The sequence below is a fragment of the Dipteris shenzhenensis genome, chromosome 27 (assembly GCF_047967505.1).
Source record: "Dipteris shenzhenensis isolate YYH24624 ecotype China chromosome 27, Dip_SZ_1.0, whole genome shotgun sequence".
In the NCBI taxonomy this organism is placed as follows: domain Eukaryota; kingdom Viridiplantae; phylum Streptophyta; class Polypodiopsida; order Gleicheniales; family Dipteridaceae; genus Dipteris; species Dipteris shenzhenensis.
This window is the reverse complement of record NC_141622.1, coordinates 5,254,197-5,326,285: the sequence shown is the minus strand read 5'-3', so window position 1 is coordinate 5,326,285 and position 72,089 is coordinate 5,254,197. Positions and strand designations below refer to the sequence as shown.

Here is a 72,089-nt window from a genome sequence, read left to right as displayed (position 1 = left end):
AAAATCTCCACCATCTCAAATCTGCCAATAGCCTCTTCACCTCCTCATCCTCTTCACAGGTGCAATCCTTGGCCAATGATGCATCCACACTCTTGGATGCTCCTATTACACCTCCATCATCAATTCATCCACAATATCAGCCATCTATGATTCCTCAATCAAACACCTTAGAATCAATTAGTCTCTTCCTTCTCAACCACTTGGCCTTTAGTTTGAACATTGCAGTGTTTACCTCACCTTTGCCTCATCATCCGTGTTGCTTAGAAATTTAAGTAAACATTATTGAGGAGTGGCTTTTTAAAAATTAATTGGACTCCTCTCTCTCTCTCTCTCTCTCTCTCTAAAACAACACACACACACACATTGTACTTTGTGTGTGTGTGTGCGTGTGTGTGTGTGTGTGTTTGTGCGTTCTCTCTCTCTCTCTCTCTCTCTCTCTCTCTCTCTCTATCTATCTATATATGTGTGTGTGTGTGTGTGTGTGTGTGTGTGTGTGTGTGTGTGTGTGTGTGTGTGTGTGTGTGTGTGTGTGTGTGTGTGTGTGTATGTATGTATGTATGTATGTATATACATTTGTATATACATTCACAAGTACAGACCTTGACAAGTGATACACACATGCTCGGGTACTCATAGCACACCTCCACAAACAACTCGTCCACAATGTCAACCATCTCCACATGCTCCATTCACCTCTGTGGGATCAGCCCGCTCCCTTCTATGTTCACCTTCAGCACCACCATGTCACTGATGTTAGACTCTTGATAAATTTACTGATGTTCACCTTTCATAATCCCTATCGCTTACAAATTTTTAGTAAACAATGATCCAATCCAACATCCTCTAAGGAATGTATGGAGCTTTCTTCATGGTATAAAATATTGATTGGGAACCACTTAGTTCAAAGTTGGAATTCTCATTGAAACTCACCATAAGTTTCTTTAGTAGAGTCTGATCCACCTCAAAAGAGTGGATTTCCATGAAACTTGTAAGAACCAAATGATACTTGCAGGGAATCCATTGATAGTGAGGTAAAGGAAAATCCACATGGACCTCTAGTTCAAGTCAATGCGAGTGGGTATGAGCCAAGGGAGCATGTGAGTTTTATCCTCAATGTTATTGGAAAATCTAAGGATAAGACCATAAGAAAAGTTTTTTTGATTATCAAGCTTGTCATGGATCTCATTGGCTTGGAAGGTGTAGCCTCTAGTTATTGTGCTCAAGGCAATCACCCTATCCACTTGGATTATCATTTATCTGAGCAAGCCTTGCAAGATTGTATTTGCTAGATAGCAATGTTTTTGCTCTATAGGGAGAAGAGGTTTACTTTAAGATCAATTCACAAAGAGAGAGAGAGAGAGAGAGAGAGAGAGAGAGAGAGAGAGAGAGAGAGAGAGAGAGAGAGGGGCCGGGGGGGGGGGAGGGGGGCTTGTTGAAGGTACCCTACAAATGTGGACTTTCTAGCCTTTTGGAGCATTGTGGAAAGCCCACAAGAATCCTTGATTCCACTCGAGCTACTCCTAAGATGATGCTCACCTAAATAAGGGACATATACAGACAACAAGAATGCTCTAGGTGACTCATATTATGGCACAAGCTTCAACAAAATAGCTCAGCCTACTTGAAATTATTCTGAAAAGTAGTAGAACTCATGGGCAATGAATAGACAACCTCGAAGAACTAGAAAAGGTAGTAGAAGAAAGCTTTGATCATCTACAACTTAAACGGAGAAGCAAAGCCATAGGCAACAACTCTCACACAAATTGAAACATCCCACAAAAGTAGAGGCACTCTGCTACAAATGTGGAACCAAGTGCAACATCAAAAGTCGTGACTTAGAGGCTAGACAAGCACGAGCGGCAATTGGCTAGACATCATTGTTAGGTGGCAGACCAAGTGCCAGTGTGAAGCTTCAACAACTCGGTAAGCAGAAACCATCGCCATTTACATCGCCTCTGTCTTTGTAGTCACAACAAACTTAATGCTTCAAAGAAAGGGTTAGAGGGTTGAGTCAAGGGCTTGGTTTAGATTGTGCGACATGGCATAGTAGCTTATCCATAGTGCCTTGTCATAGGCTATTACCACGTCAATAGCACGTGCAATCCACATCAACACATTGTCATGTCATGTGACATATGTCAAAATGCCACATCAACAATGCCACCTAAGCACACAACTCCCTGCTAACAATAGTTGTAAGCTGCATGTGACCTACCACTACCACGTCATCAATTAGACCCCTTTTTTTAATCAAAACTTCAACAAGCCATAACTTTCAATCTAGGATGAATCTGCCTATGATCTAAAAAGGAAAAATGATCGTATTTTCAAGCTCTACACACTCTACTAAGAAAAACAATTGTATGTAATTAGACACTACCAATATTAAAAGAAATCAATTTGTAAGATCTTTGCAACGAACGACAAGCAAAGTATGAATGCACAAATCACTATCATGTCAAAAGCCAAAGTGCATGAGATGACTATAGCACAAGTGCATTAAAATGACAAAGCAAAGCAAATCACTATCGTAAGCATGTCAAAAGCACAAGTGCATGAGATGACTATAGCACAGAACATGGCATAAGCACATAAAGCATTAAAGGCACATGAAGAATAAAGCATCCTGCATCAAGATACATCAAGCAAAGAGGAGAACGCCATTGTACAAAATGTACTAAGAAGCAAACCTTGCTACCTTTCGCCCATGTTTTGTCAAGGTCACCAAATGAGTAGACCTTGGTTTCATTATCAATCCTGACCACCTGAGAGTAGCTATGTAAGCACTCAGGGAAGGTATTGATCATCTTATAATACCACACTTGACCATCTTAGCAAGTGTGCACTCAAGGGAGGTGATGGACTTTTACTCACATTTGATCACCTTGCAGTGGCCAATGCATCATGGCACTAAGGGGAGGATTTGAGAGATATGGTGCCATGTGCACATAATTAGAGGCAAAGGTATGAGATAAGGTATAGTGTTGTCTAAATTAAAGTAGCAACATGAGAAGATGATGTGGAGCAAGGGCTGCCACTAGGTGAGATGTGGATCAGACCATACCACATGGGTTGACTATTCTAAAGGCTCTCTCTATATATGAAGCCTCTATTATATTGTTGATAAGGACAATTTGGAATCAACTATTGTTTCCCTCTCATGTCTTATTTGGTGTGCTGTGAGCCTCCCTAATTCTTAGACTTGCCTTGTGTGTGTTTGGAGAGTGTGATCCCACTTTCTTCATATTAACATCAATGAAAGAATGGTTAAAAGAGCTACACCTTACAACTCTCAATAGAGAGCTGAGTAATAGAAAACCTCGCTCAAGACACAGGAGGACCTGGCTAAAGCCTAGCCTGTAGAACATTTATGCATAGATGGAGATAGAGGACGGAGATGGAGATGGGGACGGAGATCTTCAGACTAGATTCCCCCACCCACCACTTAGATTTGACTTTGGAAATGACCTTAGAAAAGACTTTGATGATTACATGGAAGAAGAAGAAAGAAGTTAAGAACTGTCATACCCGAATCTTCGATCTCATCCAAAATGGTCTGCTGATTTGACATTTGAGGACACTTTCCCTAAACTTGCCAAAGAGAATACTTTCTCAGCCAAATGCCACTAGTCGAGATTCTAAAAAGCGATATAGGGGCCCTTAGGTAAGACAGAGCATCTCCATCTTGAAAGAAGCTCCAGCACCACATGATAGAAATGGATGCTCCCCGTCAGCTCTCCGAGCTGGGAGAGGGGGGGCCACAGTATCTTACGTGGTAGGAGCGCAGAAAGCTAGAGGTGGATTCTTCTCCCTTCTAGCGCGAAAGGATACTACTTCTCACTTTGCCAATCTAGGATGGATAGAAGTCAAAGACATGGAAAGACGAGATAGTTCTAATGCAAAGCTACAAGAAACTAGGGAACTCTAGCATAGAACTCAAGAACCCGAGCGAGGTGAAAGTGGAAAGGGAAGAAGGGCTAGCGACGGAGAAGGAAGTAAAGAAGGAACCATTCCTTCCAGAGGCTTTCCAAGCGCAAGCGCAAATCAAAGAGACCCCTGAAGCAGGAATGACTAGGTGCATGGGAGAGAAAATGAAGGAAATGAAAAGCACCTTCATGGCGAGAAAGAAAAGAATGACCCATAGGCCCCAGACAACAGCTCCGAACTTGCTGAAGAGAATGAGGCTATTGCTGGTGAGAGCCAAAAATCTGCAAGAGGTAAGCAAATCGTCGCCTTTATCAACGAAGATCTTCTATCTGAATCAACAGATTGGCTTAACACTCGTGCTCTGATAGGATTTCTTCCAAGACCCAGACCTCCTTTAGCTTTCATTGAGATTTGGGTGAGAACAAACTGGGTAAGACAAGGCATCAGTGCTACCAATGTTAGGTTTCTGAGGAAAGGTTTTTTTATCTTCTTCTTTGAGTCTCCTAGCATGGCCTCCAAGGCTCTCAACTGTACTCTATGGACTATCAGACACCAACCTCTCTACTTAGAGAAGTGCAAGCAATACTTCAATCGTGGTCTACCTAGGTCCACCATCACCCCTGTGTGGGTTGAGCTCCTAGATTTGCCCCTCTCTCTCTGTAACCAAATTGCCTCTCTGTGTAGTGGGTTGGGAGAGATAGTTGGAGTTGAGAAAGAAAACTTTATTAATCCTAGAGCTAATCCTTAGGTTTGTATCAAAATGGACATTGCTGAGGATCTACCCAACACCTTGGTAATGGTGAATAGGAATGGTAGTGTGTACAGAGAGCAACCCCTTCTCTATAAAAATTTCCCAAATTCCTGCTTCCTCTATGGACTGTCAAGTCATGTAGTTAAAAACTACCCATAGAGGAGAGCCAAAGCTAAACCCAAGGATCCTCCTACACCTATCAAATAGCAAGAAAACTGAAAGATGGATCCCCAAGGTCCCAGCTACTCCTGAAAAAATCCTTCTCTAGAAGGATTGGTTTTGAATTTCTACAAATCAAGAAAAAGGTACAGAGCGTGCCCTCAAATGGGTGTGGATAATTATAGCACAACATTGGAGGTCTTAAATGTTCTCAATTGGGTGTGTCCTTTGGTTGAGGAGAAACTCATGTAGTGTAATTTTTAATGATTACTGGGTTGCGTGTATGTGCATAACAAAATTTTGAAGTTTTAGAGTAAATTGTTATATCCTATACTCTTCAGGATGCATGCTTTAAGTGCAACATAGCACTTGTAATGCTTTTAACAGCAAATCTGTATTCCATAATTTTTTGGTTTCATATTAAAGTTTGGAATGCGTAGTACAACTTGAAGTCCAAGTTTGCCAAATTTTATTGAGCAATGCATAAGTTATGGTTCAAGAAAGATATCTATATACAAAAAATGCCCTGAACCTCACCATTTTATAGCTACACCCAAGCAAAAATTGACCCTATGTGTTTTTATTTCCCAGTGCTCACTCACTATCAAGAACATGCATTAAAAAATAGAGGACTAGTTATGTAATATCATTAGTTTATAGGAATGTGTTGTAAAAATAGAACTATCCATATTCAATTCACAAATAAGAAGCTCCCAAAACCTAAAATAAATAATAGTTTAAAATTTAAGAAAGTGATAAAAGTAAGAAAGTTGTTAAGTAAAAACGAAATCCATACATAACATATGGGGAGAGGTGGCACACTTCCTCTTTGGCTATTTATAATATGAGACTCTCTCGTTATCTTTTATTTTTAGTTATCCTTTTAGCTCTATTTTCAGCTCTACTTTTAGTTTTGCTTTTATTCTACTTTAAGTAGTTCAGATGCAAGTTTTTTACCTTTGATGAGTTTTTAGTGCACTCCCTGTGCACTCTTGTTCAACATAATGATCATATTTGACAGGACACTTGCATGGCAACAGGAGCATGTGAAGTAAATTTAAGATATGTTAACATTCACCATTCACATTAAATAAAGGATATATACATATACACTCATAATCTCCATTGCAATAAACATATCACAAAAATTTGCATCATAGCTCACAATTTAATTAATAGGGTAATATAGAAGAACAATACTAGTTTGGAACCATCGCAAAATCAAATTTTGTTTGTATAGGTGATAGCTATGTGCAAGATAGAGAGACAATTACGAGCTAAAGAAAACAAATGGATCTGGCTAAGGACAAAAGCAATAAGAAGTTTCTTTACATGATGTTACACTATCGTTTAGAAGCAGTTTCTCACAGCTCTTCAAACTTCTTGTAGAGCCACACACCAGATAGAGATTCTCTACATTCAATATCCCAATGAAACCTCATCACCTACTACATAAAGTGCCAAAATAGAATAGGAGGTGCTTACAAGACACACCAGATGGTGAATCTTTACATTCAATATCCAAGACCATACACACTAGACAGAGATTCCTTACATTGAATATCCAAAAGCAACCTCATCACCCAGTACATTAAGTGTCAAAATAGGATAGGAGGCGCTTATCATATCTTTGGAATATCCACATCCATGTTGAAGATAGCTAAAGCTCCCTATTCATGACTATCATTGGTAGGAAGCCTCACAGGAATCGTGTACCGCAACTAGATAGCTTTCCCTTTGATCATTTCCTCATATAGAAATAGGTTCCTCGAAAGATGGAAGGTCATATCTTTGAAACAATTGCAAGGATTTAAGGTGGGGAACTGACTTATCAACCTTACTTCTTCTATCTCATTGTGTATCTACTCGCTCTTGCTTTCAAGTTGTAGCTATCTAATTTCTCCCCACAACTCTAGCTCTTGCCATATAATTAAAGATATTGGAAGAAGACAAAGTAGGACTATTCTTTGCATTAATGACAAAACAAAAGTCCACAATCTTAAAAATTAACAAATTAAACTTAGAGAAGGGACGCTAATTACAAGAAACCTTTCTAATAAGAGAAAAGCAAGGACGAAATATAATTATAACCCACTGAAGAAACTACGAGACAGAACAAAAGACAATAAGAATTAGTAAAACGGGAAAACAAATTAAGGAACTAGCAACTTCAAAGTAAAAGGTAATAAAGAAAGAAATAGAGATACCATGGACAAGTGAAGTTTGGAACCTAACAAAATGACTATCTAAAAGTTTTAGTAAGCTATACAATCAAAACTACACACACACACACACACTTTTTTTTCCTGTGAAACTATGAACATTATATTATGAAACAACCATTTTATAACACACACACACACACACATGAATGCACACATGCACGCATGCATGCACAAGCAAACATGCACACACACGTACATGCACGTGTGCACACACTCCCACACATACACACAAGCAATAAAGTACATTTGCTATAGTCCCACTAGTTATCGACTATAAGCAAAAACTACCTATGGGCAATAGCACATATTGTCATACGATATTAAATACTAAAAAGACTTTAATAATAAAATATGGCCCCTATAACTCATATCACTAACCTTGATATCATTAAGCAAGATAAAAAGTCACTTCTTCATGTTTCACCATGATCCACTTTATGATTGAGGATAGCCCTAATAAATTACTAATCATCACGAGAACGTAGCCAAATCTTAAAACAATCCAAATTTAATCAATGATAGTCTTTTCATGAAACAAACCACCAATAAATACAAATAATACTTCATGCTACAAGCTCTACATCCACCTTGCCACATAAAACTATGTTTGCTCCACATATTGACCATGGCATACATTAGAAGCTCAACCACAAAAATATCACTCCATCACCGTAAAAAATAATGCACCCCAACATTGTAGCCAAGAAAATAAGGATGTTTCTATGTAGACAAAGAATTCAACCACTGACTTGATAAACTTCAAAAAATATATGAAATTAAATTCTTCACTAGATGAGAAGCCAATGACAATCCATAATTTGAAAATTACATGCCTCCTTTGATAGAGAGGCTCTGATCATGTTTGTACTTTGAATTGATTGATGTATTCCTTAAATTTAGAACCCGGAACCAATAGATGACCCAGCACAAACTGAGGAGAAGTAAGGAAAATGTGGAGTTGGGAAACACAAAGCATGAAGACAACCAAAAGAAAAACAAAAGGTTTCTACTTAAATGCATATCCAGCCTGATGACACTCAAAAAAGAGCCTGGTATATTTGAGACTTGATGTTGTAGCCACACAAACTTAGGCCACCACCTTTTTGGCCCACACTAAGAAAGAAAAGGACACTACCAACTAGAACCCATGGCACATCACTAATGAAATCATTAGCAATAGAGAGAGAAGGTGAGCAAAGGAGGAAACAAAACATCCACACGATTACTATAGCTTGAAAGAAACTAAAAAACCACCCCATGAGCCAACCACTTGAGTAGAGGCACCGAGTGACCTATCCCTAGGACAAAGCCACTAATCACTAATCACTCTCTAGCAAATAAGCAATTGACTAGCATATTAAGACAAGAAGAGACAAAGCAAAGCAAGATACAAAATAAATCACAAACCAGAAACATTAATTAGCCAAGCAAAGGATAAGTATTTACTACTATTAGCCAAACACTAAGACACTGTTACTATTCTAAACTAAGAACCAAGCAATAGAGAAATCCTTAAGACTTATAACATAAAGCTTCAAGGAGAAAAGATGACCATCAACACAAACAACCACCCCAACTAACAATCTACTACTACCACTAATGAAACAAAGTACAAACATAAGTTATCAGGCAATTAAAGTCACCCAACAATAAAGACACCTGCTCCCATTAAATTCATCAACCCAAAAGCGACCCTCAATCCCATGGAAAATAAATTGCCAAAGAACACTACTATCCTTCTTCCATGAACCACCAAATCACATTGCAGGAAGAACATATCCAAGGCCATGTGCAAGAAGATTGAAAAGGGTGGATAAGATTCAACTAATTCCACCAAGCAATCAACCAATCTTTAAAAGAGAAGGGATTAGATCAACTATGGTCACACATTTTAGCATTTTGAATAGCTATTAGAATCATGACAAGTGACTCAATATTAGTTCAAATAGCTTAAACTTGGTCTAGGCTGGTAATGTAAAAATGCACCTAGCTTATGAGAAATCCCTTATTTGCTCAGGAAAATAAGAGCAACCTCCTCCACACCACATATATGAGTGATGTGGATTGTAAACTATGTATAGCAAAGACTTGGCTCAATTATAAGCAAGATTTAGTAGTTGAGTGAAGTACATAACAAAGTTTAAGTATTGAAGTCTCTTATTGCCTTATAGATAAAATAGGCCTTCATAATGAAACTACTAGTGCATTACTAGCCTTGCACGCACTATGTGTACATTTTAGCTTAGGTGTGTTGCTATTATGCGATATGGCTGACATATGAGTTGGTTCATAGTTTTTTGAGCCTTGAGTCTTGGGCTTTTCTCCTCAATGATATCAAATAACATTGTTCTAAATCTAATCTTGTTGCATTCATTTAATGGTTGAATCGAATATCCTATGGAGCACATAATTGCAAATTTGGAATATAATCTCAAATTATAATTGTAGCATTGTTCAAAAGAGGTAGAAAAAGTAGTAGGGAAATTTTAGAGATGAGACATGACACAAGGTATATTGGACCTGACCTCCCTACAAATATCGAGGTAGTGATTTTATTATTTGTGATGGACAAAGAAAGTAGGCTTTTTGGAAACAAAAGCCCAACAAATACATGAATAAGGGATTGCTCACATAAGCTTAGGAATTCTCTTTGATAACATGAAAGTAATCATCATTATAACTCTAGAAATCTTATGAGTTAGACTACAATGACATGAATGAGGGTATAATCATCCATCAATTGTGCATTCACCATGGTCATTTCTTTGGATTCCCTAGTTCTCAATTTTCACCAAGACATGCATTAAAAAAGAGAGGATTGGTTAAGTATCATCATAAGCTTAAGTCTAAATGCATTGTAGAAATAGGAGTCTGCATATTCAATTGATGAATAGGAATCTCTCCTATTTTTAAATAGCCCAAAATCTTAAAATTTCAAAATTTTAAAATGTGATAAAATACAAAAAATTGTGAAATAATAAAGTTGTAAAACAAAAAGAGAAAATCCATACGTAATGTATAAGTAGAGGCGGCACACTTCCTCTCCAATTATTTATAATATGAGAGAGCATGCCTGACTCTTGTCAATTTTGGATTCAATTATGCTTTAAACATTATTTTCTACACAGCTTTTTGTTCTACTTTACTAAGTTTAGATCTAGAAAGTTTGCCTATAATGGCTTGCTCGCATACTCCTTTTGTTGATAGTAATTGTGTTTGAATGAATACCTACAGAGTAACAGAAACACATTTTTAGTGAATGGGAAAGACTAAATCATTTCTTTAAAAATATGTAATTGTTATTCATGATAAGAGAAAGGCAGATCACTAGAGTGGGTAGGTAGCATATGGATGAAGACACTATCTAATACTCACATCCACTCCCTCTCACTCTTTTGCATCCCTTGCTTGCTATTCTTTGTGAAATTACTTGCCATGTGTACCCACCCTTGCTAATCTTGTGTTCTCTCCCTCATTCTCTCTCTTCATCTCTAATTAAAATGTAAATCACCTTTCATCATCCTACTTTGTCTAGATATCATCATTTTTAACTCTCTCTCCCCTTCATCACCGTCTATTTTTCATTAATACCATCTTGACCACACAACTTCTTCTTTCTGCCTATGAGGAGTGGATCACCGTGATTGTATGTCAAACTTGTCAACGCACCCTATCTGCATAATCGGTCATGTATTGTCTTCCCCCCCTCCCCCCCCTCCCTCCCTCCCTCCCTCTCTCTCTCTCTCTCTCTCTCTCTCTCTCTCTCTCTCTCTCTCTCTCTCTCTCTCTCTCTATCTCTCTCTCTCTCTCTGTGTGTGTGTCTCTCTCTCTCTCTCTCTCTGTCTCTCTCTCTCTCTCTTTCTCTCTCTCTCTCTCTCTCTCTCTCTCTCTCTCTCTCTGACCCAGCTTAATGCAATGTATTTAGGATACCAAATAGGTAGCATCAGCTTCAAATTAGTCACATATTTTTTAGTCTGTTAGTGCTTACTGACACTAGACCTATCCAAAAGGTTTCACGCTTGCTCACATGTATGTTCGTTGGGTAGCCTCGCAATTCGTCAATGAAAATTTTTGCATTCCCTTTCCTGTTTCCCTTCAACCAATACCTCTAGCAACATAGCCTAAAATTTTGTATACATGGTTAAGGCAAAGATGTAAACATAACTATGATCAATTCTAAATGGTCATGGTATATGCAGTCTTTGCTTGTTGGCAGTTTTGCAAAACACTAAAAAAAATGGACCGCAACTCCATTTGAAAAGTATATTTTATAAGCCCACTTCCACCATGTTCATAAGTCCAATTTCTAGCTTGTACTTCAACAAATGGCATTTGGGAGGACCCTCCTGTTGGAGAGCGTTATCGGACAACACAGGGACTTTTCCTCGAATCACCTTGGGCAACCACTGCGCAAAGACATGAAGTTGCTTCTCAAAAGCAATGCTTCCTCGTAAAGATTTGCTCCCCCACTTGGACAAATTTATTGATTTTGTTCCAATGTTGCATAATAGACCAATGAATTCTGTGTATATTCTACACAATCCTAAATGATCAAATAACTAACACCATTGGCATGAGCGAATTTCTAAAAAATCTTAGTGTCGAGATTGGATGATTTTACTTGTTCACATCAAATTGTAGGTGAATTCATATATGGCTTGTGAGTATGAGGATCCACTAAATTTAGATAGTATTTTGTTGAGTGACAAAGAGTACAATAACATTAGCCAATCGATGGAGACGTTATAAGGAAGTCAAAAGCACATGAAACCATGTGACTTAAAGAACAAAAGCACCCAAACATGCAGAAGTTAAATCCCCAACTCACAAAAGTAGGTCAATATCTCATAGTATTTCCCATCATAGATGTTTTTAAAAAAGCAATAGATGACAAATAAAATGTCACCCTTGTAAACAACTTAGACAATTTAATAATACTTAAATAGATTATAAATAGTACATACTCTAAAGATTTAAAGTTATAGAGAGACCACTTCCAATGATGCCATACTCTAAAGTTATACTTAGAATGCCATCCTCTAAAGATTTAAAGTTATAGATAGCCCACTTTCAAGTATGCATGAGAAAGCTACAATTTGGATGATTTTTGCAACAAATTTTGCCATTAATCTCTTGGAAATCAAGGGCCGATTCCTCCTAATTTAATGATCAAGGGAAATAACCAACTATACATGAACCATAATCCTCTAAAGACACCATTGAATATAGGTGGATCATTAATTCTTGTGAAAAGAATGAAGTGGCACATATTTAAGTTATTACAATTGTGATCATAAACTCATTCTGTGAGGGAACACTAGTGCTTACGTTTCATCTTTTTGGTTGAGTTGATATTGACACACAATCATGCATGTAGTGGTGGACCCTTGGGCTTTGCTAACACTACCAACATTTTGAATTTGATGCTGAAATGATTTGAGAATTCAAACTATGAAAGATGTAGATTACATTTTTACGAGTCATGGCTACGACTATTTGTAATGGTGCTAACAAAGCACAAGAGCAATACAACTCTTTGACATGGCATTTGTGTTGCCACTATAGAATTAATGTGATGCCATTTGGGGCAATTTTGGCCTTTGTGCCAACACTATCGCACTAAATATTTTTTAGTGAGAGAAAAAGGACATAAGCAAAGTAGAAAGGGGCATAGGTGAAAACAGAATATATAATGGCTATGATCTCAAATGGATTTCTTTATTCAATGGTTATATCTTTGTTTTGGGTTGAAAAAAGTTTTTTCATTATGTCATAAAAGACATAAGATAACCATCTAAAGTTTCAACTCCAACTACTTCAACTAGTACAATTAATAAACCAAGAAACTAAGAGCAAGAGAAAAGAAATGGAGATTATACATTAGTTATAGATCGAGGGTCTCTTTGTTAGCTTTGAAGTGATTAATCAATGCCTTGCCATCTTTATAGACAATGATTTGCCTTATTTTCTGGCTACCTTCACCTTTACAAGCTATGAGGTTTTGTTATTTGGTTGAGTTTTTGTGAGTTCCTATGCAATCCACACTTGTACTTTAAACTTGTTGGATTGCTTAAGAATCTGTGTGCTTTCAGCTCTCATCTTAAAAGTAAGAATTCCTTGTGTTCCACCCTAACCAATCTCAAAGTCTAAATTTGGCAACTCAATGCACTCAAAGTCTAAATTTGGCCCATCAATGCATGGTAAAACTTCAGCTCATTGTCTTCCTTCTTGAGAAGGAGAATTTACTACTAAAGAAGAAGTATGGCTTGATTATACCTCGTGTTAGACAAAGGTGATGCTAGTATTGCAGCATAGGAAGGCTGCTTCTCTAGTTTCTTATCACTTCTTGCAAAAAAATGACAGTCTTTAGGGACCCTACCTTCTTGCGATGCACATGGCAACCAAACGAGGAAGCTTCTATCTTTGACTCGTAAGACATTTCCTTTTAAGTGATTTGGGCAAACATCAAAAAGTTTCTATGAAAGTACTAGTTAGGAGCAACATCCTAGCAAAACTTTGAGTTTAGCTCATGAAGAACGGTGACCATAGGGGGACTTCCTAAGGTACGTTCTGAGTAAGATCATCTCCTTGCCATGGAATAGGAGAGAAGGGAGGAGTAGGAGGGGACATAGGAGCTAGACCATGGAGTTTAGCCTAGCTAGAAGTAGGAGAGAAGGAAGGAGTAAGAGGGGATCGGTAGGAGATGGAGAAGGGAAAAAACTACTAATTCCCTAGGATTCCATATATCCTACTATGATTTTCATCTCAAGGGTAATATTTAGTGACTACCACAAAGGTCATAAAAGGATGTGGAAGGACAATGAATTCTATTTGTGCTCTTAATTATTATTATAAAAAAGCTATCTTGTTTCAAAACTTACATTAAACAAAGCTAAGGGGTACAAATCAAGTTCCATGGGATGAACTATAGAATGAGAAAACATTGAACTTTGCATGTGTTTAAGGAACTATTTCCAAATATATCACTTGAAGCATGAGAAGGACATACTTTTAATTGCATTTCAATAAGGAGTTGATGCAAACACATGTGGGGTGCACTTGTGTATTTAATATGCGGCCCTCACAAAGCAATATTGATTTCCTGACATAGTTGAGGAAGGCATCATTAAAACATTTAATGTAGTGTATGCATACGGATGCTTACGGCTCAAACACAACAATTACTATGTTGCATGATCTCCATGGTACGATGCATATGAATTCATTTGTTGTTCTATAGGGCTTTTTTGCTAGAGCATTGTCAAGCTTTTGCAAGTTATTGGACCTTTTGACTTTTTCACATGATTAAGTAAGTGTCTCTCATACAAGTGGGTGGTTTAGTAGGTGTTAAGCTATCTCTAATGTGTTCTTTGGTTGTTGATGGTTAGGTGTACAAGCTTGCTTATTGATTACTTTCTTTGTAGTCACTTGAAGCTAATTTTTTTGTGTGGTCTTAGTTGAGGTGAGGGTTTTGCAATTTGCTAAGAGTTTTGTTCTTGTAGTTGTTGTGATAGTGTAGTGATCTATTAGACTTCTTTTGATGTATCCTTTGTGTGTCTTTACCTCACTGTTGTTCATTTAGCTCATAGGTAATTGTTTGCGTTTAGCTAGTGGTCAAGTTATCTAGCTTGGTTTTATAGCATTGTGATCTTGTTTCTTTTGGTCATTCTATGCACATGTGTTGGGTTTCCTCTCAACATTTGTTTATAATCTCTTTATAGTTCTTTATAGCTTTGTCGATGTTAGTGTTGATCTTTTGTGCTTGTCATTTGCTTTGTTAACTTGCACTAAGTCCTATGTTAGTGTTTACTTGTCTTTGCTTATTTGGTAGCCTTGATGCTCTCGATTGCTTTGGTGAGTTGCAGTAAGCTCTTCTTAGGTGCATAATCATCTTCATAGTTGTTGGTGCTTGTGTATCCGAATCTTTGCATCTTCACTAGTTTATGGCTGTCTAGCTCAAGAGTCTTTGAAAGCTTCTATGCTCTAGCATAATATTGGCATCTCTTTGCTACCTTTGGGTTGCACGAGGCATTTGCTTATGTTTTGTCATGCAAGCAAGAAGGCTATTGCTCATGTACAAATAACTTGAAGGTTAAGTGACATCAGCCTTTTTTCAAAGAAAGGCCAATTTAAGGCAACATTTGTTGGGTTGGCATTTAAGTTTTGCTGTGGGTTTCTTTGTTACTCTTTCTTTACATCACTAATTCTTTAATCCAATGGTAGTCATTAATGGATGATTCACTTGGGTTTCCTTTGTGTTTGGGTTGCTTTAGATAGGTGTGGTTGCTTAGTATGTTGTTGTTGTGGTTGCTTATGCTTAGTATGTTGTTGTTGAAGTTGGAAGTACTACTTTGGACTGGTTGGATTGGTCCCTTTGTTGGAATCTACATTTGAGTTTGATTTGTTCATTGTAAGAAGCTTTCTTAGTAGTGGGTTCATTATTAAGCCTCTGAAATTTAAAAATGGATAACATTGCATAGGCTTTTCATATCGAATCCAAATGTGTTGCATTGAGAAGTTAATTTCTAAAAGAAATTCACAAGTTCTAAATGAGTGACTTCATGGCATGGTAACTATTATAATATATATTTTTAGCTTGTCTATTTCAACCCCAACAAACATTCAGATTGAGTTGATATTGAGTGGAGCATTTGCAAGTACAAATTATAACTTAAACTTTTATTAGCGTTTGCAAATAATATATTTATTACCCTAAACTCAAACAAGCAATAAGGTGCTACTTCAAACAAGACTACATACAATTGCCCTTTCTTTGGTTGTTGAAGGAACCTTGGCATACAGAAACCAATCATGATACGTGGCCAACAATTCACATATGGAGTCTCGCATCAACTCAGTTCGAGGAATGTCAAACCCAGTTGGATAAACATGGAAAAGGTGCTGAATTAGGCTCTATAATGAAAGGACAAAGGAACTGGAGCTTATAGATGGGGACACTCATCTAAGCTTCTATAAACTCGGTCGAGCTCGCAAAACACAAAAATCTACGTGGAAATTCACAAAGGGGGCTATTGTTTCTCTTCGAGAAATGCATACAATAGTTAAACTCCAACATAAAAGAATTAAGCTGGGTCAATGCCACGTGAGAGATGATCGATAGTAGATACGTACTTATGTCGTGTGCAGTGTGCACCTAATAAGTGCACATGAGCTTTTTCAACACACGCACAGAATCAAGGAGCTTGCTCTCAATCTATCACCGGAATATTGCCGACAAATCCGATCAGAGTATTAGGTCCGTCTCGTAGAAATTGAGTCACATACTTTGGAAGAATCACCGGTTGGAGCAGCAATCACAGGTCAGGAAGGAGTTGCTGCTACAAGAAGTTCCTTCTTTCTCCGCCCAAGCATGAAGTGGCGGCCTTCCACTCCTCGTAATTTCCTTTCGCTGATCGCCCTGCCTACTGCTCGGGTATCCTCCATTGAACCTCCGCGGCAAAAAGACGAGGAGAGCGCTCGGTCTCCGTCTCCAGCGCGAAAACTGAAGCCAGAAAGCAGGTTTCCCTTGTCACATTGGGAATTGGCAGCTGTTTTAACCATTTTTACGGTCTTCTGTGTGGCTTTATTGAGCATATACTGGACAATGCCCGATTTGGACAGCGATATTCTGAGATTTCCTCACAGTTTAAGTGAACTTCGGGTGCTGAAGTGAGTGTCTACATTTTTTATCTGGTATAACAAGCCAGTTGCCTTCGTTCTTTAAAAAAAAAGTCACAGATCTAGATTTGTTTACTTGGAGGGTAACTTGTCCATATCAACGCTAAAGCTTGATTACTTTTATGAATTTGCTGCGGTGTGCACTGGAAATTTTGTTTAACTTTGCAAGTGCTAATTCATGCACTGTTTGAATTCCATTCCAGGGAACATGTATCTGCTTATACAAATGACTACACGGCACAAGTTCTTCTAGGCTATATTGCAACATACATTTTCATGCAGACCTTTATGATACCTGGGACAATCTTTTTTTCCCTCTTGGCGGGAGCTTTATTTGGAACGTACAAAGGGCTTGTTTTGGTCATTTTTTCAGCGTCAGCTGGTGCCTCCTCATGTTATTTTTTATCCAAATTATTCGCCAGACCTTTAGCTTACTGGTTTTGGCCGGAGAAACTTACGTATTTTCGGTCTAAGGTGCAATATCTTCGTCCTCCAATCTGAATTCTTTTATCATCAATTCAGATTCTTTTGTTCACCTCATGCATGTGAAACCAACACACCGTTTTGTAGAGAACTGAAATCATTAATGTGCTTTGTTTCTTGCTTGTTGTCAGCCTCTGAAAGGAAAATTCTATTCCACTCTTTGGTGTTATGTTCATGTGTTTGTATCATCTTGCCTCCGAAATTCAAACCGACTTGAAGATTGGGTTACTCATTTATCACGCCTTATGGACAACCACTTCTTAGCAATGTGCCCTTTTTTGTTGTACGAACTGAAGAATGTGGAGTTTAAAGACCACTGGTTACTATGCATCTTATTCAATCCTACCCAAATTTTTATCCCTATTATGTGCATTTATTAGTGTGAAGTCGCAGACTGCTAATTGCTTTTCCAGGTTGCTTATCCACAGGGCTTTTTTTGGCAGGTTGCACAACGAAGGGAAAGACTATTGAATTACATGCTGTTTTTAAGGATCACACCTACTTTACCAAATACCTTCATTAACTTCGCGTCACCTATTGTAGATGTACCTTACCATATATTTTTATGTGCAACCTTATTTGGTCTCATTCCAGCATCCTTTGTAACAGTTCGGGTATGCTTATATGCTCTCTGATTAAGCTTTGTAAGTTTTATTCTCTTTTCCTCTGTTATTCTGGTCAACTATTTTGTTGGAGAATTGGATGGAAAAATACGATTGCGATCCATGCAGTCCTTTGAAAGGCCTGCTTTGTGATGTTGTACTTTGTCTTTAACCCTGCATTTGGTCGTATTTCTGTTTCCACCTAGTTCTCAAAGTCACAGTTTTCTTAAAGGAAGTTTGAAGCTCAAAGGGGCATGTCCAAATCCAAGTCAGTAAAGTCCCAACCCCAACTTCATGGCTTCTGTGCTAGGCACAGCAATTTTTAGAAAGAACAAGGGATCTTTTTGTATTTTTTAGGCAGTGTGAGGTCTAAGCGTGTGCAGGTCTATGTGAGTCGAGATGGATTCCCCTTACAATGATAAGTGACCTGATTCTATATGTGCGCTTTTGTAAAGGGAAGAACTCTCAATCTCCAAGCAAGCATATTCTGTTATGGTCTCTCTTTTTAAATTATTTTTCCTTTTTGAAATAAGGAGGGTCTTAACTTCAAGGAAACATCTATATTATTTTATTACCCATGTTGGGCGGTTTTTGGGTGTGCTTAGGGAAGATTATTCTTGTGTTGTCGTGCAGACCTGAGAGGCGGTGAGTGTAGTTTTGTGTTTATGTCCCATGTCTATTTGGACTTGGTTGTATCCAGAAAATCCATCTAGAAAGCTATACACCTTAGACCCTACTATTTCCAGTACGTGCTCAATGAAGGATAGGGATTATGATTCTCTTGGTGGGGAGGCTCATCATTAATCTTTAATCTTAGGTAGTTCTGGGACTGCGTGACAATGTGAGTAATGAATATCGAATTCAGAGATTCATTCCCCACAGTCAGAACTAGAAGCAAGAATATAGATGAGGGTCAATTTCAGAAGCTGAGACACATAACACAAGACAGTAAAAAACAAGGTGATGATGATACCACTATAGCCCTGCTATTTGTGTAGTTAATTGTTTTTAATGCTTGACTCCAACGTTCATGTGAGCTTTTTTACGCTTTAATGTTCCCAAAGTCTCAAGAAGTAAAATAAAGTCTTCCATGATTAATTAGTATCCTACAATACCCCTATTTGAAAATGTTACCATATTTAACTGTGACTGTAGCTCACCTTGATCCCAACAAACCAGCCAAGATCTCATAGTCCTATAGCAGTGTTAATAACTTGAAGAAACAATGCAATTGGGGCTATATTAGAGGGGTAATTGGAGATAGCAAGTGAGCTCAAGGGCTACTCCCAAGGGATCGGGAAGAGTACAAGCAATGCATGTCTAACTTGAATATACCTATAATATGAAAATCATAAACACGATAGGATTCCAAATGGGGCAGCCCACCGGTGCCATACAGAATTGTACTAGCTTGCCAAGCCAAAGATAATGCAGCAGTTAGAGTTGAGGGCCTTCTGAAACTCAACCTCTTACTGATTTCTCTCACACTGTTGGTGCACATGCTGAACCCACACAGAAATGAAGCAGACGATAGAACGGAAACACTCAGATTTTATTTATCCACAGGCGTGGGAAAACTGCTCACAAAAAGAGCAAGAAACATCCAGCAATGCGCTGGGTAAAAGTGCAGCCAGAGACGAGTTGGACAAAATCTGATGTGTGTGGGCCTGAAGGGCTGACACTGTTCTTCTCCTGTGTGCCCTGTATGAAGGCTTCTCTGGGATAGAACTGAGCCAACAAAGGCACAGCAATCACCTGACCAGGCCGACCTGGTGAGTAGAATAAGCCAACCCGACCAAACTAACAGGTATGCCGACCTTCTCCCAGGCAACACATGGCTTATAAAAAAACCTTTCCTGGTGCTGCAGATCTGCTACAGGAGTGCTGCAGCAGACCTGTGCAAATACCCCCGAGCTGTACCTGACACTAGTAGACTGTACTTGCCCATGCTGCAACACTTGAATCAGCCTATACAGTAGGCAGATGCAACAGGTCCCATCACCGGCTATGCACCAGCCAAGGCGACATGACATACGGAGGATTCCGCTCTGCTCTAGTGCTTTTCTTTTCATGGTTACATCCAGATGTATTTGATTATGTATGATCAGACTTAGGGTTCAGCACGGGTGATGATGCTCGTTTCAGTAGCTCCACCCTTACTGTGATTTGTATCAGGTTTTCTTTCAGTCTCATAGACCCATCGGTCTTCTGAAGACTAATAAAATTTCTTTCTTTCTTTCTTTCTTTCTCTCTCTCTCTCTCTCCCCCCCCCCCTTCCGAGTCTCCTCCAAGCGCCCCCCAGCCTACCGTGACCTTGCCTCAGGCCTCCTGCATCGCGGGGCTATTCCAGCCTCCCCGCCTCAGAAAGACAGTGGAGGGGCTGTCTCCAGCACAGCAATACAGCCGAGGGGCTGTTCTCAACCTTCCTCAACATGCAGTGCGGGCATCGCAGGGCATTCCCAGCTTTCTCACATGGTGCAGGGCTGTTTCTAGTCCCTATCTCCATCTCAGGGCAGCTCCCATTCCCCCTCCTACTCCTTTGGCATCTCGAGCTCCATTGGACCTGCATTGCATACGCGCTCTGCTCCAATCGACACTGCACCTACAGAAGCTCTCCAGCAACCTCCCGATTGTGTGCCCAGGCACTATTGGTTACTGGCTCCAATGCATTGCTAAAAAACCCCCAGGACCTGCCAAGGGGGCTGCTGCTCCAGACGAGTAATGTGCACTGGCTGCAAGCAAATGCACAACAAGTGAGGAGAAACAAGCAAAACAATATGCCTGGTATGTAAGGGAGAAAGGGAAACTTATCACACTTTAAAATAGCAGGGAACTGAAGCCTTATTTGGCACAATGCCTCAATGCGGATGCTATGAACACTGACATAGAGGATGTGTGGAAGACACACGGGAAAGCAAGCTTTGGAAGCTGCTATGAACACTAACGTAGCGGGGGGACCACCCAAAGGTATTTCTGATGCCATCACCCATGCATAAGACAAATTTGAGGACCACATTTGGCTTGTATGAATTCCTTGTAATGCCATTTGGGTTGACAAATGCACCTACCACCTTCAATTGGATGATGGATAGAATCTTTGAGAGCAAAGAGCCTTTGTCCGTACATTTTTTGACGACATCATAGTATTCTCTAAGAGCGAGGCTGACCATAAAGAGCACTTTGCAGTTGTCTTGCAAAGCTCAGGAAGCATAAGTTGCTTATGAGAGCATTGCATACCACAGTGAATTTGATTCCAAGAGGGATCAATATCAATGATGATGACTTTTCAAGGATTTATGATCAGCTGGCTAAGGGCCAAAGACATGAGCACTATATGCTTAAGGATGGTTTTCTGATGATGCATGGTAGACTTTGTGTCACAAAGCAGTTGAGGCCAAAAGTTTTGATGGAGAGTCATGTCCCACTATACACATGACATAGAGGCATTGAAGCCACATGGCACAGACAAAGGCGTCGAGCAATTTTTTCTACTGGCCAGCTTTGAGGAAAGATGTTGAAATATGACGGGCAGAAGTTGGCTGGATTGCTGCAGCCATTGCCTATTCTGGATAGACCTTGGCAAAGCATTGCCATGGACTTTATTTTTAATTTGCCTCGTACGCCGTCAGGTCATGATGGTATTTGGACCATTATTTGCAGATTCAGCAAACAGGCCCACTTTACTCCAGTGCGGAAGTAAATTACAGCAAATCAGATGGCGAGACTATTTTTTAGACATCACGGGATGCCTCAATCCATTGTCAGTGATCTAGACCCCCATATGACGAGCCTTTTTTGGAGAGGTCTCCTTGGGAACATGGGCACTACACTGAATTTTTCATCTTCTTTCCACCCACAATCAGATGGACAGTCAGAAGAGGCAAATTCTACTTCCTTGGATCTTTTGAAATGCTATGTTTCAGACCAGCAAACAAAATGGGAACAGTTTATGCCACCATGGGTTGAGTTTGCCTACAACAATACAATGATTCTTGTTGGAGATAAGTGCACACTAAGTGTACTATTTCCTAGTCTACATTTGTCTAAGTCTAGTCTAGTCTTTGTGTCTTGAGTGTGTGATGTGGCACCTCTACAATTATCCCATAAGCACTCTTGCTTTATGTCTTGTACTTTGGCCCATATATTCATGGGTCACATCATTGCAATCCATCTGTCTAGCTTGTGTCTTGTCTACACTCTTCTCAAGGTATTTCTTGTCTTTCAATCTTGTTATTTCATTTCTAGTTTCTAGTTCTTGCTTCCATATTCCAACATGGTATCAGAGCCATGTAGATTCCTCTTCTCTCTCCTCAGTCTGCTGTAGCCATAACCGCCTCTTCTCAGACTTTTGCTCCGCTCAGCTGGTCGCCATCTCCTTTTTCTGCTCATCTTCTTCACGCTGCTATCGTTCCTACTTAGATCTGCCAGCCTCTTTCTGCCCTGCCATCATAGCACGCCATTGCGCGCCAGATCTGCTCACCTGCCGTACAGTTCTGCGTACTGCTTACCTGCTCGCCGTACTGCTCACCGATCTGCGCCAAACAGCACCGTACAGATCTACGCCATACAGCGCCGTGCAGATCTGCTCGCTGTACCTCGGCGTCCGTACTATGTACAACGCCATGCAGATTCGCTCGCCGTACCTTGTCGTCCGTACTCCGCTGTCCGTACGACTATACGGAATCCGTACCTGCACAGGCCGCACTTTTCTAGCTGCTGTTCGAGATCTGCGCCATCTTCACGGAGATCTGCGCCATCTGTTCGACCTCCTGGACTGCGCCCCTTTTTGCACCTCTGCCTCTGCCTGGGATTAAGGTACTGTGCTTTGCCTCTTTCAGTTTGCTGAGTAGTCTCTCTTTTTTGTTGGTTCCTCCTGCTTCGATGGGCTGTCATATGCTATGGCCTTGACAAAGTGGTGAGAGAACCGGCTTCTTGGATCTCTCCTTTCATTTATTTCTGCAATATTGTAAGGGAATAGACATTGCCCTTGCATCCTAGCAAGAGGTAAGACCTTCCCACATGGCATCTTTCTCTCATTCTCTCATATCTATCGACAAATTCAATGGGTCCAACTTTCATACTTGGCAAATCAAAATCAAGTGCCATCTTATGAAAGAAGGTCTTTGGGACATTGTTCACTGTGCTGCTCCCGAAGGTCCCGACACTGAGCAAGTTGTCACTGCCAAGAACGACAAAGCCTGTGCTATCATATTGCTCGGCCTTGGAGATGATTACATTCATCACATCTGCGACATACAGTCTGCTCCTCAAGCATGGATCACTTTGGATATCCTTTTTGGACCCCGATCAAAAAACTCTAAGATTGCACTTACGATCTCATTCTTTGATCTACATATGCAGGAAGGAGCTACTATAGCCTCTCATGTCAATTATCTTCGCAGTCTTATGGTTCAGCTTGCGTCAGTCAAGTCTCCCATCTCCGAAGATATTGCTATTGCTGTGCTTCTCAAAAGCTTACCTGACACCTATGCTACTCTTGTCACTACCTTCAAGTATCACAATAATCCTTCTCTTGAGGGTATCATCAATGCTCTCCAAGAGGAAGAAAGAACTCAACAACGAAAGGTAACTGACACTGCATTTTTAGCAAAGAAAGGAAGTTCTAAGGTAAGAAAGCCTTGCACTCATTGTGGCAAAACTAATCATATGGAGAAGGACTGTTTCAAGGCTCATCCATGCACCATTTGTGGCCGTGATAATCACCGGGAGAGGGATTGCTACTCCAAACCCTCTACATCAGCCCCTGCATCTACCTCAGCCCATGTTGCTGCAGCATCTCCATCAACAGATCCTGTTGTTCCTTCCTCATATGATGAGAAGTGGGCTTTCTGATTACTTCTATTTCTTGTCTACCACCTTGAGCACCGATGATGTAGGTCAAGGGGTTCTAGTGTCTTGGACTTTCTGTTTGACTACAGTCAGTCTTCTGTCTATCTAGTCTTATCAATCTATCTGTCTTTCAATCTGACTATGTTTTGTTTTAGATCCATCTTGTCCCTACCCTTGTGGACCCATATGAGGATATCACTTGAGGAGGGGTGTCTCAGGATCTTTGTCTGTCATGTCTTCTATCTTGTCTATCAGTCTATCAGTCTTTATGTTTGTCTTCTAGTCGTGTCTTTCTGTCTTACTCCTAGTGTCCACTTAAGGAGGGTGTTGGAGATAAGTGCACACTAAGTGTACTATTTCCTAGTCTACATTTGTCTAAGTCTAGTCTAGTCTTTGTGTCTTGAGTGTGTGCCATGTGGCACCTCTACAATTATCCCATAAGCACTCTTGCTTTATGTCTTGTACTTTGGCCCATATATTCATGGGTCACATCATTGCAATCCATATGTCTAGCTTGTGTCTTGTCTACACTCTTCTCAAGGTATTTCTTGTCTTTCAATCTTGTTATTTCATTTCTAGTTTCTAGTTCTTGCTTCCATATTCCAACAATTCTTCCATAGGGAAAGCACCCTTTGAAAGAATAGAGGGTGAAAGAAAGGTACCTTCCATTTTGCACACGAAAGAAAAGATCTTTGAAGTAGATTAGTATGTGGAAAGCTTGGATGCAGCCTATAAGAAGGCGAAGGAAGCCCTCTGGAAGGCCAGGAAAAGCACAAGCGAGCAGCTGATCGTCACGGCGTGAGTTGGTTCTGAAAGAAGGTGATTGGGTGCTGCTGCATTTTCAAAAAGCAAGACTTAAGTGTATGAAAAGCAAGGATAAGGTGTACACCAAACTGAAATTGTGATACGCAGAAGATAAACGATGTAGCTGTTAGAAATCAAGAGAAAATGAATCACTCAAATCTCCACCCAAGATCTCTCCAACTCTTACACACACTCAACTCAGATAGATGATCATAGATGCAATAAACACTCTCTCAAAAATAAATATGGACGGAGAGAGAAAGAGAGTATATTCATCCACCAGATGGTGGGCAGAAAAATAGCTCCAAGGGAGTAGTACAAAACACAGCAAAGTGTTGGAGAATATTGATGGACTCTCTTTCTCAGCAACTGCTCCAGATTTGAGTGCTGAACATAGCCTTGGAGAGGGGCTTTAAGTCTTGCACTGGATGGAGGAGTAGGCCTTTTATAGGCACTACCCAGGCCCCTTGAGTTGACCGACCAGCAGGGTCGGTACCTTGTCTGGTGGCCGACCACATGAGCCCTAGAAAACCGACCAGGGTTGGCCTTGGTCGGTGGCCCTGGTTGGGCCGACTTGGCTTGCCACAGGCCCCTATATAAAGGTGCCCTGTGCAGCCAGTCTGCGCTGCTGCAGGAGCCTTCATGTGAGGCCTAAAGCCCTGTTTTACCTGCTGTTGCAGGCTGCAACCAGCCCGTGTGCTGGTTGCCTATGATGCCGGCCGGAGTCTCTCTCTCTCCCCAGCCCTCCTATCTCTCACTGCCCCTTGTCCCCTCAAATCGGGGGCTCACAGGTGGGCACAGTGACTTTCTAATACCCCCCCTCAATGTCATAACTGTGGGCCAATCCCCATTCGTTTGATGAGGTGCTCCATCTGTTCTCGAGGAAGTGCCTTCATGAAGAGGTCAGACAAGTTGTCGGCAATCGGGTAGTACATAAGCTCGATCACGTCATCAATGATGAGCTCTCGAACAAAGTGGTAATGAACTTCGATGTGCTTGGTCCGCGCATGGTACACTGGATTCTTGGCAATGGCTATGCAACTCTGATTGTCGCACATCAACACTGTTGCGTCCTCTTGACACGCATTGCGAAGATGAGTGATAGAGGGCTTCTTACCAAAAAATGCCTCATATGGAGTCTTGTCCTTGACGGCCTTCGTCTTGGTCCTGTTGAGAATGTGTACGGCTATATTGATAGCTTCACTCCAATAGGCTTTAGAAAGGTTCCTACCTCGGAGCATAGCAAGCCCTGTCTCCGTGGTGGTTCTATGCTTCCTCTTGGCTACCTCGTTTTGCTGAGAAGTATGTGCTGTGGTGAGTTGTCGCTTGATCCCATGCTTGTGACAAAATGTGTTGAACTCATTTGAGGTGAATTCTCCCCCACTGTCTTTTCGGAACGTCTTGACATCCTCCCCTGTCTCCTTTTCAACTCTGGCCTTCCAGTCCTTGAACTTCTCGAAAGTTGTGACTTTTTGGCCAAGCAATATACCCAGGTCATTCTACTGAAATCATCCACAAAGAGAAGTGAGTACCTGGATCCTGCCGGCGATGCTGTAGACATTGGGCCACAAATGTCGGCATGAACCAACTCAAGTGGTTTGCTGGCCCGAAACGAGGCCTCTTGTGGGAACTTATCCCTGTGCTGCTTGCCTTCTAGACAAGCCCTATAGACACCATCCTTGCCTGTAATTGGTGGAAGTCCATCCACCATCTTCGACTTTGACATTTCAGCCAAGGTTCTGTAGCTGGCGTGACCGAAGCGCTCATGCCAAAGTTTGGACTTTCCGTTGTCTTCATGAACCAACATTGCACTGAGGCGGTACTCCTTGAGCCACCATCTGTCCATTTGCTTTGGATGTCACGGTGACCTTGCCATCTTGAAAGAGAACTGCCATGTTGTTTCTGTCCATCTGACTTACAGAGAGTAAGTTCTTGCAAAGGTTGGGTACATAAAGTACTCCAGAGATATCCTTCTCCTCACCCGTGGTTGTGATGAAAGGAATGCTACCGATGCCCTTCAGAGGACATGTCCGGCTATCCCTGACAGAAACTTTGGAATCCGGGTGTGTACTTTCCATGGTTTTGAACCAAGTCTTTCTGTTAGACATGTGCTTTGAAGCACCGCTGTCAACATACCAACCCTCTTTTCCTTCACTGACTGCATACGTTGAACAATGTTCATTGATTAAAAACAACTGTCCAGTCGTCACATTGGCAGAATCATTCTTAGGCTCTTCTTTGTTCCTGGCTTCTCTCTTCCGCTTCTGATCCGCCTTCTTCTTTCGGCATTCTTTGGCAAAGTGGCCAAGCTTTTCACAGTAATAGCACTTCATTTTCTTCTTTCGGTCAGCATCCTCTGACTTCTTGAACTCCTTTGGCTTGCCTTTTCCAGGCTTGTCTTTGGCCACTAATGCCTTCTCGTCGGTTTGCGTAAAGAGTTTCTCTCGAGCCTCCTCCTGAAGCAGGATTGGGCCAAGCTCCTCAAAGGTGATTGGCTTAGTCCGTTGACCCGCAAAGACCGTAGTCACAAAACTTTTGAAACTCCGTCGCAACTTGTGGAGTGTGAACAATGTTGTTAGAGAGCATGGAAGCAACAGAAGATAGACACAATGAAGAGAAGTGCTCATAGAATGAAGAACAATGAGAGCCATATGTAGGACATCTCTACATGATCACTGACATCATCAATGACCTCTGACCAAAGGCCACTGAGCTCATCTACTCCCCTAGAATCTAGCCAACATCTAGATGGCATCTACTCCTACCTAACTGTGCCTCTAGCACACACATAGAACCAAAGGTGTGCTAACAAGGAGGCATGACCTTGATACATCCCAAGAAACCCCCCCTCAAGGGAATGCCTCAGGCTATGTCAAGGATACATCTAGTCACATAGTGTCTCAAGCCATCTCATGGTGGTCAAGGATAAATCTATGGCTAGGATCTCATGCTAGCAAGGGTTACCAAGGGTGTGAGGTCAAACAAAGGGGTACATAAGACCCCCCAATGGTTATCTCCCGTGCATGTACATGCACACAATGTCTGTAGGAGGTACCATGGAGCTAAACATATACACATGGCCTACATCATATGGTGACTAGAGGTGTTTACAAAGAACACACACAAAACAAGGGGAGTACAAAATATCATAGATACTTTAGAGAGGTTCACACAGACAAGATAAGATACCTTTGCATACTCATAACGGTTGCAAAAGGTTTACAAACTCTATTTTGGAAACATGATTATGAGACAAAGAATCCACCCATGACATGGATCTTATGTCCATTCAAAGTGAGCTCAACCACATATCTAAAGTTCGACTGCTCTTGGTCCGTCGTGAACTTTGTAGAGGTAGAGGTGTCATAATCACTCTCCCTTCTTTGTTAGCTTGCCTTCACAAATATGGCCCTTCACGTACTCTCCTTATTCTACTCGAGCTCATCTTGCTCCTCGCAGCAGCATTTGCTACTTCTTCTGAACGCCTTATGCAATTGGTAGAATTAGACAATCCATCTCTTCTTTTCAGCTTCTTCGGTAGGCGAGCTCTTCAACAAAAGCAACATTCAGCACTAGCTTCTGCTAAAGATGTGCAGCTCAGGCTGCAATGCAGGAAAGATGTTTTCAAGGGGAACGCGATGCTCTCCGAGAGGCTCAACGCTCTTGCCCAACACGATGCTGCCTGATTACAGGCAGCACTCAATACTCAGATTAACGATGCGGTGATTGCCACGGTGATTGCCAGGAGCGCTAGAAAAAATGGTTCACGTCAATTCTCGCTTGGTGTAAAATTGCCTGTGAACGCCAGACCGGGGATCTATATACTAGAGATCATGATCGGTTCAGGTAGCCAGCTCGTTTGGATGCAATTCCAACCATGTCAATCGTACGTTCCACAAAATACTTGTCCCTTCACTCTGGCACAGTCTTCATCTTATGCAACGTTTCTCTCTACATGAGCAAGATATGGCTAAATAGCTAGCGTGTGTAACCGAAGCTTCAACAATGGGTGGCAAAACAACAAGCAGTAGTAGGAGAGAATTGACGAGGAGAATGGAGTGGAGTCAAGCAACTCAAGGAGGATAGAACCGCTCTGATACCATGTTGTTAGAGAGCATGGAAGCAACAGAAGATAGACACAATGAAAAGAAGTGCTCATAGAATGAAGAACAATGAGAGCCATATGTAGGGCATCTCTACACGATCACTGACATCATCGATGACCTCTGACCAAAGGCCATCGAGCTCATCTACTCCCCTAGAATCTAGCCAACATCTAGATGGCATCTACTCCCACCTAACTGTGCCTCTAGCACACACATAGAACCAAAGGTGTGCTAACAAGGAGGCATGACCTTGATACATCCCAACAAGCAACGCCAATTGTGACTTGAGTCCACCTTCTGACCAATCGCTTCGAGCTGGTCCCGCACGACTTTCACCTTTGTCAGATGGTCATGCACACTATCACCCTCATTCATATCAAGATTATAAAGCTGATGCTGAAGAGTAATGATACGGGTTGTATTATCGGTTTCATACAGCTCCTTCAGTATGGCTTACGCCTCTGAAGACGTCTCTGCCAACTGGATATGAGGAATCATAGCATCTGCTGTCGTGCCAATTAGCATTGCTAAGGCTTGAGCATCCCTCTCCTCCCATGCACTGAGTTCATCCACATCTGCTTCAAATAAAACTTCACCTCTTTTGTCCACAATGTCCTCCGGCTTCTAATCACTATCTTCCACAGCTTCCGTGCCAACAAATGGCTTCGGATCTTGACTTTCCAGATTGGATAGTTCGTCTCATCGAGCTTTCCAGCTTCACCAAAATTTGGGAATAAATGAAGAAGGAAGATGACTGAAGAAGGAGGAAGGACGAGCAGTGGGTGTAGAGGCTTCTGAACGCTGATCCATCTCGGTGAATAGCAAACTGAAAAACTGAAGCAAAAAAGATGTACTGACCTCCCGTGCTAGCCTGAGCTGAAAACAGAATCGCCTTTCTACCAAGGGACTCCTTCCTTCAGAGAGTGCTTTGATGAAGAAGAGTTGAGAGCCTATGGCTCTAATACCATGTTAGAAATCAAGAGGGAATGAATCACTCAAACCTCCACCCAAGATCTCTCCAACTCTTACACACACTCAACTCAGATAGATGATCACAGATGCAATAAACACTCCCTCAAAAATAAATATGGACGGAGAGAGAAAGAGAGTATATTCATCCACCAGATGGTGGGCAGAAAAATAGCTCCAAGGGAGCAGTACAAAGCACAGCAAAGTGCTGGAGAATATTGATGGACTCTCTCTCTTAGCAACTGCTCCAGATCTGAGTGCTGAACACAGCCTTGGAGAGGGGCTTTAAGTCTTGCACTGGATGCTAGAATGAATGGAGAAGTAGGCCTTTTATAGGCACTGCTGAGGCCCCTTGAGTGGACCGACCAGCAGGGTCTGTACCCTGTTTGATGGCCGACCACATGGGCCCTAGAAAACCGACCAGGGTTGGCCCTGGTTGGGCCGACTTGGCCTGCCACAGGCCCCTATATAAGGGTGCCCTGTGCAGCCAGTCTGCGCTGCTGCAGGAGCCTCCATGTGAGGCCTAAAGCCCTGTTTTACCTGCTGTTGCAGGGCTGGTTGCCCTGTTTTACCTGCTGTTGCAGGCTGCAACCAGCCCGTGTGCTGGTTGCCTATGATGCCGGCCTGAGTCTCTCTCTCTCCCCAGCCCTCCTACCTCTCATTGCTCCTTGTCCCCTCAAATCGGGGGCTCACAGGTGGGCACAGTGAGTTTCTAACAGTAGCTTACAGGTTGAAGCTACCACAGCATTGGACAATTCACAACGCCTTTCATGTGAGTTTGTTGAAACCTTTCCAGGGAGATGTGCCTGAAGAGATGCTTGGTGAGAAAAGCTTGAAGTGGAGGAATTGGATGAGATTTTGGTTCTAGAGCAGATCTTGCCACATCGTGAAAGGAAAATAGGAGGTAGAGTTTCCCGACGGTATTTGGTGAAGTTTCAGGACTATTCAGCATTGGATGCTAAGTGGATGGAGGAAGGTGAACTGGCAGATTCACCTAAGGTATTGCAGCTCTACCTGGGAAGCATTTCAGCTTGAGCCCACTGTGGTGCAACCTCATTCAGGCTCAGCAAAGTAGAGGTCTAAAGCATTGCCTAATGCTCAAGAGGGGGGTAGCACCTCTACCCCTTTAGGACAGACATGCTCACATATCTACAGGTCGCTTCTTGACACTACAGATCTCACCCGAGGTACTGATGCATTGATGTATGGATGGAATCGCGCACTCTCCTAGACCATATTATCATTGCTGGTTGTATATTACATATGATACCTAGTCTGGAATGAGCTATTCATGCTTTTATCATTGTTGTTTATTTGCTATAATTTTTCAGCAGCAAACCGGATAGTTTGCTATCTCAAGAGGGGGGTATGTCACGGGGACGTGATTTTTGTTGGACATTGAAAACCCCTAAGGTGCACCCACTAGGCCCAAATGCTAGGGGCAAGGCAAGGTTTAGAGGGTCATAAAGTTGGGCCCAGGGGAACCGAAAGTGTGTAATTGGTGATCGTCCTGCCCGTGATCCTCCTCCTCTCTTTCTTCCTCTGATTCCAGCTCATTCTCTATCTTTCTTGCTGGCCCGTGATCGTCCTGCCCTCTTTCTCCCTCTGATTCCAGATCATTCTCTATTTTTCTCTCTCTCTCTCCTAGCTGCCCATTCCTTCTGCTGCCTCTTGGAGGTGTTCCAGCCTGGAACATGACATTTGGGAGTTGTTTTGACGTCTTTTAGAGTGGGTCCAAGCTCATTTGCTGCTATTGCTACTCTGGTTCATGGTTGAGGGTCACTGTGCACTGCTGGGAGCTTGGACAAGGGATAAGTGCAAGGGTAGAGCTCGCCCCTCTTACAAGGACAGCGGATATGGTCGTTCTGGCCGCCCACTTTTGATTTCCATTTTGTCATTTTTGGAAGCTTGTTGTTGCTTTTTGTTGTTCGAAGTCCTGAATGGGTTCTAGTGTGCACTAGGTATTGGAGCAAAACACAAAAATTGGCAGATGGGTTCTAGTGTGCACTAGGGATTGGATGCAGTTTGATTCCAAGAATTGGCTTGGATAGTGGATTTGCCAGTGAAGCAGAGTGCAAGGGAGTGAGCCTTTGTTGTAAAAGCAATTTTCCATTGTTAGAAGAATTAAATAAATACCGAAAGGGGTGCCAAAGCATTTGGGCCCAATTTGCATCTCTTGCATTTGTTTTCTGAGCAAGGGCACCCTAGCCTCCCTTTCAGTGTTTTCAAAGTTGTTCTGAGTGATGTTTATTTATGTAAGTGGCTGGAAATGATGCAATGTGGCTGTAAATGATGTGATAGCTAAGACAGTTACAGTTTACTGCCCTTTATTTAACTGAAGGCCGGTTTCATAATGTCTGTGAGGCAAATAAACTTGCAATAATACAAATTGCATCAGCATGGCTTCCTTTCCAAGCTGCAACCCAAACAACGTGAAAATCAGAAGAGCTATAGCTTCTCAAAACCTCCCGCTGCAATCTGTCATGTCATCATCCAGTTCAGCTCCTTCAATTGCGTCAGTAAATAAAATCCTCAGGTCTGATGCCAAGACCATAATTTCTATCACATCATTGCATATTCCAGTTCCAGTTTCTTTCTCATTATAGGGTAAGAGTAACAGACTTTTTGTTAAGGAAACATGCTACAGCAGGAAATGACATCAGCTTAGACTGTGTCAACTGTTTTGTGGACTTTGAATGACCAAAATTTTCCCTCAGTTTTGCAAGCTCAGCAAGGATATACTTGGCATTAAGTGCAAATTGTATCTCCAAAGTACCCAAGCTTTGCATCAGTGTCTCCTTGGCTTCTAGGATCGATCAACCAGCTACCATTTTGTTTGAGTCTTGCAGACTACCAGTGACTCTGATCCCACCTCTTCTTTAGCCAAGGTGGATAAGCTTGCCTCTTACAAAGTACAATTCAACCTTTATTGCATCTACTTAAAAAAGTCCATCTGAACACTCTGTAGAAACCAATGATGAGCCCTTTGAAATCTCCACTTGATCGTCATGAATCTCAGATCTTTTCCTTAGATGTATCAAGGCACTAGTAGATGTGCTGGATGGAAGTCTTGACAATAAGGGTACATAAACAGTTGCATGGATAGTATCAGTGTCTGTCTTACACTGTGAGTTCACTCGCAATCCTGCCTCAATGTGGATAGGTAGTCAAATAAGAACTTCACACAATTGATAACATAGTAGGTCAAAGGATGCACTGTGCCATCCTATACACAAGTCTTAGTGCATCTTTCTCAACAACATCCTCAATATCATCAAAAGCCTCTTCAGCAGACTGAGACAATCTCCGTGTCAAGCTACTGCTACTTCACAAATCTATGCCAATGCATTTCCTTCAAAAACAATGTCAGTCTCAGGAAATAGTTCTCACGTTATTTCAAGCATGTCAAGCAGCACAATAAGCTTCTCAGGAGACTTTTTTCTCTTTGTAGCCTCTCCAAAGCTCAATAACATGGTCACACTGTTACTAGTATCATCTGCAAAGTCTTAGCAGGTTGTTCCAGTGACAAGGGCAGAGTTTTCTCAAATAAATCAGTGCACAATAGAGGTCATTTGGGAAGATGTTACTGGCTCTATGAGGGCAGTAATGATAGCTTTTCCCAAAGGCTATGGAGTGTCCAGGAGCCAGCCAATGGTGGTTCAGTGTTACCAATAGAAATAGATTGGACTCACTACTACATATATGCTATGACAGATATGAGCTTCTCTTCTTCATTCTAATGTTATAATTTCTTGTTAGAGCACCATTGCGAATTTAAGGACAGATTTCTTTTGCGTAGGGTGGACTATAGCAAAGGTCAATTTACTGTGCTAAACTTTAGCCTAAGCAACCTTTAAAAGGCTTTGTAAATAAATAGTACTTTTAGAAGGGTGGCCTAATTTTGCCACGTGGCATCCTAGGGTGGCCATCCCATAAGTATAGAGGTATTTTGTTCAGGCCTATATGTCACCAGGACGTGAATTTTTGGACCTTAGGAATTTACGGGTGAATATCCTAGGCCTTTTGATGCTTTTAATTGAAAAAGGGCCAAGTTAGCATTAATTCCATGGGCCAAGGCACAGAATTGAACGGCAAGAGACGGGTAAAATCCCCACTGCTAAAAATAGCTCAGGGGAGCCACGTTTAGCAAGCTAGCTTGGGAGGCAAGCAGAAAAGTCAAAATTTTCTTTGAGGCATTTTTCTGGACCAGAGGAAGGCAGAGAGAGGCAAGTCACAAGCTGGGAAAGTGCCACAATGCTGTTCTAACAAATCGCCTTGTTGATTTTTGACTACCGGAGCTTGAGAGATGCCAGGGTTGCCAGAAGCTCCAAAACTGCCAGACGGATTTCGCCTAGCTCGTTGGAGGCTAAGCGACTTGATTCCAGGATTGCTTGTGGGCTGATTTTGTTCCTATGTGATTGTAGGTTTCAAGAAAGGTCAGTTTTTGTCTATTTTCCTCGTAATTTGTGAGCCGGTTGTGCATAGGCTCCCTTGAGCCCCAGGGATAGGTGCACCTGTGGTTGTTGCTGGGGCAAGTACCATTTACTGGAAATTAATTACAGTCAGCCAAGATGTTGTGCAATGAATGTGCCAGAGGAAGATCTAAAGGCTGAATATTTGTAGATGAGATCTTGGTTCCTGAACAGGTATTGGCACATAGGATAAGCAAAGCTAAGAGGTAGAGTTTCCCGTTGCTATCTGGATGGAAAAGGGTGAACTAGCAGATTCACTTCAGTGTTGCAGCTCTACTTTTCAGTTTGAGCCCGACCACGGTTGGGCTCTTCAGGCTCAGTAGAGCAAAGGGGTCTGGAGCATTGTCTGATGCTGAAGAGCCTCCACTCCCTCGATACAAATAGCTAGGTTATCTAGAAGTCGCTTGGTGACACTATATCTCTCACCCGAGGTACCGCTTGCTGACGGTATATCTGCCATGGGACTTCTATGATCAATTTACTGATATGCATTTGTATCTCAAGATCTACAAGAATCAAGATCATATATGCAATGTTGGTTATGCATTGCTCATTCTGCAATGTTAGTTATGCATTGCTCGTTTTGCAATGTTGGTTATGCATTGCTCGTTTTGCAATGTTAGTTATGCGTTGCTCGTTTTGCAATGCTATTTGTACAGTACATGTTTTTGTAATGGCACTTTATGCAAGCGTTATTCTTTCTTTTGTTCCTGTACTGAAGTTTTTGTGGTGGTATATGGTTTCCTATCTTTACTGAAAGAAACCTTCAAGGAAACCAAAGGGGCGGTGAACAATTATTATCTAGTAAGTACCATTATGATAGCCACTTCAAGAACAATTTCAGCAACTATAAATGGGAGCTACATTGCTTGTGCTCTCAGAAGACAGATACCCGATTGGCTCCAAACCTTGACGCCCTTTTTAGTATTTCTTGATTCTTTATTCAGAAGAAAAAAATTACAGGAAGTACAGAGATGAGCAGGAAATTAAGAAACAGGAAGAGCAATAAGTCCAAGACACTATGCCAGCAAAAGCCACTCAGGAGAATACAAAAAACCAGAGGCGGGAGAGCAATGAGGGAACACCCCCAGTACAAGAAGAGCATCCAAACTCACCATAACAAAGACTGTCACCACCACAATCACCAATGGAACAAGAGAATCTAGATAACAGAGAACAAAGTCCTGAGGACAATGATGAAGAGCAAATTACATTTACTGATGCAGATGAAGGCATCAATCTTTTATAGATTTCAGCTCCAACAAAGGGAACAATACAGAGGAATGCAGAATGTCTATTTGGAATGGCAACAATTAAAAGAAGACAATGATATTTTATTTGAACAGAATCAATGTTTAAAACAGGATCTACAGTACAAGGTTGAAGAATAGAAATTGTTAGTAGAACAGTATGAAAAAGATAAAATGCAAGTACAGCACAATGTAGATCAGCTTAAATCCAAATTGATTGAGAATCAACAAACTGAATAGGCACTAAGAAAATGGTCAGTTCAGAGAAATGGGAAATTTAATAGAAGAACACAGTAAACTATTGTATGAAAACTTACTGTTAAAAGAAAAAATTACAACACTTGCCCTAGTGGAAGACCAATTGAAGAACATACAAGATGAAAAGGAGTTGGAAATTGCAGGTACCTTTATGCCTCCTACACCATTATTTGAAATGCAAGAAAGCTGCAATTTCCTCAGTACCCCATTTGAAAGACACTCCTTTCTTCTATAGGGCATGCAGAGGTGATGCTATTTCAACAAAGTAGTGGATAAACTGATAGTAGTACGAGCATAAGCCAAGAAAGCTCGATGTTTTTCAATGGTGGCCGATTTTGTATGGCTTCTTCTTTGGCAGGATCCATCCTGACTCCATCCTTAGATATTACGTGCCCCAAAAAGTGGATTTCGTGCATGAAAAATTCACTCTTCTGAGCATTAACCAGCAACTTATGCTTCTTGAGCTCTGCAAAAACAATTGCCAAGTGCTCTTTGTGCTAAGCCTCGTTCTTCGAGAGCACGATGATGTCATCAAAGAATGTCTCGACAAAAGCTCTGTGCTCTCTGGAGATTCTATCCATCTTCCGATTGAAGGTGGCAAGTGCATCAGTCGACCCAAGTGGCATCATGAGAAATTTATACGAGCTAAATGTAGTCCTGAAAGCTGTCTTGTGCACATCCTCAGGTCATATCTTGATCTAATGGTAACCACTCTTCAAATCTATCTGGCTGAACATTGCAGACCCCTCAATCTATCCAAGACATCATCAATCCTAGGTATTGGGAATGTGTTCTTAATGGTTATCTTATTCAGAGCCCTATAATCTATACACATCCTCCACGGGCCATCCTTCTTTTGCAAAAGCAAGACCAAGGAACAATAGGGTGAGGAGCTGGGATGAATTAGCCTTTTCTGGAGGAGATCCTTTACTTAATGCATTATCTCCTCCTGCTGGGCTACACTAACCCTATAAGAAGGCTTGTTTGGCGGGCTGGTACCTGAATTACATCTATGGCATGGTCCTCAGGGCGTTTTGGGGGTAATTCATGTGGTAGGGAGTCAGAAAAACATTTGCGAAACTGAAAAAGGAAATCTGTCCTCTCTTTATCTAGTGTAGAAAAATTAGAATTTTCTTCTGCTTGCTGTTTTTCAATTGCCAAGCATACTGAGCTCTTTTGTGGGCTGTCTCACCATTGCTTGGAAGACCGACCCTCCTCCGAAATATCTTGGGTGCATCATTGGAGGGGCAAAGGTTGCTGTCCATAATTCCCTGACTGAAAATTATTGTCTTGTGGGGCATTCCCCATACCGGAGGGGATTACAGGTGGAGTTACAGGTGGCTGTCCACTTGGAGGTGCATCATTATGCACAAGCCTTAGCTTTCTGCACTTCTTCCTAGCTGCCTTTTTGCTCTAGGGTGGGGCATCCAGTATCTCAACCAGATTCTGGGTCAATTGTGTCAAAGTGTACTGCACTAGCCAATTTCATCTTGAAGAGGGCATTTGCATCTAGTTCTTCTGCTTCATTAGCTTCATCTTGGGATACCTCAGTGGCATGCCCTGAAAGAACATGTTGTCCCTCATCATTTTGTTCGTCTTGACTCTTCACCCTTAGTGGTGTTGTGCTCCTCCTCAAATCTATCTTCTTCTTGTTCTGAGATGGTCAAAGACCTCTCACGGTATAACATGCTCGCTGCTTATATGGCTATAACAAAAATGCAATGGGGGCTTTCTTCATCCAACACTACCAAGGCTCACCTCTCTAGGAAAATGGTGGCTATCCTGGCAATGGGACCACTGAAACCGGCCTTCATTAAACTAAAGGGCAGTAAACCGTTACTAGCTTAGCATCCATATCATTTACAGTCACATTGCATATCAACCACTTCATGAAGTACAAAACCACTTAGAAACAACTTTGAAAAAGAAACTTGATGGAGGCTAGAGTGCCCCTGCTTAATGAAATCAAACACGAGACACCACAGTGGCCCCAAATACCTTGGCGTTCCCTTTAGGTATTTATTTAATTCTTTTGGCAATGGAAAATAGTGTTCTTACACCAAGGGCTCACCCTTGCACTCTTCTACACTAGCAGTCCACTGCACAAGCCAGCACTTGGCTTTAAAATGCATCCAATTCCAGTGCACCCACTAACTTCCGACTGCCAGGCAAGGCTAAGGCATTTCCTCACAGTTGTGTCGAGGAACCAAGGGTGGCAATGCATTCCACAGGTCCAAAACAAATGCTCAAACAGCCTCAAGGATTGAAATGCATCCAAACTGTCCCTTTAAGGGTCTGGCAATCCCACAATCCACTAACCGGCCTCTTGGGGTGGCAATGGATCAACACAGTTCTCACATTGAGCAAATGACCTCAATACAGGAAGAAATTCACACACTGCCCCTCTTGCTCCAATTTGGTTGCACCCTCTGTAGTTGGGTTCCCATTCACAGCCTAAATGGCCATGAGGGGGCTTCCAAGAAGAAAGAGCAATAATAAACTTCAAAAAGTACAAAAGAACTCCAAAAGGAAATCAAAATATCCATACCTGTTGTCCATGGTAGAGGGGCAAGCTTTGTCGTGCACCTATCCTCTGTCCAGGCTTCTAGGGGTGTAGAAATGGCTTCCAATCAAGGGGAAAAGAGAGAGAAAGTGAGGATAAGGATTCTGAGAGCTGAGAAGAGAAGGAAGAGCAAGGCTCACGGGTGTAGAAGCCAGAAACATGAGAGAGAGGCTAAAATATCTGCAACAGGATCTCTGGAGGTGCAGAACAACCCGTACAGCTTTAGAATGGGTCGTTCAATCAAGAAAACATGCTGTACCAACTGGAAACTAGGTCCTGGACTGCGTGCCAACAGTTCTGGTGCAAGAGAGCCGAGAGACTACCGTTCGCTGCTTTTGTCTGAGCTCTGTCCTTGTGCTTCAATAGTAAGCACCTGGCAATTTCAATCAGACCATCATACCCAGGTTTCGTTCAAACTTCCTGAAATAGTCTTCAAGAAAACAGAGGAATATTTTTCACCCGGCAAATCTGCGAGGACGCTTGAATTCACATGGCCAGAGAGCTTGGAACGTCCACAGAAGACCAGACAACATTCTGCTGGGTGTCTTTGTGAACTTAGTGTGTCTGAGTTTGGAGAGAATTAAAGGTTCTTTATGATCACACATTTGGCTGCAGGCATTAGGTTGCTTTTCTCTAAGCATAGAAAGAGATTCATTACCCCATATACGTTTTACATAGCATTGTTGCTGAGGTTGTAATATTATCTGTATGCAAAGGAGAAAAGTCTATCTTTAACTCTCATTTTGTTCTTTCTCTGGTTTAATTAAAATTTAAATTAATAAGGTTGGATATATTCTAGTCTTATGAAGGGGTTAGTGTTATGATGGATGTGTGTGTGTGTGGTTGTTGTGTGTGTGTGTGTGTGAGAGAGAGAGAGAGAGAGAGAGTTCCTTGCAGGGTGTCGACCATGCAGCATACAAAAAAGCAGCCTATTCATACACATGCACAGTACCTCCTTGCCCCCTTTTGGATGGGGGGAAAATGTTGGTTTTTGCATGGCATTATAAGATGAATGAAGGAAGGGATCTGCTCATTCATAAGGCCAGATTTGTAGTTTTTGGTTAACTTTGGCACGGTTTATGAGACATAAAGTGAATCTCTCAGACAAGTTTTGTTTGGAATGTGGTCTAGGCCCTTTGTTTGCTAATGAATATGCTGGTTGTTGCTGCAGGCTGGGCTTGCACTTGGGGATTTAGAATCTTTGGCATACTTGTATGATATGAAGACACTACTGCTACTTTTTGTTATTGGTCTTCTAGTTATCATCCCAACTATACTGAGCAGGCAAAACGAAGGTACTGTATAGGTCTTCTCAGCTTGCCTTTTTTCTTTGAATCACTGGTGCTTTGTTCCTCATATTCTTGCCCAGCAACCTGAAACATTGAGCGAAGCATTCATGGCTTTGGTATGCTTTATGGAGATGGTCATGTATACCCAAGCATGGGACTGTGGGTTCATGTCAAACAAATGTGTGATTGGAATATTTACCAATCATTTGTCAAACTTAAGCTTCCTGGTGGAAACAAGTCATCCACTTTACCTTTCAGATGTTTGTTGATGGCACCCTTTGTTGCCTAGTACAATGTGGTGGACCAGAATCTGCTTTGACCGACAGTGTTATGGTGGTCAACTAATTTCATATATCTTCTCGCACGTTGATGTCATTGTCAAAACTTTTGGAGGGATTGAATTGAGGCAGTTGTGAATTCATTTCCTTGAGGATGATGATGTTAAAAATTCTTATTCTCACTCTAGCTTTTGCTATGATGTTAAAAAGACTCATCATCATCTCTCTGCTGCTGGATGCTGCTGTACCCTCTTCCAGTACATAACATTTTTTATTTCATTCATTTTCGTAGTTTCATGGACTTCCCATGCACTCTCTTTTGAAAACCAGGAATGGATCATTTTGAGTTTGTTTGTAAATAGTTTCCATTCACTGACTATCTTCGTTAATGCATGCCATGCACAGCAAGACTCTTGTTTGACTGTGGCGTCATGAAACATATTACTCAATGCTGGTTGACATCCTTACTCCAATTGTGCGGTGATAACATATGATAATAAACTAGTACACTTTATGGTAGCTATGTTGTCCAAGCTCTACAAAGATCTTCAGATTTTTAAGGCTATTGTGAATTAACAATTAAGAGAAATCTCTTCTGCAAAATGGTCAAAGGCAGCCTTGAGTCTAGGTCTGAGGTCTAGATGCAAGAGTTCAATGAAATGTGAGTTTGCAAAGGAAGGCAATTCACCAACCGATGATAGAAAATAAGGATTAAATTGACCTAGCCCAAGGGTTATGAGGATTATGGTATTTATTATTTGCTAACCCATAAAGACGTACAATTCTCCTTTTGAAAATACTTTAGTCTGTATTACAAGCAATTGTTAGCGAGTTAAATTGCTTCCCTCCTAATGGCGGGGTTGGTCTTATATTGAGTGTTGTCTCTCAAAGTTAGGGTTTTACAAGGGGATTGTATGTTGCATTGTTTAAAAACATCACAAACATCGTAGGGATGCAAGGTGCTTGTTGAAGTATGCAAGCCCCATATTTCTACCTTCACTCATAGAAAATTCAGAACAAGATGAATGTTGCACTAGATATGGTGCTTCTAGGAATTGAAGTGGCACATAGTCATGACTTAGTATGCCGTATTTTTCATTTAAAGGATCGTGAATTTATTGACGAGACCTTGCATGGAAAAGGCATTAGGAGATATTTGTAAACATGAATTTTTGTGGGTTCTAAGGCTCTGAGAGTTAAGCCATCCCCAATTAAGGAAATGATAAGGTTGAGGTGATGGTGATAGTTAATTTAGATCTTAGCTCCTATGGTTGCATGCTTGTTGGTCTTGGAAGGGGTCATAAAGCGCTTGCTCATTGGGGTTATGGTCTAGGAGGAAGGGATAAAAATGCCTTAATTAACATCAAGTTAAGTTAATTTAGAATTTGAGCATAAGCTAGTCTTTGAGTTCTCGAGGCAGGGTGCCCTATTTTGCAATGCATTTTGGATTTCTATTGATCATGTAAATTTATGTTGCCCTAGCTTCTTCCTTATATGGTCTTGGTAGCTTCCTATCACAATCTAGGCTCTCCTTGAACAATGAAATATGCAACTGTATGTGCAAAAAATGAGGCAAGTTGTCCCTCCAAATGGGATGAAAGGAGCACCCATGTGAGTGTACTTGTTTCTATGATTTCCTACATGCTCAACACATTTCTCTCGAGACCTCATATGCATGCGCAAATTCCCACATCCCATGCAATATGAGAGGATACATCCTCTCATGCCTTTTAGATTAGCACCCTTGGGCATCCCCATTGTTTTACCCTTAGATTATGTCACTTGATGTCATAATGTATTAATGCAATAGCCATGTATCCTAGCCATCCTTAGACCCTTTCTAGGCCTAACCTACATGTCTGAGTGCATATATTTATTATATCGATTGGCCAATATAGTTTATGATTCCACAAGATCACAATGGCAATAATCTTGTCACAATATGCCCTATTGCTTAGGGAACATATAACCTGATTTGTACATCCTTTCAATAAAACTCTACAACCTCTATATATTTCTTGAGAGTTTTTTCATAAAACCAATGGCCTCCTTTTCCCACATATCGTATCCATTCATTGCTTCAGTTAGTATGTACTGGATGAAACAAAATATGCTCAGGAACAATCAACTCAACTCCATCTTCTTCTTCAATTTGTGTCTCTAGTGGTATACCATGAAACTAATTTAAATTACTACCATGGAATCCATTATTCTAGTGGATGGTAATGACAAATTTGTAGGATGTCGCATGCCCTTGTATAATCTCAACAATATGGAATACCTTTCTACAAGCTCACAAACTTCGCATTTCCTTTCACTAACATAATAATCCACTTATGAATCTTTGACAGGACACAATCTTTGATTTCATACTATAAATTTCTCAAAATATCTTGAAGATAAATTAAAGCTTAGAGTGGTCAAGGGAGGGAAATCAGCATGAACCGTGAGTCATGCAGGAGACGTATTAACAAGGCTATACATCTCGTTTTTTCTTGTTTGATACAATCTTATAAGTCTATTTTGCCTTTTGAATATGGATCTTATAAGTCTGTTGTGCCTTACTATGCAAACCTATTGCACATCTTTAGCAAAATACTATCTTCTGCATGTGTGACTGGTATAGGTGGGTTCTTGCCATAGATCTCGCATTGAGCCTTATGGGTAGCTGAATGTGTGCAATTGTTATAGGCAAACTTGAGTACAAAAAAGTATATATTGTTCCCATTGAGAAGGGCAATCATGGACAAAAGAGCGTAACAATTGAATGATGGCTTGATTAGCATTCTCTTTGTCCAATCAACTTTCATGGTGATAGGTATTGGAAAACTTTGTGCCTGAATTCTCAAATAGAGCTTCTTTGTAATTTAGGATCATGATCCAAATCAATGGAGTTAGGGAGTCCATTTAAATGGAAGGTTCCTCTAATGAAAAGCTTAGTAGTACCTACAACAAACTTCTTACAAGGAGTGACTTGGATTTTCTTACTCAAACGGTCTATGATTATAAGGGTTTGTTCATTATGACTCGCGGTCTTAGGAAAACTTTGATACAAAATCCATAGTTATATGTTCCCATTGTTCACTAGGAATCAATAATGGTTGGGAAGTAATCTAGGAATTCTGCCATGGTCACTCGACACATTTTGACAAGTCACACATTGTTGAACAAATATGGTAACATCCTTACATAGCGCTAGCCAAATAGAAGTATTTTTCAATAGAATCAATGGTTCCTTTCCTTAACCATATAATAACTTTGAATATATGATCGCCAAGTCACGATCACCCTAGTGTGCGCTCTTCATGGCGTTAAGGGATTCCTCCTTAATGGTTGAAATAATATGTATATGGCATTTAGGTGAGTGCATAACTCATATACTCAAGTTTAGCTCCTTGAATCTTTTCACTCTCATAGGCAATCGGATAGCCTTCTTGCATCAATATGGCTCCAATGGAAGATCCACTAGCATTTGTGCATACCATAAAATTCAAAATTCACAGATAAGGGATTTCTTATGTATCTCTTGAAGGCATGGGATTTCTTGTATAGTGAAACCCTAGTGCTTTGGAAATAGTTACATAAACCAAGGATGGACTTAGCTCATGTACATTCTTAGGAAGAGGCCATTCCTTAAATCACTTTTAACGTCTCTAGGTTAGCCTTACCCCTTTTGCACTAATTATGTGATGTAAATACTCCTCTCAGCCTTGAACTTCCTAGTGTTCAAGAAAATTCAAGAGCTCCATCACTTGGGAACTAGAATGCTTGCACACAAATCCTATTAATGGTATTAGACATGAGTGGTATGGGTTGTGTTTTTTACTAAAAATACAGTTATAGAGGTGTGAAGATCCAATATAGGAAAGCGTGACATGGTGAATAAAATCTCATTTGATGTGTATCTTTAAGTGTTCAATGTGCATGATAAACATCTATTTGAATTTGTGACATAGGTAAAAGGTTGTGGTATGTATACCTTTTGAAGAATATATTTGTCCAAAGTATGATGTTTGTATCAAATTTGCAAACTCTAGCAAAAACAAACAAAAACAAAAAGGATTAGTAGGTTTGGCATGGAATGCTAAAGTAATATAAATGTGCATGAGAAGAAGGTGCTCATTAGAATCTGTGCACAAGGACGGGAAAGACAGGGGGAAAGGGAAGAAAAAAGAGAATCTATACATAACATATGGCAAAAAGTCAGCATAACTCTCTCCAAAATTTTATAATAATAGGGGAATGTGCCTTTCCTCGGTTTGGCAAAAGATCACCACTAGTGTTGGCAGTGTAGCACATGGGAGAGCACATCCAGTGTTGGTTGTGATGCGCAAAAATAAAGAAATCTTGCAATCTCGTACTTACATGGAATGTCAAATGCATCTTTTTGGTTGCCAAGTTCGCTTTATTTACTTGTTATTGGATTGATAATACTTGCAAAATAATTAAGATGATTGAATGTCAATGTCTGAAAAGGCAGTCAAACTCACTCATAATTATAACAATAAAATGTTAAAAAATTACAATATGACAATGCCTGAAAATTTTAAAACAGTGTTGGTTTATGTTCCCAATGAGAAGATGGCCAAGGTATAATGCTGGTAGAGGGGCTTGGCTCGAGAAGACAGGATCTGGCGAGAAGATGGCCAAAGTCTAATGTAGCTAGAGGAGGATCCCATTCCAAGGATCCTATTGCTAGGTGAGCAATCTCAGAGCAGTGGTTGCATGTCAAGATAAGTTGGTAGAAATAACTAGATGAACCATCAATTTAGGTAAAAACATATAATACTAGTTGGTTGAGTAACTAAAGAAGCCCATGGAGCACTTGACTAACAAGACTTGGGGGGAAATAGAACTATAGCTACATATTTGGTGATCGTAGAAAAAGTAGCTACATATTTGGTGATCGTAGAAAAAGGAAGGTGTTGACATATCTAGGATGAGATTACCGTAGTCATCATATGCATATGGATATTAAGATATGGCTTTACCTATGAGCATTTGACCAACTATAAAGAGAGAGGAAGCTGAATGGACAATGCACAGGTAAGTAAGACTTACACCCTGCTAGCGTACAAGAATCAAAATATCTCTAGTTGGTGCCATAAGGTGTGATATAGCTCATGCGATTACAAATTGGCAAGGGAAAGATCCTACTGTTGTGGCAACTTTTTGAGACTGAGCATTGTAGGAGAGAAAATGACTTGCTTGTCATAGGGAATGAGCGTCTATCTTAAGAGCTGTGGAATTTCTTGCAAGGGAAGTAGCTTCCATCGTTAGAGCTTTCTACATTCTTGCTCTGCAATTTCAAAGAGAAAATTGAAGTGGGTGCCTTCTTCTTTCAACTCCCATATATGGGCTACATCTAGACGTGGGTGTCCTTCTTTAGAAGAATGGTTCACCTTTCTTTATAGCTTTGTGAGTCTCCTCAAAATCATCCTTCGCATCTTCTTGCTCAACCACTAAGCTAATACCATGTTCAATGCTATGATATGAGTTGAGGATGCCCAAGCTAGGACTGTTTGGATCTACAAGAATGATGTGGTGGTGCATCCAAGCTATAGGAGATTGGGTCTATGCAAGTGTTTCCTTCTTGGTGAAAAAGGTATCATGCACAATTGAAGAAAATGTGGGACTATCTGCAAAGATTGTATCATTGCAAAGATGTTAAAGCCGAGGAGCGCCGTGCGTGATGAAATTGTCTCTACAGATATGCCTATGGTAGAAATCGCCTTGAGTGGTGTTTGATCTGTTCATCCTCGAGGGCTCTTGGAGCCTCCTCACTACTAGAAGGTGTGGTGCATTACAACAGGAATTGCTCCTGGAACCTACAAATAATCGAAAACCTAGAAAAAATTATCACACAAATATGCACGATCTTTCAAAACTCATAAACGAAAAAGATGACAAGCGCGCTGGGTGCAATCTCCCCCCATAGAAGTGGTGCTCGTCTTCCACTTCCTATGTATTTGATTGATTCAATAACTTTTAGCAACAACTGATACAAGCTCATGTACCTCTCCTCCATGCACGAACTAGAGATAAGCCACACACACCTGTCCAAAATAGCTTGCCTTTTCTTGAAAATAGAGTTTGCTTTTCCCACTTTAGATAATATGCTTAGGCTAAGCCTCTAATGTTCCAAAAATTAAACAAATGTACATGAGTATTTGTAATCTCAAAAAGTAGGCTTTTGGAAGTAAGCCTTATTTATCACTGGTTGTGCCTTAAGTGCACAAAAATGCTTGCCGCCAATAGCCATCGCCGATTAGTTACTCTTCCCCTAGAATCAACAAATCATGGATGGATGGTGCACACATGCAGCACACATGCAGCATATACCATCGCATGGTGCACACACTACTACAGATGCATATGAGGGAAAAATTAGATGCGTTTAGTGTCCAAAATAATGGGATATGTTTTAGTTTGGCAAATCATTGTAAGAGCAAGTTTGGAAAGCATTTGATGGTTGTTTGATGCCCAAATACATGCATTTATAGAAAGTGAAAAATGCCATAAGTGCATTGATACATACTTGGATTGATGTCCAAAACAGGTTAATGCCCAAAATTGAAGCTCTTGGATGCCTAGAATAGAGCAAGGTTGAGCACTTGAGAAGAGGGTAAATTCTCATATTTGGATGCCATTTACCTCACTTGAAGTGAGTTTGCTCAAAAAATACAAAAAGTGCTAGAAGCTTTGGTTTATTGACTTGCATTTTGAAGCAAGTGTATGCATAAGGCGTGTGTATCAAGCATGACTGAGACCTCACAAAAGTAACCCAAATAATGGGTGAAAATTTAACCAAGGATAATTATAGCATGTGATCCTACCAAATGGAGAATTTTCTAATGGGAAAAGGTGTTTGGGGATTAAGTACGGGCGAAGATGAATGCCCAAAGTTACTGCTGGCATGGGATCAACCAATAGATGAGAAGAAATTAGAGTACAAAACATGGGTGGAAAATTCAAGAAAAATATTGCATTGGATATCTCTTTGCATTTTTGAACACTCATCCCTCACACATTAACAAGGCTAGTATGCCTAAAGAAGCTTGGGACATCATTTATCACAAACTATGTAGCCAAGAAAAGGAAAATTGTGGAAGATTTGGCCTCTATAAATTAGAAGATGTTGATTTGGTGTCTATCACCTTGAATGATTTGGGCCCTCAATACAAATCATTAGACACATTCTATTTCCATGCAAGGTACGATGCCCAATTTAGAGGAGCTGATAGACACCTTGAATGGTTTGGGCCCTCAATACAAATCATTAGACACATTCTATTTCCATGCAAGGTACTATGCCCGATTTAGAGGAGCTAGTCATAAGGCACTATGCTAAATTTTGAGGAGTTGGTCGCATTATGCATGATGGAATAGGTGAAGCTTGGGATTAAAGGCTCCACAAGTAGTGGAAGAGATTATTTGTTTTATCACTGAGGTGGTAGAGGTAATTTTAGAGGATAGAGTTGGCCTTGAGAGGCCATGGGGGAGCCTCATATGCCCATCAAAATGCTATGGAGAGAAATGAGTTTACTGGTCATATACCAAAAAGAAGGGGGAGTGCCCTAACCTCGTTTAAGAGGAAGCGCCACTCATATAGAGGGCATGGTGGAAGGCCACAATACAATCATTATGTTGGTGGAAGAGAGTATGCACATGAGCATGGATGTAGCACTCACCTCTTTAGTATGAGCAGCATGCAAGAGCCCTCATTTAGATTGATTCATAGATTCCAGAGCCACAAATCATATGACACATCATGGTGAATGTTTCATTCACAAGGATGAGATGCCTGGTGAGGAGTTATTGCCTACAGGGGATGATACCATGCACAAGATTACTCATTTTGGTGATATTCCCTTAAGGGATGAGTATGGTGTAGAGAATACATTGGGAAATGTTTTATATGTGCCCACAATCACAAAAAATCTTACTTCCATTGGTCAAATGGATGACCAAAACTATCAAGTGTATTTCAATAAGTTTGGAAGCTTTGTGGATGAGTTTCATAGTGGCAAAGTGGGCAAGATTGTTGCCAAAGGTCAAAAGAGAGGAAGGTTATCCACATTTGATGCAAGAAATCCCTAGTTATAGCAAGGCACGCATGCTAATAGTTCCCCTAAACAATATCAAGAGATTGAAATTTGGCACAAAAGGCTTGGGCACAAGAGATGCAAACCAAAGAATTGGTGAGAGGGCTACCTATATTTGGCCACTTAGATTTCAGCCACGTATGCCCCCTACATATCAATTTGCTAAACAAACAAGGCTACTATTTACAAAGAGGGGGACAATGCATAAGTGCCCTTTGAAAATAGTTCATTCGAATATTTGGGGACCTACGGACAATGCAACACCTTGGGGATTCAAGATATTATATCACTTTTATAATTGATTACAACTGAATGACATGGGTTTATTTATTGAAAGCCAAAAGTGATGCCTTTCAAGTGTTTTTCCAATTTAAGAGAGTGATAGAGAAGGAGCTTGGGTGTTACATAAAGCGCTTTCATACGAACAATAGTGGAGAATACATGTCTTATGAACTTGATAAGCTTTTATATGGCCAAGACATTAAGATATGGGCAACTTATAGATATAGTCTCCAACAAAATTCCATTGCAGAAAGGAGCATGAAGCATGGTATCAGCTTAAACCAATTATCAATGTGACCCTTCATTTATTGGGGAGATACTTCTATAAATACCACCTTTAGTTCGGTGTGGTGCATCATGATTCAAAAAGTGCAAGCACACGATTGGCTGCAACTTGCAAGTAGAGTCTGTGGGTATCGTGAAAAAGTAAGTGTAACATAAGCATCTACCTTCTATAGTACTTCATAGGCAGTGAAGTACCACTTTGATTTAAATTCAGTGGTCCATTACAAGTCGCAGACTCGCAGTATGCCACATGGAACCCAGCAAATGTTAAAGGCACTTCCAACATTAATGCATTGCCTTCCATAGTAGCATGGTGCAATGCAGTGTTGATGGAGACAACGATGTGTCCTCATGGCCATATGGATGATTGCTATATGGGGGTGCGTTGGGCTACACAATCCCCACTGCCCAATGTAGACACAAAGAAGGGCATACTCTGATTTATGAAGCCCCGTGTGCATGTCCTCAAATGATGATTTATTGGATATGCTAACACGTTCTTAATGATTCAAACATATGCACTTTTATGGATTCAAGCAATGGTCTTTAATGATAACCCGTTATAATTTTAACTCTCAAATGGCATATGGTTCTCCATAACTAGCAATGTGCTAACAACTTGATGCAAACTACAATTGTAGTAGGGATGTATCTATTATTAGTCTTTTACGAAAAGTGTATTTGTGCATATGGCTAACTTTTTTTTAATAATATGAAGGGTATTGCTTTGACATGTGGTAGCCTTCTATAGCAAGGGGCATTCACAGCTTGGGCTCATTAACATTTGATTTCATTTTTGTTTCATGAGTGTTGAAATTTCCTTTCTAAGTAATATGTGAAATTTCTTCAATAAGCCCACAACATATTTTGTGTAGCTCACAAATATGCCATTTTTTTACTGCTATCCTTTTATGCCCAAAAGCATAATGCAAGTTCCCTAGATCAGTCTTCACAACCTATTTACAAGGGACATTGTTGAGATGGATGGCTCTACCTTTTCTAGGTAATTCACCGAACAAGAAGATGGTTCAATACCCCAAATGAGAGTTGTAAAATACCCCTTGTCACAATCGGGTAGCTGGTAAGAGTTTTGCAAAAGTGTGTTGCTATAACCAAACTATTGGATTAGCTATACATATTGTAACACAAGGAAAACTTGTAGGACAACCTTCATTTCAAGCTCTTGACCAATACTTTGGATGCAGATTAGGGCACATTAATCCATCTTTTAGGAAGGTAAAGCATCCTCTAAAAATGTGCATTTTATTTCTTAGCACCCTTTGAAACTGTGCATTTATTTCTTTTCATGGCATTGAACCACAAGATTTTTCTAGCTTCCTCCATTATGATGGGAAGGAGAGAACTGTCACATCTCATGCGGGCATATCTAGATATCAAAGAAAATTGTATTTAACTTGTGTTGGCTATCTAGTCTACTTGCACCTAGTGTCCATTAAGTGATTAGGATACTTTTTCAAACATCTGTGTGGCAATACCATGCCATACTAACATCAATGCCTATAGGGTTTCTCTTGAACACTTGCATTTGGATACTTATCATTCAATGCTTTTCTAATCCACTGGCACCTAAGTTTTTAGGCATGATTTTTAGAACTTGAACATGCACATGCACGCACGTTCGCATGCACACACACACACACACACACTTCTAGCGCTTGACATAGGCACCCCTTTACCATGGGAGAAGTGATATTGGAGGGACAGAGGGTATTTACCCTTGGAAAACAAATAGAACCACTTGTACACTTTAAAGGTCAGTATAATAGGGGAATTTAGTCATGGAAATGACTTTGTAGAAGACAAAAGGGGGAGGACCCCATGATATATAGGAAAAATGGAAGTACTGCCCATATGTATTAGTGCTCCTTAGAGGGAAGAGAATGAGACATTGCTTTTTAAACCCTTAATTGACATATACATAGGGACTCCTTTTCCTTGGGAGACATCATATTGGAGGATTATGCTTTGGATTTCAACCCTGGGAAATGAGGTTGTATACCCTTGGGAGATTAACGACTTGTCTACAGAATTTAGACCAAGATTATACTTTATCCTTGGCCGTTTGGACCCATAATAGGAAGATCCCTTGTAATTATTTATACTTTGGACTTCATCTCTAGGGGATGGCACTATGTAAGTAGGATGGATTATTTGAGGATTTGGGATAGAGAGAGAGGAGTATGCCATGATTTAGGAGGAGAGAATCTAATAGATGAAAATACATACACATATATCCCCTTAAGGTTTTCTATGCTAAGCTACATGGATATATAGGGAGGGGTGTATGGATTAGAGCGCCCCTCATATTATTGGATTTTATGGGAAATAGGATTAATTATTGCATGAGATGCCCCCACATTTGCTTGAAGCAGGTAGAAAGAAGGTACCTAAGGGAACTAAGATAATTCCCTAAGTTTCTTACATAAATATAGTATACTAATTCTTGGGCTATCTTCTGGGTATGCATGCTAGGAGAAATACCTACCTACTTATAGATATGAAAGGTCAAAATATTAAGTAATTATAAGTGGATTGGTAATGTAGGTGGGACGAGATTAATTATTGAACATAATTACACAACCATCCCTTGGCTTAGGAGCTATGAGCTTGAAATTCTCGAAAGCCCATCAATGGTGGTCGGAGATAGTAATGCAACCCCCTGAACAAATTAATTAGATATGGGATATAAAACTAGACATGATATTTATGGATATGGGTATGGGGAGACTTGTATATGGTTGATTAAAATGAGAACAAGAGGGTGAATTGGTTATAAACAGTTCTTAGTAGAATAGGAATATTCAATGATCCAAAAAGGGATCAAGTTAGTATGTGTAGAATTAATTATTAATATGATTAGCAAAAATGAGTTACTTAAATTTGTACCAATCCACACATAAGGTAGTTGATTTAATGGAGGCAATTTGATTAAAGACCTTATTTGGCCCTACAAGTGATGGATACATTATCTTAATCAAACTAGCAAGTCCACCTTGGGATACGGGTTCCTACATCCTTGGTTTACTAGCAATTGCATATACACTATGGATCGAGTGTATATGGATAATACTTAATGAAGAGACATGATAGTAATGGATATATTGAGAGGAGAGGGAGGATACAATTTATGTGGAAACCTGGTTAAATGGGGACCCCAATGAATGTACATGGGGGACAAGATATTAGACCAGAGAGAACTCACACGGGACTAGTCTGAAGGGTGATACGACCTGTAGGATACATCATGTCATGCCACCATCTTGAGCGGTTAGAGCATAGAGCTTGAGGAGACTAGGACAGCCCTCCCCAACCAACCTGATTCCAAAAAGATGCAAGACAATGTGTGCAGCTCGAGCAGGGCTCTAGCACCATTTCCTTCTATGCATGTTGTGAAGTAGGCAAAGAAAATCACCAACATCCAGATGTTCTGCCCGAGGATCTAACAAATATTGAAGGCATTCCAGCCAAGAACATAAAGTACTCTTGTAGTAGTTCGACACTATATACTCAGCCCGAGGTGCTTGGGATGCGATCTAGTCTCACTAGTGCATACTAGAAGGATTTGAGCATTGGAGAAGACTCCCTAGCTGTCTTGGATTAGCATGCTTTTTTCCAAGACTCCAGATTGTGACTGGGAAATGGATACGAGCTAGGTGCACAAAAGCAGGAACTTGTTACTTTTAAAAAATGAGCGATGAACCCCACAAAGTTCCATTTTCTATTAGTGTGTTTACGCTATGATGTTGTCCCATACGTTTTCTGGATCCTTCCATTGGCCTTGGTACCCCAAGCACTAGCTCGCCTCCTCACCTAAATGCTACACCTTATGATAAATCTAGAGTGGTTTCTTTTGTCTATAGTGGGTGGTACGAGCCTTGCCATGCCAGAGACAAATTTCCAGTGCCAAAGGCATAAGAAACACAGAGAATTCACATATATTTAATGAGTTGTCTAGCGGTAGGAGCTTTGCCTCTCCTTCAGAGAGGGCATGGGTTCGAGCATTAATGTGCAAACCTTTTGCACACAAGTGTTTAACACTTTCTGGCACCGGCGAAAGTGGCTTACATCGATCCCAAGGAGAATGCTACATCTCTTGTATCTCTTAAGGAGAGGTTTGGGGGAGGACGATTGGGGGATTCTCCCAGTCCTCTGAATCCATATCAAGATCAATTACTTCTTTTGAGAATCCCATTTTACAATTTTGCTATCGATAAAAACTTGGCTTCGCAAACGGTTCCGCTATAGCAACAATTGGCAGTGAGCCGCAAGAGTACCATCTTCCCAAGGGAAGAGAAAGGTTGTCAACGTGAAATTTGTTTGCAAAGCTTCAAAATCACAAGGAGAATGCTAAATCTCTTTTATCTCTTAAGGAGAGGTTTGGGGGAGAATGATTGGGGAATTCTCTCGGTTCATTTATCACCTCCCAATCCATATCAAGATCGGTTACTTCTTCTGAAGAATCACGTTCTACATCGATAAAAACTTGGCTTCGCAAACGGTTCCTTTGTAGCAACAATTGGTAGTGAGCCACAAGAATACCATCTTCCCAAGGGGAGAGAAAGTTTGTCAACTTGAAATTCATCTACAAAGATTCAATTAGGTAATTCTCACCTAGAGACGAATGCCTTATGTTTGGGTTGCATAAGGCCTGCACCAGTTGTCTGAGCCCGTCTTCATTCAATATCTTTTATCTCTTAAGGAGAGGTTTGGGGGAGGATGATTGGGGAATTCTTCAAGTTCATTTATTGCCTCCCAATCCATATCAAGATCGATTATTTCTTCTAAAGAATCACGTTTTACATCGATAAAAACTTGGCTTCACAAATGGTTCCTCTGTAGCAACAATTGGTAGTGAGCTGCAAGGATACCATCTTCCCAAGGGAAGAGAAAGGTTGTCAACCTGAAATTTTCTTGCAAAGATTCAATTAGGTAATTCTGACCTAGAGACAAATCCTTATGTTTGGGTTGCATAAGGCATGCATCAGTTGTCTGAGCCCATCTTCATTCAATACCGTTGCGTTGCCATTCGAATCCATTCCAGAGAATTTGAGACCCAACAAGCTGCAATCCTCGCTTTCAAGAGCCTCCCCTATATTTGGTTCTAGGTATGATGTGCCCCCCTATCACCCGAGACATTTGAGGATACATCGAGTACCTTGAGCTTGCAACGTTATCATTTTTCAGCGCAACCAGCTATTACATTTAGAGGCAAAAAGTTTCTGTCAAATTTTTTATAAACTCTATTAGATTTTGGTGATGATGAATAGTCTAAAGTATAAATGGTGCTTTTGTTACCTGTGTGAAGATGCAAGAAAAGGGATCATCATATAGGGGAAAATTGGTGGCCATCTGTTGTGATATCCATACCAAAAATAATGATTTGGAATTTGAGGGATATGATTTTCATAACATCTATTCAGTTTCATTAAACTCATGTGCATCGAGGAACCGATAGACAAGCATTCATAGAAGCTGGAAGCTCAAATTATGAATCACAATAAACCTTGTGATGTATCGAGGATAAAGGATGAAGAACTGTGAATGTGATTGACCTACGACAATCGTGAAGCAAAGACAGGCAGACGAAGAGCAAAAGACTCAACCTCATGACTCGATCACGATCATCTTTGTAGCAGCAACAAACAACTTACGGGTGGCAACGTAAAGAGGATCTGGTAATCATCCTCTCATGAGCGAGCAATCAAAAACTCTCATGATCATCTTTGCAGCAACAAACAACTTACGGGCGGCAACATGAAGAGGTTTTGGTAATCGTCCTCTCATGAGCGAGCAATCAAAAATTGAGCAAATTGAGCGAGCAATCAAAAACTGAGTTCGGATATGTAAGCTCTTGACATGATCATTGGGTAAGAAGTTTTGAGTTAGGAGTTTCAAGAGAAGTACATTGTTAGGTATGAGGGGATTTTAGTCACAAGATTAGTATTTTAAAGATGGAGGTTCAAATGGGAGAGAGTAAAATGAAATTGTTTAGACTTCACAAGTAGTTGTAGCTTGAATGAAGAGAATGAAGAGATTTTGGACTACTTTTTGATTAGCCCTCTCCTTTAGTGCTAGCTTTCGTCATGGCTGAGTCTACCCTTCACCTCCAGAGTGTCGACAAAAACTCAATACGAAGACTTTGTATAAATGGATGCTCAAGTATGTGTGGGTGTGTGGATTTATATGTGTGGGAGCATATTTTTATACTATGGTCTACACCCACTGTTGGGTGCTGATGACGTCAATGGGGATATCATAGTAGCTAGTCCCTGCTATGCGTGATGGAGTTTATGGTTTTCAATCTTATGACTTACTATCGTGAGATTGAAACTGCATTATGTTGTGTTTTTAGAGGATCAGTTTGGGAATGTTCCTGGATTCATCCAAGTATATGCTTCTGCCATATTAGCAAACAAGAAAATTTCACATTGTGAAGTTTTCATCCAAGTTGCGGCCTATTGGTATTGCGATAATTCTTTCTATCTTAAGCGGTGCATTGCCTTACCAACTAGATTTAAATGCTCATGTGGGAGAGATTAAAATAAAATTGTTTAGACTTCACAAGCAATTGTAGCTTGAATGAAGATATTTTGGACTACTTTTTGATTAGCCCTCTCCTTTAGTGCTAGCCTTTGTCATGGCTGAGTCTGCCCTTCACCTCCAGACTGCCGACAATAATACGAAGACTTTGTATAAATAGATGCTCAAGTATGTGTGGGTGTGTGGATTTATATGTGTGAGAGCAGAGTATATGGAGGTTCAAATGTGGCTTTGCAAAGACGTATTCAGTTAGTAATGGGCATAGAGTTGATTTTGTGTTACTCTCAGTTTCTTTTATAGTACTGTGTGAAATGGAATCCCTTACCACTTGTACCATTCACAAGTGATGTAAATGGTGCTTAGACTCATAATAGGAGACGGTCCACTAGCTGATGACCTAACTCCTGTAAGTCTCTCCAATGGTCGTTTTGTTGGTTCAGTTCCATTTAATTGGTCTTACAATTATGCTGCATAATCTAACAATAGGAGATCGAACTACTTAAAGGTCACCAATAAATTCAAGGCCTTTGGTGAGTGCCAGTTTATTTTGCGGAATGTGGGTGTCAAAAGAAACACTCAACCAATTGCTCTTAATGTGTTGGCTGTAGGCATAATTGCACCAATCAAGGACCTTGGCCTTCAAATAAGTTCTCCAAGGTGTTTTTAACACATATACAACAAAAAGGGTATGGGAACTAGGTACATTGTCTCCTTCACTCTCATCTGTCATTTCTTTTTCACAATGACACATAATGAAATTGATTATGGGTTCCCTAAAGCATATGTGGGTGTTAATATATCACCTCAATTAAATTTGCATAGGTAATTAGTGTTTTAACAGTGGTTGCTGTCAATTCCACACTCTATGAATCAGTTTGTACACTTTGTAAGAAAAGTGAAATCTCTAGGCAACTAGATAAGGTTTTTTGTATTAGCTGTGACAAACACATAGCCCTCCAAAAGATCCCAAAGATCAGAGGCATCATCACAACACAAGAGGGTGTTGAGATTGAAGTTGTTCTAAAGGATGCAATTGTGGATAAAGTGCTTCAGTTGTCCTCTTCCTTCATTCAACTGCTTGAAGACAATACCCAAAAAAAAGTGGAGGGTCATTTCTTGACCATGTTTGGGCTTGTGATAGGTTCCATTCTAGTAAAGAATGAGCTTGAGTAATTGGCATTGCTGTAATGTTGCTTCATTAGAAAGCACTTTGATCTACAAGTTTGGATAGTGAAGCTTTTATGTAACTTTTTCGATTTCAAAAGAAGAATCTTTCACATATGCTTTTAGCATTGTTGTATCTTGTCATTTTCCATTTGGAATTATAATGGAATTTGTTACATTGGGATTTCCAGTTATTCTCAAATCCATTGTTCCTTTGGGATTCAGAGTCTCTTTTATGCTCAAGGTTATGAAAAAGTAAATATTGGTTTCACTTTATCTATTAGGTTAGAATAAAATTTGAAGATGAGTAGGAAACACAATTAAATGCTAAACATATCGGTTGGAGGGCTCTAATGTGAAGAAGATTCATGCATTTCTTTACTTATAATTTTTTTTCTTTGCAAATTATGCCTTTAACATATGCATAAATGTTTGAAGCAATATCTCTATCTTGAGCAGCCACATTGTGGATAGAGAAATCCAATTTTTATTCCCACCTTTGAACTAAGGAGTATCTTCTGAATGGATCTTCTTAAAGATAATGATGACTTTGAACTTGACAAATGTATCAAGACTTTGATCCACTCAATACCCACAATGGGTTGGACACAATAGCCTACACAACGAAGGCAAATGCCATCGAAAATGTATATGACATTGACCTTGATACGCCAATACTCCAATGAACACTAAAGCAAGGTAGCTTCTTAATACCAACCAAAAAAATAATACTAATGCCAAATGAGGAGTACTTCAAATAGATTAGAAGCCTTAATTACAAGCAAAGAAGCATTTTTTATGAAATTCTTGTACGAAAAAGGATTCAACCAGACAAAAAAATCAATCTCTTCCTCACAGGGGGAGCTAGAATAGGGAAAACATATCTTCTCCTTCTTCTTATTCAAGGACTAGTTAGATATTATAAACGACCAATGTGATCGAATGACATAACCTTATTGAAGGTCCTTATGCTTGCTTACACTGACAAGGCTGCCTACAACATTAATGGAACTACTATTCATTCGGTATTGTAGTTGCTAGCATGAATCTTACATTCCTCCCAAGAGAGAAATTAGATACATTGAGCAACCTCTATAAAATGGTGCAATTGCTTGTCTTTGACGAAATATCACTTGTAAGTTGAAGAACCCTCAACTTTGTGGACCTCCAAATGCACTCCTTAAAAACGTTGCTTTGATGAGCACTTTGGCAACCTCAACATCATTTGTTATGGGGATTTCTATCAAGCAAAATTAGTAAAGGATGCATGGGTGTTCAAACTAAGTGAAGACACATTAGATTGTATGGCGAGCACATATTGGAGAAGGACCTTCAATAAGGTTATGTCATTTGATCACATGGCTTGATTATAATATCTAACTAGTCCTTGAATAAGAAGGAGAAGATATGTTTTCCCTATTCTAGCTCCCCCTATTCTGAAGCAGTTCAAGGCTGTTATGCACGAGTTGTCTCTTTGAGGCAAGGAGTTGGTAGCACTCAATTTTATTTCTCCAATATGTGTTTGCCATATAATCTAATGTGTCTTCACTTAGTTTGAACACCCATGCATCCTTTACTGGTTTTGCTTGATAGAAATCCCCATAGCAAATGATGTCGAGGTTGCCAAAGTGCTCATCAAAGTAATGTTTCAGGGAGCGCGTTCGGAGGTCCATGAAATTGAGGGTTCTTCGACCTACAAGTGATATCTCACCAAAGACAAGCAATTGCACCATTTTGTAGAGGTTGCTCAATGTATCTAATTTCTCTCTTGGTAGGAATGTAAGATTCTTGCTAAGAATGGGCAAGTGCAATGCCGAATGAATAGTAGTTTCATGAATGTTGTAGGCAGCCTTGTCAGTGTAGGCAAGCATAAGGACCTTCAATAAGGTTATGTCATTCGATCACATTGCTTGATTTTATAATATCTAACTAGTCCTTGAACAAGAAGAAGGAGAAATATGTTTTCCCTATTCTAGCTCCCCTTGTTCTAAAGGAGTTCAAGGCTGTTATGCACGAGTTGTCTCTTTGAGGCAAGGAGTTGGTAGCACTCAATTTTATTTGGGTGCAATATGAGGAAAGCTTACAAAGACACTTACACAACCATGTAAACAAAAATTCAACACTAATCTTCCGAGTTGCAAAAGAAGTTCAAATTGGGCCATCTAAAACTAACATACTAACAAGGCAACAATTCCCAATTCAACCAGCACAGCAGCTAGAAGAATTCATAGATCTCACGGTCTCATAATGGAAAGAGTCGCGTTCTCTCCTAAAAATGTATGCCCCCATGGGTTGGCATACACAGCCTCGTCATGAGTAAAAAAATTTGAGAATCTTTATGGAACCTCTACAGAAGGAGAACTTACATGTGAACAAAGATGTCCAACAAGAAATGGAAAGACTTACCAATGAAAAATGTTAGAAGACTCTACTAGAGAAAACTTTCAAAACCTAAACATTGAACTTAACTGTTCACTCTTTAAACACAAGATAACACAAGCAAAAATAATCACAACATTCATGCTTGATACATTTCAAGCGATACACACGTACTCTTCTTGCGGTTCATGTGTACTCTTGTTAGTACATCAATCAAATGGAATAAAAATAATTATCAAAGTTTGACATGGATTACATGATTATCGCCATCTACAAGGCACCAACTGTACATGTGCAATCTCTACTCAACCTCGTACAAAAAATACTTGTGCATAATCAGCATCATACCAAGATGAAAATTCTACTCGATGATTTAAACATCGATATGTGTAAGGAGAGCATCGTGGTGTTCCAACAACAAGTTCCAACAACAATGTATGGAAGCCTACTAAATCACATTTGGACAAACATTCCTAAGCCCCAAACCACTCCAGGAACGTCATATGCCTATAAGACTGATTATTATAATATCTTTCTAGCAGGGGCATACGTGGCATTGCCACCTTGTTTAAGAGTGGGTAGTAGGTCTAACACGCACGGTGGTTTTGATTGGCGGTTATGGGAGGACTGGAAACCGCTGGTATTGCAATGCATTGATAACTGCTAGCTTGCACGCACTCCCCTTGCCCTACCCATTACCCACTGGACTGGACTGGACAGCACACACACTTTCTTTGCTTTTCTCTCCGGAGCTCCCTTCTTCTTCCTTCCGACGGGATTTCTGTGCCTCTTTCCCTGTCTCTTGGTTGCTTTCCCTACTTGCCTTCCTCCCGGCTCCCACGCTTCCTGCCCCAGCGCAGCCTTAGCTTGTCTTTCTTGTTTGTTGCTACAGACTTATATTAATAACCCTGCTCTGCTGCCTCTGTAATTAGCTTGTGGCGTCGGTCCCTTTTCGCATTGCCCCCTTCCGAAGCTCTTGTCTTGCAAGCATCCCCTCACATACCCCCCCGCGCCCCCCCTTCCATTCCTGTCTAGCCTAGCTCAGCTCACCTTCCAGCATGCACGTCCACAATACATGGGGCGGGTCCTTCGACGTCACGATGGACTCCGCCACGGACGACGATCGCAGCCGGAACCTGGACATGGACCGAGCGGCCCTGCAAAGGCTGGAAGAGACGCAGCAGAGCTGGCTCCTGGGGCCTAGTGAAAAGAAGAAGAAGAAATATGTCGACTTGGGATGCATAGTGTGCAGCAGGAAACTATTTTGCTATATCGTTGTTGGCTTTCTCGTTTCAGCGTTCATTGCTGGTTTTGTGACCTTGATAGTGAAGACTATACCGCACCATCATCCAGCGGCACCGCCGGAGGATAACTATACACAGGCGTTGCACAAGGTTCTCATGTTCTTCAATGCACAGAAGTGTAAGTTGTTTCTTTTTATTGAACAATGCGGTCGCCAGGGCTTCTTTAATTCTCCGATGCAGTGAAGGTTGGTGAGTTTGTGAGGTTTCTTTGGGAGGCCAGGTGCCCCGAACGACTCGCAGCGTGGTTTTGCTGTGTTATGGGTAATGGAAAGAGTTGGAAAGGTGCAAACGAGAACACCGGCGCTGTTGAGGTTGAGTGAGTAGTGGGGATAGGTACGCACTGAAAAGGGGCCGGCCACAGTTGGATAGGCAGGTGCGTGGCTGACACTGAATGCTGCGAGCAGGTTGTGAGTGATGGAGAGGGGAGGGAGTGAGCTGGGAGAAGATATCGAGCACAGATCCGCATGCCTCGAGGGGTCAATTTAGGCTTGACTCTTGGGAACAGAGCTCGTCTGTGTTGATCTTGTGGACGGTGGGGTGGGTACACTACTACCCTCTCTGTCATCTTCTTTTAGGTGCTGGAGAGATGGATGCAGTGATGCACCATGCTGGAGAGACACTTTTAGACTCTGGACTCCGTCGAACTTGTTGTTACTGTCCGAATGTCCCGCCCCTCTGCGTCACACATGGCTGGTGCTTTTACACTATCATCACTGTATCAATGTCGTGGCCTGTAAGTCACGCTAGGCATTTTCTGCTTTTCGGCTCTTTGCTCTAGCTTTACGGGGGAAACGTGTTGTTCCTTGCAGCTGGCAAGCTCCCGAAGCACAACAATGTGTCGTGGCGTGGAAATTCTGGGCTTAAAGACGGATCGGCACAGAGCCAGGATCTGGTGGGTGGTTACTACGATGCGGGAGATGCCATCAAGTTTGGATTTCCGGGTGCGTTTACGATCACGATGCTAAGCTGGAGCGTGATCGAGTACAGTGCTAAGTACGAAGCCATCGGGGAGCTAGACCATGTCAAAGAGCTGATCAAATGGGGTACCGATTACATGCTAAAGACGTTCAATGCATCGGCGCCAAAAATCAGTGTTCTCTGGGGACAGGTAAAGATGAAAAAGCTTTTCTTTCACCTGTGTATATACGCAAGGGACGACTGGATTTGGGCTTTGCCATTTCGGGCTGAGAAACAGAGTAGTATAGGGAGATCCTGACTCTCGACATTTGCAAATGGAACATCAGGTGGGCACAGGCGGGGCTCCAGGTGCACAGACTCCCAACGATCACTATTGTTGGGAGAGGCCAGAGGATATAGATTACCCTCGCGATGCCTACTCCTGTGGTGCTTGTTCCGATTTGGCCGCGGAGATGGCAGCAGCTCTGGCTGCCGCGTCGATAGTTTTCAAAGACAATCGCGCATACTCTCTCAAGCTTGTCAGTGGCGCCAGAGTGCTGTTCGCCTTCTCGAGGGACAGCAGGGGAAGGTACTCGAAGTCCATACCCGATGCGGAGCAGTTTTACAATTCTACCGGCTATTGGGACGAGTATATATGGGGGGGAGCGTGGATGTATTACGCTACCGGGAATACGAGCTATCTGCAGCTGGCCACGACGCAGGGGATTGCAAATCACGCAGGAGCGAGCGGAGGCTGGAAGTACTATGGTGTCTTCGATTGGAACAACAAGCTACCTGGTGCACAGGCAAGGATTCATCATCTCCGCCAGCGATGGCATTTTCCGTCAGTGTTGTGATAATTTTGTTGCTGCTCTTGGTTTGCAGGTACTGCTCACTCGATTGAGGATGATGATGAGCCCCGGCTATCCCTACGAGGAAGTTCTCCGGCAATACAACAATGAGACCAACCTCTTCATGTGCTCCTACCTCCCCCAATTCAAGGTCTTCAACGTAACAAAAGGTAGCAGAGTCTTTGAAATGGAAAAGAACAATCGGTACCGTTGATAATCTCTGATAAGGTAATTGTTGTTGACGGAAGTGCCATCTTTCCTACGGTTGGGTCTGCAGGTGGGCTCATGGAGTTCAACTACGGCAATCCTCAGCCGTTGCAATACGCTGCGAGTGCGTCGTTCCTGGCTGCAGTGTACGCCGATTATCTGAGCGTGGCGGATGTGCCGGGCTGGAACTGCGGACCGAATTTTTTCGTCAAGAAAGCTTTAAGGGACTTTGCCAGATCGCAGGTGAGAGGCCGCTCGATTGTACGATTGTTATCTCGATTTTGATCAAATGAAAATGATGATGATGATGATGATCGTCGCTACTGCAGGCGGATTATATCCTGGGCAGCAATCCGGCGAAGATGAGCTACGTGGTGGGCTTCGGAAAACGCTACCCGACTCGTGCCCACCACCGCGGAGCATCCATTCCCAAGGGCAAAAGCTCTAGAGGATGCACCACCGCCTACAACTACAGGGACGCCAGGTCCCCCAACCCGCATCTGTTACTGGGCGCCATGGTCGGAGGACCCAACGCCCACGACAAATTCGCTGACGTCCGCTCCAATTACAACTTCACCGAACCTACTATCGCAGGCAACGCTGTCCTGGCTGCTGCCCTCATCGCCCTCTCCGGTGGTGACTCCGGTGGAGTCGACTCCAACACCATCTTCTCCGCCATCCCTTCCCTCTCCCCCAACGCCCCTCCGCCCCCTGCTCCCTGGAAGCCCTGACCTCGACAACTATTTGCTTACACGATCTCGTCCCTTCGGCCTATAGCTTTGCTGAAAGCACAGTCTTCTCTATGCGTAACTAGATATATCTCTTGCTTCCACAACTAGTTTCACAAAATTACGGTCGGCTCTCTGACAGTTGCGTAGCCTGGATGCTCACCCAAAAAAAACAAGATGAATTACTGGAGTTTTTGAGGGTGTGACGTGGCTATTGTATGTCTATAGAAAGCAGGGAGTGATTGGACCAGTAGACTGTGTTGGTAAAGGAGAGTCGCCGAATGAACTGTGTTGGTAAAGGAGAGATGTCCTCTTTGTAGTAAGTGGGAATGCCAAGGCCTTTGTTGCTTGAAATGACTTGAAATCCCTGTAGTTGTATTGTGTGTGATAGATCTGTGTGTTTCTCGGAGGCAAAGGATTTTTGCAGCGATCATACTTTGAGTAGTTGTATTGTGTGTGATAGATCTGTGTGTTTCTTGGAGGCAAGGATTTTTGCAGCGATCGTACTTTGAGAGGAGAAGATGTCTTCAACCTTGTTGAGGCTTTGTAAACTCTTTTTGCACCATCTTGTCTACTTTGATTTGTTTATGTTCAATTTTAACAAGAGGTAAAGGTTTGTGCTCTGATATAACTTAGGCCATTTGCTCTGATATTACATGGATCAAATACAAGCACGTCCATTGTGAGACTCTGGGCAATGTATTGTACTTGCGGTTGGTGGTTGCATCGATTGTTCCTTGATTTGTTCTTCTTCCCAATTTAGAACTCAAGCACGACAGGGAGTATGGGGGACTAGGTTCTTGGTGTGCTGTCTCTATAGAGGAACTTGTTTTCAGATCATGTTTGCGTGCTCGTGTTTCAGTCTTTGAAATTGATCCAAATCACATGTGGCTTTTATTGCACATTCACATCGTAGAAGATTCCATCTGTACCATTGACTATCCCATTATGTGCGTTCAAAGTTCATGAATGTATTTCTATAATCATCTCATAATTCTTTATGTAGCCGAGTAGTGTTCGTTGGATTTGTTGGGATCTACATTACCTTGCTACATGTCTTGTGCTTGATTTGTGTTGAATACGTACTCGTTGTGGTTGTCTTTGGAAGCGTTCGTGTAGAAAAGATATAGAACAAGGTGTTTGGTTGACATTTGGTATTTCGCGGAGGTGTTTGTGGTTTAGGAAGTCAAGGTCAGCATCGGTTTGTAGACCGACCTTGATCTTGTTGATGAGAGCAAGGAATGTTCAGTTGTTTTGATGCATTTGTTAATCCAATTCAAAAAAGTAGTTGAGATCTCCAAAAAAAGATGTGCATAGGAGATGCATATCTGTTGAGTAAAACCTAATGGCTCACGGAAGCGTATGTTTGTTGCGATGAAAGTGTTTATTTGACCTTGTCTACGGCTAGTAACTCCTCGGGGGGTGCACTACTAAGAAACCTATGTATCACGGGTGTTCAAGGGGTATTAAAAAATTCCTCAACTAATTTTTTTCTCCTAATAAAACCACCCCTATTTTGTTATGAACTAATGGATTTTTTTTCTAAAGTTGAATTTAAAAACCCTCTTGTTAATTTAATCTTGTTAAAATTTTGCCAAAAGTTGAATTAAAATACCTCTTCTTTGGAATGCACGTGGTATACTAAATTTTTTGAGGTGAACCCCTCGAGAGTAACTCCGAGTGTTTGTGCATTAACGGCAAGGTTTTCGATGAATCAATTGAGAGTGGTGTATGTTGATGCAAGCATGGAAACTTGGAAGGTTATGCTTCCGATAGCGTGCACATCTCTTCCCGTGTATGCTAGTAGCATTGCTCTACACATTTCAATGGCAGAAGTGTCATTGTGCGAGTATCAACATAGTAGTGCTTGAACCAATAGCATGAGTTTGTATGTTTTACTCGTGCCGTCTTCTCTTGAGAGGAATAGGTGGAAGCGCTTGTGAGGATGCAACCATTTCTTCAACATGATGTATTCCAGAATGACCCATTACTAGGAGTTAAGCTTTTGCAGCATCTTATAGTATGTCTTGTTTAGCATTATATCGTGCTTGCATTGTTGTGGCTCGTGTGTCGCATTCGGCTTACCTTGTGGAATCATCTCGTCCTAGGTCGAACCTGTCAGTGCTTGCTATGATGATTTAGACTGTTTGCTATGATGATTTGCTCAGATAAGGGGCCATCGACATCAATCGTAACAACCATGACACAATAGTTTCCATGACAGAAGTGAAAGGTACTCTTCTCGTTTGCATCTGTTGGGTGATCCATGGCACGTATACACTTATGGCCTTCTCGGGAACAAAAGATAGGGTGCTTACAAAGGGTTCTCCAACACACTGGTTGTTGTGTCCACATGCAACAATACAGTACATGTTCCACCTTCACCAGGGCTTTTCTTAGTGATAGCAGGACCCTCTATTCTATAGAATCCATCGACCTTGAACACGTCTTTCAATTGGAGAACGTAGGTGTGCGGGACATGTAGGGCCCATGCAAGGTGATCGTTTCATAACAGTCATACTTGCATGTAGATAGCATAGGAAGCATCTCGGGCCTTAAAGGTTTCATACTTGCCACGGCTTTCCTTCGAATGCGAATCAATGGTCAACATATTGTGATAGCTCACTGATTTTCATGACAAGGAAAGCATTGGAATTACAAGGCATGAGGTCCTTCAGTAATAGTACTCCACAGGTTGGAGCAAAATGTGCAGGCCATCTTTCCTTGCTTGCTTAATGTTTTTTATTCCCTTCTCTTTGACATTGCTGTCCTTAGTGCTTCTGTTTGCAACTACTTAAACCCAAAAAGGGAACTTAATGAAAACATACAAAAGGATTCATCTTCCCTTGTTCATTCTGTATGGTGTGCTCATTCAACATTCATATAACTGTTACTTGTGGTGATTACATGTAATCAAACGGTTAATTGGAATAGTGAATGTGGATACATGACATTACTCCACAGTTCTGCATACTTCTGTAAGTGGCATGTGTGGATTAAAAGGTGTGTAGAGTCGATTTAACGATGAAGAATGCTTGCAGATCTGATTCATTAATCTAAAAGTTGACGGATTTTGAGCTAGTTAAACGTGATAATTTTGGCTAACGATCTTGTGATATTTCCGTGGGACTTTGACCATTCAGTATATTGATCTATGATGATGAGGTTCATTACAAAAAATTTGGACTCAAAAAGGGGTCCTTTGGAGAATTACTAAAATATAAGAGGCTTGGATAAGGGAAAATGGTATCCATGAAGGAGATTATGCCATGTGGACTTCTTTGTAACACAGGCTTCCCAAATCTAGGGAAAATTCCACTTTTTTTGCAAAATATCCCAAAAAAACGTCATTGGTGCTTCACGATTAAAAAATGTGTTTGGACGCCCTTCAACAAAACTCTTCTCTCACAACCTTTTATACAAGAGGGTCCCAAAGACTCTTCACACCCATGCTTTCGAGAAGCCACATCATCAAAGGCTCCCTCAAGCTCAGGCCTCTCTAAAATTATCAAACATATCTTTACCTAATGCCTTGGTAAAGATATCACCCATTTGTTCATTGGTCTTCACATAGAAAAGAGAGAGAGAGAGAGATTATATTTTGAACTCCTATGTTTTTTTTATATTTGAGGGGATGAGTGAGGGAGAGAGACAGTGATTGTATTTCAAACTGCTATGTTTTAGAAGTATTTGGGAAGGAAGGAAGAAAAAGAGATCCTAAACTAATCAAAGAGTTTTGGGAGGGAGAGAGAGAGAGAGAGATATGATCTTGATAATGTTTTGTTTGTTTATGTAAGGGCTAGGGAGAAACGGAGTAGGAAGAGAGCATATCTTAAACTAAGTATTTCAAAAATTATTTCCAGTTTGTTTGTGTGAAAGGTATCTTGAAAGAGAGAGAGAGAGAGAGAGAGAGAGAGAGAGAGAAGTATTCTATGTATTTTGAAATATTGTTTGTGTGAGAGGTTTAGTAAAAGGAGAGAGAGAGAGAGAGAGAGAGAGAGAGAGAGAGAGAGGGACAAAGAAAGAGAGAAGAGAAGACATATATTTTGAGGGTCTATAGAAGTAGAAAGAGGTTGAAAGAGCTAATTTTAATCATATGGTATAGGGGCAAAAACTATGGAAGTAGAAAATGATAGATATCAAAGTAGTTTACAGTCTATTGTATTAAAGAATGAGCATTGGGAATGGATTCCTTAGCTCCAGAGGAAATATTATTTGATCACAATGCAACCCACTAGTCATGGGTGCTATAAAGTGGGTTGGAAAGATGCAATAGACATCTCAAAACATTGGAAGGGAAAGATCTTAGATTTTGAAAGTTCTCTTGGCAATAACACAGTGACGCAAGTATATATTCAGCATGTCTTTACCCATGCATACATATACATGCATCCGAATGCAGGCTTCCATATCGTAGGCAGTTTTTCAAAGTGTACTAGTACTTTATTTGCATTTTAGAGTATTTGCATTTATTTGGGGACTTTGACACAACTATTTTATGTCTTGTATTTGTTTTTATAGATTTATATCCATCTACTTTAAAGAGTGGGAACCTGCAGCTCCTTGGTGAGATCGAGATACTTCAGTATGAAGGTTGCACACGATCAAAATTAAAAAAGAATGGGATCTTCTTCTGTGAATCAATGTTCATTGTGCCAGATGAAAAAGGCCAGTATGGTAGATTAGAATCTCTTTCCTTGCCTTCTTTTGACAGTTCAGATTGGCTTCTTCCAAGCATGGAGGTAGGTGAATCATATAGAAATAGAATGATGTGAGAAATGCTATGAAGCCAACTATAGGTGGAAGAAATGCTAGGTTGAGTTGTTCTCTTTCATTTCCATGCTTTGTTGATTTCTTTGCAAGTTGTAGGCAATTAAGGAAAACAAAGATTACTTGCACTTGCAAGAGCTTAGAATCAGATTGGTTGTCTGAGCTATTTGACAATAGATGGACAACAAGAACATTTCAGATATGACATTTCGGTGAGTGCATCTTACAATTCTTATTTGTGAAAAAAATGATCAGGATAGTATGTATTAACAGATCCCAAATTTTGCAAATATTTCATTGGAAGGCAAATTCTCTGCATGACTTTCACATATAAAAGGTTTAGATGGATAGAACCTGCAATGGGAAGTAATGGATGATCTGCACGATGGCACTCATAGTCCCATTGTCGAGGTATTAATTTCTCGGTAAGGACATCCTGATCTGATGTTGGAATTAGAAGAGGAGTGGACCATGGGATTCATTAGGGAAGAATTGCAATTGGCAATAGCAAGCCCTCCCCAGGATTATTATTTTAGACTTGATAATCGCAAAGTTAGATATAGGGATGAGACAAGTACCCTTTGTAAGAATTGTTGACCGCCCCATACTCTAGAGATAGTAGAGTCATGATGGCAGGGATTTCATAATATCCAGTTGCTTGGATCCTTAGTGCTTCAACAATACATTTGGCCATGAGGCATTATTACATGTGTGAACAGAAATCATAAATAATACAAACTGTTGTTTCATTCATTGTTAAGATTGCATTTATTAAGTTTGCACCTCTAGATTGATGGCTCTCTACAGTCTATGAATGACAAAACGCTAAATATTTGAAATTTTAAATCTGTGTGGATATTTGTATATCTGTATTATGCAAGAGAGAGAGAGAATAAGAGAGGGAGAAAGATAGATAACAATAGAGTGTAAGAGAGCGAGAGAGAGACAGAGAGAGAGAGAGAGAGAACAAAGGAACACAAATAATGTACCTAGGCATCAGACATTGTTAGATGTATGAATAGGCATTGATAGAGAGAGAGAGAGAGAGAGAGAGAGAGACTTTCCAAAGTAAAAATAATAAATATAAAAATATTTTAATTAAAAATCATTTTAAGGGCAATGCCCCTTTTATAAAGTACACTTCTAAGGTCATTGTTACATTGTCATTTTCCCACTCTTGAGTAACCTTGCTTTCCATATCCTTCTCTTTCATCTTCTCGAGCATCCTCCTGCACTCATGGCTTCCCCTAGAGAGGCGTTTGACCAATGGATTTCATCCACTGATTCCCATGCCTCCGTAGATCAGGGCATTCTGTCTTGAGTCGCATTTGAGAGCTCTCCTTCTTGCCGATAATCCCTCTCTTCAGGTTTTTGATAGACTTATCCATGGGCAATCTATTGCTCACGATTGCTAACTCCCGTCACCAATGGGTTTCATTGGATATTTTGAGCTCTTTTCACTAGAGGCTAACTTCAAGAAGACACTAGCTAGGGCCATGGATAATGTCCCTGTCTCTCTCCGTGCATATGTTATTCCCATCGGGGATGATTCATCTTCCCCAATTCATTTGATCAAGAGAGATGCAGCCCTTACCATTCTCCTTGCAACTAGTAAGTTTGATGAGGATGTTGGCGACCAACCCGAGGGTCCTTCTACATCCACTAGTAAAAATCCATGTGTCTTCAAGTAGTAGGGAATTAAAAATTAGGGTTTAGCATCTAGGAAGCAAAACCCAACAAATTTTTTTCCTTTCAAACCCAAGTTATCCTGCAAGTATACTAGATAGGTATATGCGTTATTAGCCCAAAATATGCCCTCTGGAAGCCCTGAATCCAACCTTGTGTGACCAGAGCCCAATTTTTGCAAAAAGTAGGCCCTGGTTGCACAATGTCGGATTTAGGGCTTACAGTGCATATTTTGGACTGAAAATTCAGACACCTACCTAGTACACCTATAGGATAACCTGGGTTTTAAATAATAAAAAATTGTTGGGTTTTGCTTCCTAGATCCTAAACCCTATTTTTATTCCCTATCGATTGAAATTGAATAAATTAAACTCTCCATTCCCATACCCCTACCCATGCCCTTGAAACTCCACTTGGGGACAAATTACGTTTAGTGCTTTCTCACATAGGAGGTAAAATCAAGTTTAGGGTTTTTATTCAACCAATTAGGGACAAAGTTAGGATTAGGGTTTTCTCACATAGGAAAAATCATCTATTAAAAATATCAGCTCCATGAGGCCATTGAGGTCTTAATTTCCATGTGCATGATTTATAGAGTAAAAAACCCCCTGTAAACCCTAAATCCGACATCGTGCGGCCAGGGCCCAATTTTTGTAGGTTTTTTACTCTATAAATCATGCACATGGACCTCGGCCTCATGGAGCTGATATTTTTAATAGATGATTTTCCCTATGCAAGAAAATCTCATCCTTAAAAAAGATGTTTTCTTAAATTATATAATCACAAATTATGGTTTAGGGTTTTGATGTAATATGTTGGTTGTCGGATATCTTGTGGATTGATGAATATGCTGGATGCAAGGTGGAACTAGAGGATCTTCTGGTGGGGGAATGGCTTCAATTGACCACTAGATTAACAGAGTGGCTCAACACATTTTGGTCTTCCATCAACAAATATTGCTAGATGGAAAGTTAAATATTATGAAGTTCAGGGTCCTTAGTTGGATGGTGAAGATGAGGGCCATCCATCCTTTTGTGGATTGTGTTGTTTTGATTAGGCGTAATGTAGCTATATTTTGTTCTCAGATACACGGTTCGGACCTCTCCATAGCATCATATCTATTGCAGGGCTAGCTTGTGTTATGGATCCCCAAGCCATAGAAAATGAAATTGTGCAACCCTCTCTTCTTCAGCAAGCTAAAAAGGGAGATGAACCAAGCAAGAAGAAGCATAGGCTAGAGTAACATGTGCCCTAAAGTGCAAGTTCTTTGTAATACCACTTTGAGTCAACAAAATTCGATTTTCAATTTATGTTCTTGTTTGTTAGTGAATATTGTTTCCTTTTGCATGTAAGTAAAATTGAGCATTATTTCATTTTGCATGTTCCATTGAGGTTTACTGAATATTATTTCATTTTGCATGTAAGTAAATTGAGATTGCAAACACAAAGGAAAAATATTATTTATTATTTCAAATTGCATGTAAGTAAATTGTAGATTGCAAATACAATGAAAATAAATTTGAGATTGGAGATACAAAGATGATGCAAAAAAGGACACTTTATTATATTCAAAAGAGGATGATACAAAAGTAATGCCCAAAGGTAGAATACACCCACTAAACCCTAACTATTAGCCAAGGCCTATATACAAAAAACCTAAGTGCCTTTGGACTCCCTAAGATGCACAATGAATTGCATATCCTTTGCAGTCACACAGTGACCCTTTTCCTATGGATTGTAGCTAGCTGGATGTTGTCCATGAGGTCTATGAGGTAGGCCTCAACTGCATGCTAAAAGGCAAGCAAGGCATCTCTAGAAATATGCTGTGGAGCCTCCACAATTTCATGCCTATAATACCGAGACATGGGACTGTTGTTGACGTCTTGCATGACCTCGCGTACCACCCCCACCCTCGCGAAGCTTGCCATAGGGATGTAGATCAATAGATTTTCAAAAATTTTTGATTTCTCGAAGTGCCACAATCCTTGGCTTGAACCTGTATCTCCTCACTGGAGAAGGGCCTCTTTGCCCTAGACATGGAGGGCTCCTTTGCCCTGGACTTAGAGGTGGGTGTCCTCTCCCTCATGGGCCTAGAGGTGGGTCTTGTCTCCCCCGTGGGCCTGGATGCCGATCCTCTGCTCTCGTCTTGGTCCTCCACTCTGTCCTTCACTATTGCTCTTCCTCGTGCTCACCTCTGTGCACTCTGAGCCCTCAGTCTTTGCAACCTGATCCTCTTGGGCCTTCCTCTATCCCTCTGTTTGTGGCCCTACCCTTGCTCCCTTTGTGGTCGCCTCTCTGGCCTCTAGAACTGTAGTTTCTCCTTTTGCCAAGGATCGTTAGGGGGAGAGGAGGAGGGGCTCTTGCTCTCTGTCTTTGAGTCTAAATGTGGGAGGAATGTGGGTCTTGCTCTACCAATCTCCTTGGTGCCTTGATCTTGGGCCTAGCCATGGAGGCTAGAGAGAGTGTGTGAGAGAAACGATGAGGGTATGAGAGAAAGGGTGGAGTGTAATGGGCTAGTAGTGGGAGGAGGTGGGATTGAAGAGCTCTTTAAACAATGAAATGAAAATAAGGGCCCATTCTTTTATATAGGGCCCAAAGCCCTAATTTAAAAAAATACTTGTTTTAAATATAAACGCTAAAAGAATTTAAATTTATGCAACCTTGAGATAAGAATTGATAGTTAAATCCAATAACTCAAAATTTCCCATTTGTACTGCAATTCATGGCCATTATATGTTGGCTCTACTGCAAATCACATAACTCAAACTATAAAGAAATTTTGAACTTATGCATGGGCATCCACATTAGAAGAGCATACACCATCATTTTCATCTGTCTCCACCCATATGCACCCCTGTCTATGATGGGTTGCATGCCACCTTGCATGATTCTATCTTGCATTTGATGAGTTGTATATTCTTCTTCTACATTCCACGTTAACATCTTGCACTGCATGGGACACTAATGACTCTTTGAATGCTACTGTTGCAGCTGATCTTATTTCGATACATCTATACCACCGTTGAACCAATTGAACCATCGAGATTGACTTATTTCTACCACCCCATGTTGGGTCACTCTTTTATATGCACAATGTGCTTGCCAATGCAATCTTTCCATGCCTTGAGTGGACCACACTCCGATGATTTTACAATTCCATGCCATGTATGTTTCATGAGCATATAAAATGTGCTACCAAATAGAAA

At 40.9% G+C, this 72,089-nt stretch overlaps 2 protein-coding genes across 3 annotated transcripts; both read left to right on the top strand.

Moving 5' to 3' along the window:
- The first annotated feature begins 16,163 nt into the window (after positions 1-16,163).
- LOC147883777 (putative membrane protein At4g09580) lies at positions 16,164-39,530 on the top strand. 2 transcript variants are annotated; one of them, XM_087398413.1, is made up of 4 exons: positions 16,164-16,731; positions 16,944-17,214; positions 17,667-17,867; positions 39,269-39,381. In XM_087398413.1, the coding sequence occupies exons 1-3, from the start codon at positions 16,433-16,435 to the stop codon at positions 17,856-17,858; spliced, it is 762 nt and encodes a 253-aa protein (XP_087254539.1). In that variant the 5' UTR covers positions 16,164-16,432; the 3' UTR covers positions 17,859-17,867; positions 39,269-39,381. The 2 variants fall into 2 exon arrangements, with proteins under 2 accessions (XP_087254539.1, XP_087254538.1); XM_087398412.1 differs by having other exon boundaries at positions 16,166-16,731; positions 17,667-17,837; positions 39,269-39,530.
- A 19,846-nt stretch (positions 39,531-59,376) lies between these two features.
- On the top strand, positions 59,377-62,676 carry GH9A1 (glycosyl hydrolase 9A1). Its single transcript, XM_087398114.1, has 6 exons — positions 59,377-59,862; positions 60,554-60,852; positions 60,989-61,447; positions 61,527-61,662; positions 61,770-61,942; positions 62,029-62,676. Exons 1-6 carry the CDS (start codon positions 59,499-59,501, stop codon positions 62,428-62,430), a joined length of 1,833 nt encoding a protein of 610 aa, XP_087254240.1. The 5' UTR covers positions 59,377-59,498; the 3' UTR covers positions 62,431-62,676.
- Positions 62,677-72,089: the final 9,413 nt, after the last annotated feature.

Bases quoted from the DNA above. Each gene is read 5' to 3' on its own strand.
- LOC147883777 (XM_087398412.1), top strand. From the start codon at position 16,433: ATGAAGTGGCGGCCTTCCACTCCTCGTAATTTCCTTTCGCTGATCGCC. The intron at 16,732-16,943 runs GTGAGTGTCTAC...ATTCCATTCCAG, and splicing joins AGTGAACTTCGGGTGCTGAA to GGAACATGTATCTGCTTATA. The intron at 17,215-17,666 runs GTGCAATATCTT...TTTTTTTGGCAG, and splicing joins TTACGTATTTTCGGTCTAAG to GTTGCACAACGAAGGGAAAG.
- GH9A1 (XM_087398114.1), top strand. From the start codon at position 59,499: ATGCACGTCCACAATACATGGGGCGGGTCCTTCGACGTCACGATGGAC. The intron at 59,863-60,553 runs GTAAGTTGTTTC...TGTTCCTTGCAG, and splicing joins GTTCTTCAATGCACAGAAGT to CTGGCAAGCTCCCGAAGCAC. The intron at 60,853-60,988 runs GTAAAGATGAAA...ATGGAACATCAG, and splicing joins TCAGTGTTCTCTGGGGACAG to GTGGGCACAGGCGGGGCTCC.